The 71,801-nt window shown below is 39.6% G+C and overlaps 4 protein-coding genes across 4 annotated transcripts; 1 reads left to right on the forward strand and 3 right to left on the reverse strand.

Annotated features, from left to right (window-relative positions):
• Positions 1-411: 411 nt before the first annotated feature.
• LOC124193816 lies at positions 412-7,422 on the reverse strand. Its single transcript, XM_046587790.1, has 7 exons — positions 7,189-7,422; positions 7,054-7,130; positions 6,917-6,992; positions 784-6,854; positions 649-725; positions 512-587; positions 412-449 (listed from the first exon to the last, which is right to left on the reverse strand). Exon 4 carries the CDS (start codon positions 6,531-6,533, stop codon positions 999-1,001), a length of 5,535 nt encoding a protein of 1,844 aa, XP_046443746.1. The 5' UTR covers positions 6,534-6,854; positions 6,917-6,992; positions 7,054-7,130; positions 7,189-7,422; the 3' UTR covers positions 412-449; positions 512-587; positions 649-725; positions 784-998.
• Positions 7,423-59,317: 51,895 nt separating this feature from the next.
• LOC124194937 (protein lines-like) lies at positions 59,318-62,422 on the reverse strand. The gene is made up of 5 exons (XM_046589337.1): positions 61,314-62,422; positions 61,068-61,251; positions 60,936-61,006; positions 59,984-60,872; positions 59,318-59,914 (listed from the first exon to the last, which is right to left on the reverse strand). Exons 1-5 carry the CDS (start codon positions 61,866-61,868, stop codon positions 59,592-59,594), a joined length of 2,022 nt encoding a protein of 673 aa, XP_046445293.1. The 5' UTR covers positions 61,869-62,422; the 3' UTR covers positions 59,318-59,591.
• An 830-nt stretch (positions 62,423-63,252) lies between these two features.
• Positions 63,253-67,411, forward strand: LOC124194940 (glutathione-specific gamma-glutamylcyclotransferase 1-like). Its single transcript, XM_046589339.1, has 6 exons — positions 63,253-65,178; positions 65,465-65,500; positions 65,757-65,933; positions 66,007-66,045; positions 66,562-66,629; positions 66,704-67,411. Exons 1-6 carry the CDS (start codon positions 65,017-65,019, stop codon positions 66,948-66,950), a joined length of 729 nt encoding a protein of 242 aa, XP_046445295.1. The 5' UTR covers positions 63,253-65,016; the 3' UTR covers positions 66,951-67,411.
• LOC124194936 (serine protease inhibitor 42Dd-like) lies at positions 67,350-70,887 on the reverse strand. The gene is made up of 8 exons (XM_046589336.1): positions 70,652-70,887; positions 70,116-70,249; positions 69,870-70,055; positions 69,579-69,795; positions 69,295-69,509; positions 68,883-69,074; positions 68,652-68,799; positions 67,350-68,588 (listed from the first exon to the last, which is right to left on the reverse strand). Exons 1-8 carry the CDS (start codon positions 70,659-70,661, stop codon positions 67,579-67,581), a joined length of 2,112 nt encoding a protein of 703 aa, XP_046445292.1. The 5' UTR covers positions 70,662-70,887; the 3' UTR covers positions 67,350-67,578.
• Between the last annotated feature and the right edge of the window lie 914 nt (positions 70,888-71,801).

Below are 71,801 nucleotides of genomic sequence, written 5' to 3' on the forward strand. Positions count from 1 at the left end.
TACTGGAACTACATCTCTCTCCACTGATGAAATTCATTACAATTTCCAGCTGTGCCTTATAAGCATGCATCGATGCAAAACCAAATGTTTTTCTATTTCAGCCAGACAACCCTCTGAGACTCAAATTCGGAAGGTAAAGAAGCTAACCATCGATCTGGAGATCCTTATCTGGCCAAGCGTTTGGTGCCCTAAAAGGACTGATAACTAAAACCTAGATTCAGGTTTACTCTCTAAGATTAACTAGCAGACTGGAAAAAATCTTACAGAATTTGGTAATTACTTTATAAAGAAGATCTAAGACATCAGAACTGGCCTTGATTGAGCGTGTCCTGGCTCTGTTCTCAAACAGCTTCTTGTTCCCTTGATGGAACCCTGAATTAAATTTTCTCGTGGTCTGACTGTAGGCTGATGGATGAATGAATATTGTATTCAAAGACAACGTGTGGTTTCTGGAAAGAAAGATAGGGGGATTAGTGTGTGGGGGAATAATGAATTTGGCAACGAACAATACCTGGGAGTGTACACACACAAAATAAGAAGAGAGTGACTCGTAAGGATTGTAAAGAGTCAGACAGACACAATCAGACCTGAGGGGAATGAAACACAAATTAGGGCCAGATACATATGATAAATACAAGCGAATATTACCCAAATCAGAATGCTGGACAGATTATCACGTGGGGGGGGCCAGAGAATGGCGAATAGTCTTAGAGCCAAGGTGGCGACTGGACACAGAACAATAATTTAGTATTGGGCACAAATTCAACTCATAACAATATATACCTGGACAATGTAGGAAGAGGAGACACTAACAATCAGAAGAGTATATAACCTCGAGGACCATGAAAGAACTTTAAACTAAGAAATGTGTCGTTTCGGGCTCTGACAGCTCCACCACGCTATAGAGCAGGCGAAGAAGTCAGAGGGAAAAAGAAGGGCTAAAGAGAGGGAGGACAATAAAGAAAGCGGAAAAATGGCTCGGGGTTGCCAGATTAGCATTAAACGGATTTCGGCGATCCATCCTCCCCCGAGTCCGTTTTGACGGACGAGATGGATTCCAACAGGCATAATTCTGTAATCCCGCGGCGGAAGATTCCCGTTGGGAGTTGAACGTCAACGGCTCGGACACATCCATCTGCACCTGGGTAGACCTTTGCGACGTGGCCGATGCTCCATTCACCACGTCCAAATCCCTTGTTGACTTCGAGAACGATATCGCCCACCTCCAGGTTCGGTCGTTTCACTTTCCACTTCTTTCGGGATGCCAACGACTGCAGATACACCGTTTTCCACATATCCCAGAAGAGATTCAGAACTCGTTGAAGATAGCGGTAGTGTTCTCGCGGGGAGGCGTCATCAAATGATCCAGCTGGTGGATATGCAGTTGGCGGCCGATTTAGAAAATCGTTCGGCGTTAACGGGCGGAAATCCGCCGGATCGGAACTGGCATAAGTCAACGGTCGGGTATTCAGCAGTCCGGCTACTTCATACAATAATGTTCTGAGCAAATCTTCAGTCGGGTGACGGAAGCTGTTCTTTTCTTGCTCCAAGGCGTTGTATAACGCCTTCTTGGTGGAACGGACCAACGATTCGTGGGCGCCTCCAAAATGAGGTGTCCGAGGCGGTTGGAAGGTCCATTTGATGCTGACCCCTTTCATGAAATCTGGGATCGCCTGGGACGCGTACATTTCTTCGACGGCTTCCCGCAGCTCTCTTTCGGCACCGACAAAATTGGTTCCATTATCAGAATGAATTACCTCGGGCTTTCTGTAGAGAGAAATGAATTTTCGTAGGGCCAACAGAAAATCGCTTGTTGAGAGCGACGGGACGAGCTCCAGGAATACGGCGCGGGTGACCATGCAGGTAAACAACACGCCCCAACGCTTAGTCGTTCGGTTTCGGGCAAGGCCAACCTCAAATGGCCCAAATAAGTCGACGGCAGTACGAGTAAACGGGAGAGAGCCGGAATCGAGCCGTGAATCGGGAAGGTCTCCCATCAATTGTTCGCCTGGCTTGGCCCGATTGCGCCGACAAATGGTACAGTTGCGACGGACTCTTTTCACTGCTTCTCTTCCGCTGGTAATCCAAAAATGCTGACGGATGTAACTGAGCAGAAAGTCCGTTCCAACGTGTTGGAGATGTTCGTGGAAAGCGCGGATGATCATTTCGGTGAACGGATGGCTTCCAGGAAGAAGGGGGGGATGCAGCTGGTCGTAAGGTAACTTTGCGCGTCCAGCTCGTCCTCCGAGTCGCAACACACAATCAGAACCTAAAATAGGGGCCAAAGCCAGCAAACTGGATGTAGAGTGAAGCTGTTTGCCCTTTTTGAATCGGTGTAGTTCCTCTTCGTAAACTTCAGATTGGCACAACCGGACCAGCTCCAGATATTTTTCATCCAATTTGGAGAGCGCTGGAACATCTTCGGGGCCAATGTGGATTTCTTTCCACCGGTCAGCAGATTTCTCCACCACAGCAGTATAGGAGCGACTCGGGCGGATTTCCTCCTTTACCGCCATCCACGGTAGATCGGGTGGCCAATGGTCTTCAGACTGAAGTAAAAAGTCCGGCCCATTCAACCAAACGGGTGGGATGGGCTGTTCGTCCAGGGAGGAGCGGGTGGCCAGATCCGCTGGATTTAATTTTCCCGGAATAAATCGCCATTCTTCAGGCTGGGTGATTGTCTGGATCTCGCCTATCCGGTTACTGACGAATATTTGATAATAGGCCGCCGTGGCCCGAATCCAGTTTCGGACGGTGCTGCTATCTGTCCAAAGCTTCCGTCCCTTGATTTTCGATTTGAGGGTTGAGTGAACGGTCCGTAGGAGGCGAGCGCCCAACAGGGCTGCGTTGAGCTCGAGTTTGGGAATGGAAATCGTCTTCATCGGCGCGAGCTTGTTCGCTGCTCGTACCTGTCGAACCAAAACGTGACCGTCGGAGTATTGGACGCGAAGATAAATCACTGCAGCATAGGCCTCTTCCGAAGCATCACAGAAGGTATGAAGTTCGGCGTCGATGATTTGGGCTTCTTCCGGAAATAAGCATCGTGGCATCCTCAATGTGTTAAGTTGTTCCAAAGCGATGAACCAGCTACGCCACCAAATCTCGTCGTCACCGGTAATTTCGTCGCTCCAGTCGAGTCCCTTGAGACCCAATGCTCTTAGACGAATCTTGGCCTTGACGATCAACGGCGAAGCCGTTCCAAGCGGGTCGAACACACCGGCTACCTTGCTGACCAGACTGACGCGAGTTAGGGCTGCGTCGGATGATTTGGCTACTAGGAATCCTAAAGTGTCAGAATTGGTGTCCCAGACGACGCCAAGAACCTTTTCTGTGCTCTCACTGGTGAGCGGATGAGCGGAAGGTGTAGCTGTTACCGGCCGATCGGTCTTCGACACCTCCAGTAAAAATTCCGGCGAATTTGAGATCCATCCTTGAAGATTGAGATCAGCAGCGGACAAGGAGTTTTTGACTGTGACGGCTTCTTCAACTGCTTCAGTAACGGATGTTGCGGATCCTAAATAGTCATCTACATACATTTTCTCCTCGACGGCACAAACCACCTTGTCTGGTGCTCCGGTGTCCTTCAGGATGCGGCGCACTCCATAAATGGCCACGAAAGGGGAGCAGCTGGCTCCGAAAGGAAGTCGGTCCATCCGACAAACAATTGGTTCGATGTCGTCTTTCTCCTGCCATAGGAAACAGAAGTAATCCCGGTCTTCGATGGAAAGCCGGAAGCGGCTGAACATGGCTTCGATATCGGACGCCCAGGCTACGGCTCCCTCTCGGAAAAGAGTGATGACGGCCGCCAAAGATGGTTGAAGAGCTGGGCCACTGATTATCGAATCGTTGAGACATTTTCCCTTGAACGGGGCAGCGGCGTCGTAGACCACACGTAGCTTCTTTCCTTTGTAAACTCCATGATGGGCTAGGAAGTATTTTGCGGTAGCTGGATCAGGAACACGGGAAGCGTAACCTTTGTCGAAGTATTTCCGGACAGCTGCTCGGTAATCCTCTTCGAATTCTGGCTGACGTTTGAATCGATTCAACATGCTACGGAATCTATTTTCGGCCATCGGACGATTGTTGGTCAAGTCGGGTTCTCCTTCTCGCCATATGATCGGCACTTCGTATCCGACTTCCAATCTCCTGGTTTTCTCTTGGACAATTGCGAGAGCGCGTTTATTCTCGGGCGACAGGCAGCCGACTTGATGCTCCGTTCCATAATCTTCTGTGTCGCAGAATCGGCGCATTTCAGTAGCGAGGTTGGCTAAGGAAGTAAATCCGGAAATCTTGCAGCTACGGGCGGAAGCCGAATTTACTCGTCCATTGACGACTCCTCTCACGACCCATCCGAAGGCGGTCTTGGAGGCGATAGGTTCCTTTTCTTCACCAACTCTTGAATCTCGGACGGCCAGCAGGTGTGCATGATCTAGCCCGATCAAGACGTCGACCTTTCCTCCTGTTTCGCCGAGCGGAAGGTTTTTAAGATGAGACCAATGAGACTTCTCCTTGTTCCAGTCGGTGATGGGTGTAGGGCTGGCTACAGTTTTCATGGTAGATCCTTCTAGAGAGAAGATATTGCCATCCGCCGCTCGAACTCGAAACTGGACCCTGGTCGATGGATAGCGGTTGATTATTCCGCCAGCTCCGTCCACAGCTAAGATCTGACGTGGGCCGCGGAGTTTCAGGGCCGTGGCGAAGGCACTTCGCATTAGAGTTGAATCGCTACCTTCGTCGAAGAAGATGTTGGCTAACACCCAACTTCCGTCGTCAGCCATCACTGGAAGACGCAGCATACCCATGGTGACTTGTCGAGGGGCTCCGATTCTTGCGGTTGTAGGTCGAGCCGTTTCTTCGGTTTCTGTCGGCGGTTTTTCCTTGGCAACATGGTGTAACAGCGGGTGATGGTAATAGCCGCAACCAGAGTGTTTACACGGCTTTCGCTTGTCACATTCGTAAACTGAATGTTTAGTCGAGAAGCAACTGAAACAAAGACGACGGCGCATGCAGAAAGTCAGACGCTCCCCGACGGAAAGTGATTTAAAATCTTCACAATCCGGCAATCTGTGTCCTTTCTCGCATTTAAAACAGAACGGTTTTCCAGCGAAGGGGAAAGAAACTTGTTTTTGTTCACCTGCCATCTTTGCTGAACTCTGATTGGTCCGGGCTTGGCGTCGTTGATTGCTCGGTTTTGACGAAGTTGGATTGACTTGATCGGCTGCGATGCTGAAAGCGTTCTGATACGCGGAAGCACGGGAACATAGCCACATTCCGAAGGTGTTCAAGCTTCGATCTTCGATCCGTCCCCGTCTGTCTTCATTCCAGGCCAACCGGTCGTTTAGATGTAATTTGAGACAAATCTTCTCAATCAAATCCGTCGTCCCCGTCTCTCCAATTCGGCTAAGGTCGAATAAATGTGTGCGGATACGTTCGGCAAATCTCTTGAATGACGCCGGATCTTGCTTCGTCTCCAACTTCTGGATGGCTTGGTGATGTGCTGCTCTCATGACGTCTCGGCGGCCACATGTCTGCTTCAGCCGAACCAGGGCCTCGATGTAGGCTGCTTCACCACCTCCTAGTCCGTATACCAGGTCCAAACAGTCTCCTCGGAGAAATCTCTTTAAAAGGGCTAACTTCTCTCCGGGGGACTTGGGGGTATCGTGCACCAATGCTCGAAACAAATCGATCCAGGAAAACCACTCCAAAGCCTTTCCGTCGAAAGGTTCCAATTCCGCCGATACTGATGAGCGTGTACTACGAGCAGTGATAACAGGAGGTAGACGGCCAGCACTATACAGATCGATCCAGGTGTCAGGAGTTTCTTGAGTGCTATCGAGATTCTTCTGACGTTGTTGATCCAACAATGTCTTCGCTAGCGGAGTGGTGTTGTTGATCTGTTGACTGATGGAAGTGAAATGGTCATCATCTGGTGGTATCGATCCTCCGGGAGGTTCGACGCCGAGTAGCCTAAGGGCAGCTTGTGCTGCGTCCGCTTCCTCCCATGCTTGATCTGCTTGCTGGCGGGTCCTCACAGCTTGCTCTCGGGCTCTCTCAGCTCTCAGTCGAGTGGCTGCAATTTCCTCTTGACGAGCTTGCTCTCGCCGGAGAATTTCAGATGGAGAAACGGGAGGTAGAGGTGGGTCTCGATCCGGAACGACGTTCGGTCCAACAATGGACGCTGCATCTCCATCTCTACTCCTGATATAATTTTGAGCGTTGGCAGACAGCTCACCAACACGCGTGACATAACCCAAGTGATTGGCGTCTTGTCTTTCGGCTTCTTCCTCGTCATCTTCCATGGTAGAGATGTCGGTCTGAAGCTGTGAGGCTCGGAGTATTAAGTCGTTGAGATGGCGTAGTAAACCTTGAATGGCTCCCCGTGAGCCTCTGGAGTTAGTCAGAGTCTCGACCTGTGTGTTTGACACCGTGATCTGACGACGCAGGGTTTTCCTCTTCGCCTTCATATTTGCCAGCTCAACGGCGTAGTCTTCGTCATAATCAGCATCTTCTCCTGGCTTGATCTTTGTGGCCATGGTGAAGACGGTCTTGAGGTTGATGTGGAGCTCTGACGAAGACGAAGAAGGGAGATGTACGACGAAACTCGTCTGAGTATAGCTGCCAGTAAGAGGGCTCGACTGGCTGAAATTTGAAATTGAGACGGCAGTCAGCTGGAGAGGACTCGGCTGGCTGGATTTTGAGTTACTGGAGATCCAGAAGGAGATATCGGAGGTGACTCACACTCCAGTTCGAAGGACCAAATGTTCCCTTGATGGAACCCTGAATTAAATTTTCTCGTGGTCTGACTGTAGGCTGATGGATGAATGAATATTGTATTCAAAGACAACGTGTGGTTTCTGGAAAGAAAGATAGGGGGATTAGTGTGTGGGGGAATAATGAATTTGGCAACGAACAATACCTGGGAGTGTACACACACAAAATAAGAAGAGAGTGACTCGTAAGGATTGTAAAGAGTCAGACAGACACAATCAGACCTGAGGGGAATGAAACACAAATTAGGGCCAGATACATATGATAAATACAAGCGAATATTACCCAAATCAGAATGCTGGACAGATTATCACGTGGGGGGGGCCAGAGAATGGCGAATAGTCTTAGAGCCAAGGTGGCGACTGGACACAGAACAATAATTTAGTATTGGGCACAAATTCAACTCATAACAATATATACCTGGACAATGTAGGAAGAGGAGACACTAACAATCAGAAGAGTATATAACCTCGAGGACCATGAAAGAACTTTAAACTAAGAAATGTGTCGTTTCGGGCTCTGACAGCTCCACCACGCTATAGAGCAGGCGAAGAAGTCAGAGGGAAAAAGAAGGGCTAAAGAGAGGGAGGACAATAAAGAAAGCGGAAAAATGGCTCGGGGTTGCCAGATTAGCATTAAACGGATTTCGGCGATCCACTTCTGACACTGCGAGCATTTTCATTCTTTCTGTGGGAAACATAGCTTCTCTCATTCTACGTAGTCCAACTAAATCGTGCCCTCTCACAACCCTATTCCAGCTTTCCTTCTCATTCAATTCTTTGTTTTTTAGATATTATTGTTTTTAAATATATATATTATTATTTCTCTTGCATGAAGTACCTGGGACAATTTTTTTCTCCATTGCTATCATTCAAGTTCGTTTTTTTGAAGATTGTTTCCAAAGCTCATAATAATGATTAAAAAGAAAAACGAAATTACGAGACAGATGGAATCAAGAAAGGAGTCGAACAAAATAAAACTGCCATTTCAATAACGGAAGAGACAATACAACAACCTGCACTGCATCAGCACTGAATATAAAATAACATATGAAGTAATTCAAAGTGAAACACGAAGCTGTGATGAAAGAAAGCTAGATTTAGATTACTGCCTCTCAAAAGGAGCGAAAAATTTATCACAAAGTGATAGTGTTGTTGCAGGATTCCAGAAGCTGAGACGCCATAGAAGAAAGAAAGGAGAAACACATCTTTAATGAAAAACTGAGGAACACACCACAATTTAAAGCCAAATTGGTGGCCAAAGTATTAACTCAAAGTAGGGTTGACTGTGAAGAAAAATTTGCTTATAGCCTCCCTTGATGTCGACACTTTGATTCTTGATACAATTTTTACTTTTCTAATTTGTTGTTTATGACAAAACCGAAAGTCGTTTTGAAACCTGGCCATGAAATAGAATTGTGCAGAGTAATAAAGAGAATATATAGCTAGAAAAGACCTCACGCGCCTGGAATAAAAATTTCAATTATTTCTTAGTTATGTTTGTCTGTTTGGTCTCGTTAAAAAAGTTGCAGACCCATGTATCTATTGTCATCTTCAATGACAGAAGTTTACAATTCTTTTGTAGATAAAATGCCTATTCTTCAACATATGATGTTTCAGGCGGATTATTGAGCCTCTGGTAGAAAAATTTCAGTTTTGCACTATGCATGGTTTGTGAATGGTTTCTTGGAAGCAGAATTATCAGTATAAAAAGAAGAAAGAACTGACAGAAGAGCAACTGATACTATGGTACTACTAAAGAAATTCAGGAAGGAAAATTTCCACCGGAAAAAAGTACCTGTGGATCCGCATACATATCATGAATAGCAAACTCCAGGTGATGAGAAGTTATAGTGATGCTGATATGGCAAGAGATCAGGAAACCAGTCGATCGACCTTTGGAATATAATTACTTTGTCATAGAGGGCCCGTAGTATGGACAAGTCGGAAACAAAGATGCACTCCCTTTTTAACAACAGAGGAAGAATATGTAACCAGATGTGAGTTATATAAAGAAGCCAGGTGGATCAACCGTCTACTATAAGATAGAAGGCAGGATAAAACTTTTCTGAGATTCTGACGGAAGGCCTGAAGATTAGTGGAGCAAAAATGGCACCCTAGCTGTCAATCGGGCGGATGAGAAACAAGTTTTTTAAGCACACAACTTAATTGAATCGTTAAAGGAAACAATGAAAGCATGAATGTGACGAGTAGAGCTGATACAATGGATTGCGTTGGGGCTAAGAATTTTACAAAAAAACGCTGCAGATTTGAAAGAAAAATTGGTTTGTAATACAGTTAAGGAGAGAAGGAAGGCAAAAAGCTGTGTGAGCCAAAAAACACAGTAACCATACGCCATGCAGAATGAAATAAAGGGGTGGTGGATAGCACCGGATATACTTAATAGAGCCAATAATTTAGCCTCTGTCATCGAAACGGAGCCCCCCACAAAATAAACATTAACAAACAACGAATCAAAGGGTTTATGAGAAAGTAAATCAGTATTCATCCCAAGTAGAACACGATACATTAAATATCTTGTAGATTTAAAATTGTCCTTCTGTCTTTAAGTTTGCTTAGAAAAAAGGTATCATTGGAAATTGTCTCAGGTACTTCGCCAAGACAATGATTAATATAAATTGTGAATCAGATATTAATTAGCCATTACAAAACAAAGTTTTGTTTAAAAATTTACAAAATTTCTCGACCTAATGGATCTTTGAACAGAATTTATAAGTCGATCATTTATTGTAGATAAGTTGATTAAACTCAGTTTTATTAATGAATTGATGACTTATATTACTTAATTTTTAACTAATACAAATTCAAGCAGTAACTGAAACATAGTCATTGTAACATAAAATTGACTCGTACAAAATAGTCCATTTTAAACGGCAGGTACATAAACTGCAGCAACAGTTCGTGAGCTGTCTCATTCTGCAAATCAGTTACATACATCCTCAGATCAGACGCTGGAAGCAGATATATGATGGTCTCTTAAAACCGTAGACAAAAGTCTATCAATTGGATAAGATGATGAAGATTCCATGCTGTTTTAAGCTATTTAAGGAGCGCATTACCTTTTAAGCTAATTTGACTAGAATTATCATTAAAATGCTAGGATAATAAGATGCGAAGAGCCTCTCTGGGTTTTTTGCAATATGGCAACTCTGAAATGTGTTCTTAGATTATTTGTGTTGAGTGATGCGCACAAATGTTCGGTAGAGGGCACCAAAGGCGAAGGAAGAAGGTCTCATTCCGTCTAACACCGGTATGTAGAGAGGTTCTCTTTCATGTCCGTGCATGTTTAATTCCTGACGTATGTAACCAGATATCATACTGGTTCTTTAGTCGCTTATTTTTATGAATCCTATTCCCGTGATGAAATAGTTAACTTGCTCTTTTTTGCCTTTACGAAGAATTTTTTCTATTTAGTAGTTTGAAATATCATGTCAGGGCTATGCCACTAGGAACTAGTTTTCTCTACAGGGTTCCCATTTCCACCCTTTTTTAATTCTTTTGTTCGAACTTCCTGCTATTCGATTGATACCCCCTTAGGCGACAGGGTCTTGGCGACGGTGGTTGGGTGGACTGGGTGGAAGAGGGTTATAATCGCCGTCGCCGTCGCAATGATTCAAATTAGGGTGAAAATGAGTTTTTGTCCTTGAGTTTCCCAACACCACGCCATGGATTTAGATACCGTGCCATACTTCCTCAAATCTAAATATTCATGCCCAATACTTCTTTTTCAAGTATAACCCAATTTACATGAAATTAATCATAAAAAAACAAAAAAAAATCACATCCGGAGAATCCTGAAGAATATTTCGGAACTAGTAGGCTACCGAGTTTGCAACCCCACGCCATGAGCGTTTAACACCACGCCATGACTTCCAACACCGCGCTATACTTTTTTAATTAAAAACACAATTTGCCACGCATTTTCGCCCAATTCTTAAAAAAATATTCAGAATTGAATACAATAAACGCTATCTGCCTGAATCTTCCTTAAAAAAACAATTTGTTCTCTTATAAAATATCTGGAAATAAAATAGAATTACTGATTCATACAACTTATTTTTATCTTCTTACAACGGTCTCACCCACCACAGAATTGTTTTTCGACACCACGTTATGGCTTTGAAACACGAAGCCATGAATTTCAACACCACGCCGTGATCTCCAACACCACGCTGGGACGTGTAACCTCCCGCCATGCCCTTTATTTACTCAACAAATAAGTTTACGATATATTAGGTGGAATCCTTATGTATTTTTCACCTTCTTCCACATTTCAATCGACCACACATGCCATCAAAGGCTTTCCAACCACAAATTAACATTAGTCAACTTCGATCTCGATTCCGGACTCCCCATTGCCATAACCTATATAAACATGCTGATTAAATTTAAAAAAAACTTTCAAATTAAAACAAATAATACATGTGGTCTATTCTGGTGTCACACAATCTCAGTCACACAGTTTGTGTCGAAAACTGATTTTAAAAGTTACCTGATGAACTGCGCTTTTTTCTTCTTTAGCTGGGCAAAAACATGCTTGGCATGAGCTGCATGATCTTCAACACACAATTCGGCCAGATAACCTACGAGCCAAGATTTGAGGGCCTTTGGATTTTCAATAACCATTTTCAATTTTTGGCACTGCAAATTGAAAAACAAAAAGGATTAATAAGGCTGGATTGTTGGTTGTAGACGGCAAATAAATAAACCAGTCACAAACAATACAGAAAGGCTTAAAACTTGGCACCTAGAGATTCTAGGTGTAAACAATACAACAATTGTGGAGCTATAAACTTAGAAAGTAGAAGTGAATAGAAAGTTCAACCAGAAAGGCAAAGATTTGATTCAACGGTTGTTAACGGTGCGAGCAAGGCGAACAAGAGCGAGCGAGCGTGGGAAAAAAGCAAGCGAGCGTGGGAAAGAGCAAGCGAGTGTGGGAAAGAGCAGACTGGTTCAAAATGGCGGCTCTTTAGGTAATCATGCAAAATAATCGATGAGTGCGGAATATTCTTTTGGCTTTTTGGTCTACTGTATTGATTATTAAAGAAAGTTAAAGAAAGCACAGGTTATTCATACGCTGACACTGCAGCAGACATTGTATTTGTTTGCAATTTAGTACAGTTGTTAACATGGGTCAAAAAGAACTGTACTGTCTTTCAACCAAACTTATTGACGACCCCGTTGTTGACCACGACCCCGTTTTTGGGCAACTCGTTGTTGACGCTGATGCTGTTGACGACGACGCTGTTGACGCTGACGGCGTTGACGGCGTTTACGGCGTTGTGGGCCATCTTGTTGAAATGGAAAGGGTGGGCCAGCTTGTTGAATTCGTATTTGTGGGCCACCTTGTTGATGTTGCATATGTGGGCCACCTTGTTGATTTGGTTGAACTCCAGGTTCTCGTTGAACTGAAGTGTACATTAGCATAAGTTGGACTCTCCTTCCTCCCCAGCCAGGACCAATGATCGGAGTTTCCTGCAAAAAGGTAAGTGAATAAGTTTGGTTAGAAAAATACCAATACGGGTAAGTCCAACAAAGAATGGGAAGGGAGATAATTAAAGAAACTTACGTTGGTGAATAGCCAGGTGTTATGTGTAACACAGTTGTTAAATTTGTATTCCACTCCATTGGTGAAGGTATGGTTGATCCTCTTCAGACTCCTTTGGATCTCGCGATGGGAGTTACATTGGTTAACAAATGACAGATTATCAGCCAAAACCCTCATTGCTTGACGAATTCGGCGCTTATGATACCCATTTCCAGTGACCGAATTGGCCCTGGTTTAATCAATCTCACGAATTACCATCTTTGAATCTGAGAGTGTCGAATAATCAGAGCGCGTGCGAGCGAGCAAGGCGAACAAGAGCGAGCAAGCTTGGGAAAAAAGCAAGCGAGCGTGGGAAAGAGCAAGCGAGTGTGGGAAAGAGCAGACTGGTTCAAAATGGCGGCTCTTTAGGTAATCTGTATATCTCCCGTTTTTTTTGTTACAGCAGACGACTTTTATTGTCAGCTGTTTCAACAGAAGTCAACAACTTTCTGGGTGCGTTTTCGTGTCAACTTTTTGTTGAACTGGTTAGGTCGACTGCCGTTTTTCTGTCAACTGCCACTAGGTGGTAGAACTTGAGGTCCGTTAAACCTCCATTTCCGCGTCAAGCTGAATTTGAAGAGACCACCGTTGATCTTCAGTTCAACTTCAACTGATATTTTCCCTGTCCCCTGTAGGGTATTCAATAAAAAAATATGAGGCAGCACTGATTGTTACCACTGTGTTTTCAGTTTCTTTGTTTTTTGATAATTCTTACATTGGCTATAGAAATATTTAAAATGGAAAGTAATCGTGCTTGTAGAGTTGTAGTGCAAAATTAAAAAACAAATGTAATCAAAGAGAATGCTGGAATGGTGGGAATAGGGCTTCCCAAATATTGATTGACTGTGAAGCCACAGAATTTTTGCTAAGTATAAAAAATCACTTGAAACTTTCTACAATTTTTCGTTTTAGTTCTTATTTACATTTGTCTCTTTAGATATATTGAAAGAGAAGTGGTCTCTTGACAAATAGCTAAACAAGTAAAAACAAGTGTGGGACGAAATAGCTATTGGCCTTGAAGAAGAAGGCTTTCTTGTACGAGGAGAAGATAAAAGGGTAACTTGTAATAAACCTAAATGGAAAACCTTCGCAGTGCCACAAGATTCCATAAGATTTTTACCAATGGAAATGCGACGGTGGTTATGTGGACGTTGGTCTACCGCATCTGCTATCAGCATCAAATCTTCTTCCCGCTTATTCAAACCGGGCCCTTCAATAGGATGTTCCTAAAAAAAGAATAATTTTTAAAATTTAATTTATATTTTAATTTGTTTTTTAAAACTTACCAGTAGAAATACCCTAGGATGGTGGGCAACAATGTGGTTAAACTGCCTTTCTTGCCCCACCACCAGTTTGGGAAAGATGATTTTGAGGTTCTTCTGGAGCTCCCGATGGTACATACACTGTACCGTTAAATTTGTTACCCGAGGAAGGGAATGGGGGATATCCCGAACCTGCCTTTCCGCAGGAGTAACACCGGTCACCGATTGGGCAGCCGCCATTCGGTCGGCAGTAACAATTTACGATACCACATCACACTTACAGCCAATAGCATGCCAACAATAGTGTGATTTGGTTAAATTTAGGGCACTAAACTAGACTTTTATTTAAAAAAGACAAAAATTCAAGGAACCACGACCGGGAATATCCTTTGTACATACATACATACAACCTAACTACACACATTGCATACACACTTTTGCCAAAAGGTTCGATGAATAAGCACTACCCCAGACGGAGTCTGGGTGGTCATACCAATACAACAAAAAATAATGAGCAGTACCTCAGACTCCGTCTGGGTTCTCAGACCAATACCTTAAATACAAAACAATGAAATAATAATATAAAAATTACTCACAGTACACAATTAATCCAACGAAATTTAAAAAACCATTACAAAAGTGTGTTGAAAGTCACACAAAATAGCGCTTTACACCTCTTCTTCCGTAATTGGATCGAAAAGGTCTTCGGTACAAATTTTTTCCGAAAAAGCTTCGTGGTTTCAACTCATTGGATCGTCACTTTGGGCGATTGTCTGGTGGAAGTCACCACCCGCACTGTTGGTGCATTGCCTCGAGTTCCACTTTCTTCACAGCGTCATAGGCGCTCCTTGATGGAACTGGTTTGCTGGTGTCAGGTGTTCGGGTCGGCCTCGGTTCTGGACCGCAGTGCCTGACCTAGTTAAAAGAGGCTTTAAACTTGTTTTCGATGGCTTCCTTAGTTGGTCTTTCTTTTTGCCGACTTCTTAGGCGAGAAAAAAAAGAACTTGCAATGTTGGTTAAACATTACATTCCCATAATGACAGCGCTGATGTCAAGTTTGGTTTCGACGGATCGAATCGTTGATGTGGTCTATTCTGGTGTCACACAATCTCAGTCACACAGTTTGTGTCGAAAACTGATTTTAAAAGTTACCTGGTGGGATTCAAGCCAAATAATCGATGAGTGCGGAATATTCTTTTGGCTTTTTGGTTGGAATTCAGTGTCCTTTACTTGGAAAGATAAAAACACAGTTGCAGCTGTAATGGGATCAATCGCCATAAGGCGACTAGCATCAAGAACGATTTCAGCCTCGGGAATGATCGTTAATCTATTCCTGATGAGAGTATAATTATACCTTATGACTTGGCTACAAGATCGTAGGCTTTTGAATCTCGTCGAAAGCCGCCAGGTTGGATATGCTAATATCCACTGCTATAAAAGCGTGACCTTTTCGGAGATTGCGCACGCATTCGTGTACCATCGCATCCCATGTGGTATTGTGTGTGCATATCTTGCTAGTGTTATAATGCAGTGCACCCTTCAATGAATTGACATCTTTATTGTATTCATCTTTAACCCCTGTAACGAACTATTACAATTGGCGACCTTGTCATACGATCCAACATCTCTTCCAGACCATCCGTACATCACTACATTCGTCACTACCTACGTTTCAGCTGCCCCCAGAGCGGGATTAGCATCGAGATTTCGGAGTAAGGCAATATCAGATATACCATCAAATTTTGGCCCCATCGAACCTTACGGAGCATCCGCTCCTCTCGAATCCTTTGCAACGGCGGTTTCTTCGGTGATTTGGTGGTCGTTGGTTACGGTCAACTGCGTCCGCCATTGCCAACAGATCCCCTTCCCGCCCATTCATACCGGGCCCAACCAGAAGATTTTGCTAAGAAGGGCAGAAATTAATTTTTAATATTTGATTTATTTTTTAATTAAAAAAAAAACACTGAACAAAATGAAGACCCACGAATTGTGGGCAACAATATTGTTGAAGCGGTACTCCTGTCCCAGCACAAATCCAGGATGGAAAATCCGCAGGGACAGCTGCAATTCCCTTTGGTAGAGGCATTGCACAATGAAAACTCATACCCGAGGTAACTCGTGCAGGAGGTTCGGGATTCGCCATTCCTTGGTAGTTAATCCAGTCAAAGCCTGTGCAGCCCTCATCTCATCAACTATAATGGTCATCTGGAAAACGTTGACAGTTGCAATTCCCTGTAGTACAGGCATTGCACAATTAAAACACGTACCTGAGGTAACGCGTTTAGGATATTTCGGATTCGTCTTTCCTCGGGAGTGAATCCAGTCACGGCCTGGGCAGCCCTCTTCTCATCAACTGTAATGGCCATCTGGAAAACGTTGAAGATCTGGAGTAAAGTCGACAATACAAACGCATCTGTCATTTTAAACAGCAGCAGGTGCTACCGTTAAGTGCATCATTAGGCCAACAAACTTGCAGAAATGAGCTAGGTAAACAGACTATCAGCGGCGTCGTAACGAAAAAGGAAAGGGGAAACTAATGTGCCCTGTATGAGGGACTTTTTTTTAAATAAAATTGTGGGGGTCCTTTTCCATACCTCTTCTCTTCTTCATCCTTTGGCAAAAATTATGAAGGGGCAACGCATTTCCCGAAGTTCACGGCTGTTTCTTCAGGAATTTTTATCATCAGGATTTCAAACGATTCATGAGGGGTTTTGCTATGTGACGTGGAGGCTTATTTTCTTATGGCTTTTGGAAACTTTTTGATGATTGTCTTTGACTATTCATGCGATTTCACAGGTGATTCTGTCGCTTGCCTACCGATCATGTTTCAGGCTTGGAATTTTCTAAAGAAAATCTTCAACGTCCTTTAGGAATGATGAAAACTGCTTTTGGGACGTCTCTTTTTGACATATTCCTCTTCTTTCTTTCTGAAAAAATCAAATGAACTTTGAGAGCGCCTCAAATTTTTTTTTGGAAGCAAGCAAGAGGAATTTGACCCATCGGCCATTCTGAAGGTTATGTTTGGGCTTTTTGGGGAAATATTGGAGATAATCTCGATAAGCTCCAACGCTCAATCCAACAAATAAAAAAAGGGTGGGAACAGCTTTATAATTTGTTATTTCATTTGGGAGTAAAGCTTTATCGATTATCGGATCAAATGCAAGCAGACCAACCTCTTCTCTTGAAGCTGGCGGAAAGGCAGTTGGGAATAGAAAACCACTTCAAAACTTTTGTGAGAGAATTTCAGGCAAACCTTTTCCAGGAAAGCTTCAAATGGCTGATTACGCATATGGATAACTTGTTAAACTAACTGTATCGTTCTTTCATAGAAGAACAGCAAGAAATGGTTAGGGACAGACAGGAACTCGGTACAGGGTGCCACACAGGTTCATTATGCCACCACAGGGTACAGGGCGATTGATAAGTGTAATTGTTTTTATTCTTAGCACCGTTAGCGAGTTCCTTAATACGTTGTATAAATTTGCCTGAAACGGTTCGAACGAAAATACTTGATAGGGATCCCAAAAAAATAGCTTGTTTGGATAACAAATACCAGCAGAGAAAGGAACGAAAAGGTAGCTTGTTTTTATGCGGTTTTATTGAATATTGAATATTTAACCTAAAACATAAACCTTATTGGTTTCGGCAACTAATTATTGTTTTCCTTTCAAACACCTCCTCTCAAACATATTGGCTAAATATAGATAGGATAAACGCGATCATGATAGAAAAAAAAACTAATAGAAATATTACAAGGGGGACACACTTATTTGTTTCCGGAGTTGATTGAATCCCAGTGTCGGAAGAGGTTTAGTAACAAGTCAGTCAGTTGAGTTTCTATTGGAGTGTAGATGGTCCCGATTTCCTTATCCTGATGTTTTTCGCGAAGTTCGTTGGTGGAACTCGGTTTTTTTCACCAGACGAATTGCACCTTCATTGTCACATAGGAGTGGGGTTGAACCGTTGTTTACGCAAATAATTTCAGATAACAGCGAGCGTAGCCAGACTGCTTCTTTTGTTGACTCTCAAGCAGCAATAAACTCAGCTTCCGTAGTGGACAGGGACATACAACGTTGTAGCATGCTTGACTAGGAGATTGAGCAGCCACAGAGCACGAAAAGAAGACCTGAAACTAAACGACGATTATCAATATTCCCTGCATAGTCTGAATCCAAATAACCGATCAGTTTTTCTTCTTTGTTGCCATCAAAGAGAAGACCAAAATGTGACGTTCCAGTTAGATAAGCCAGGATCATTTTGACTCCATTCCAGTGTCCTTTTCCGGGATTCTCGCAAAATTGAGAAGCTTAGCTTAACAAAAAAGCGATATCTGGGCGAGTCATTGTCATCACGTAGATGAGACTTCCGATGGCTTCGCAATACAGTACTGGAGGCGCATTTTGTTGGTCATTGACTGAATCTGCAGGAGCATTTGGTTCTACTGGTGAACCTTTTGAGAGACAGGATTGCATGTTGAAACTTTCCGGAATTTTTTAGATGAAGTCAGGCTGTGAGAGGTGGAGTTCGCGTTTTCCATGTTCTATGTTGATGTCTAGTCCTAGGAAACGATTGGCTGGAAAAAATCGTACTTCAAAAAACTTTTTAGATGTTCAATTATGTCAGTTAGTGTATTTTCCCTATTACTGCAGACTAAACCATCGTCAACAACAATGAGAACAAAGTCGATTTCCTCCTTTTTATGGTGATAGTAAACACAGTGATCGGACGAGCAGCGAAACAGACCAAACTTGACTAAAAACGCACTGAATCTCTTCTCTTCCCTGAATCTCTTGGTAATTCAATCCACATTTTTTTAGTGAAGCCCTTAGCCACAAGTCTGGCCTTGTAAGGGATTAGAGTATCCTTGGAGCCAGGTTTATCTTGAAAATCCACTTAACTCGTATCGGAACTATTCCCGGACGATGAAGAGCACAGGTCTCATTTGAATTTAAATATGAGTAATCGTCATCTATGGCAGCTTTATAGAGGAGTGAGTCATCAGAGGCCAGTGTTTTGGTGTATGTCTGCGGTTCCTGAGGATCAAATAGTGATACCAATCCTAGTGACTCTTTCCATTCTCTTTATTTTTCTGTTGGGACGGGTTACTCGTAGTGAACGCCTTGGTTCCGGTCTGGATTGTTTTTGAACGACTGCTGGGACGTCCGAAGCAATGTTAGGGACTGGAGCGATCTCACTTGGCCTGGTTCTTCGATGGGGTTGGTACTAGATTCCGTTTCAGTGTTCATCTGCTCTGGTGAAAGCATCGGTGATGAGAATTCGGTTGTAGCTTGGGTAAAGACACATTTGTTGTTGGTGTTTGCCGGTTCAGGAAGTGTTAATTCAGGTTGTGTCTGAAACGGGGAAAACCAAAGTGTTTAAGAACCTGTATTGTCTGTGGCAGTAAAAATTGTGTTAGTTTCATCAATGAACACATCGCGACTTTTTGTATACTAGGAATCCATACTCTAAATGCTTTTGAAGTTTCGCAATAACCTACAAATACACCTTCACGACTTTTTGGATCTAACTTCTTGCGAAGTGATTCTGGGATGTGTTCAAAAATCCATGAGCCAAATATGCGTAGATGAGATACATCTGGTCTTTTTTTGTACCATGATTCATATGGAGATACTTCGGCTGTGCTTTAGAGGACTCTATTATCGTCCTTAAATGTACAAAGTATCTTTCTTCAGATGGCGATAGGTGTTCCATGGGACCGCAGACGTTGGAGTGGACTAAGTTGCCTACCGTGGTTGCTCTTAGTCTACCAATGGGGAAAGGTAGACGAGTCATTTTTCCAAGTTTACAGCCAACACAAAGACTATGGGACGGGGTGATGTTCTTGAGATTCAGCTTGTCTGTAAGACCTAGAGCCGACATTCTTAAGATGGTGTTGTCGGATGTATGAGAGAACCTCTCGTGCCAGGTTAGCACGAGAGAATGGATAAGTGAAGATGGATAAGAGAATGATATGAGAATCCGACAATGGACAGGAATGTTTTGCAGCCATAGCCAAATTGGTCTCCTCCATATCTATTGAGATGTTGAGGCAGTAGATGGTGCTTCTTGTCTATTTTCTAAACAGATGAAGTTTTCCATCCCTGTAGAGGTGTACTTCGTCGTTCGTGAAAGTAGCCTTTACGCCTTGTGAAGTTGCAGCGCCAATTAAAATTGATTGGTTCGTGATTTTAGGATATAGAGTACATTGATTACAGACATTACAGTTGTAGTACCATTGATGGTTGACTTTGCTTCTATGTCTCCTTTTCCTCTCACACGTAAACGTGTGTTGCCAATTCCAGTGAAAAACCATGACTCATGTTCAACGGGAATGAAATTCTTGAGTACTGATTTCAGATGAGTCATATATTGTGTCGCTCCGGAGTAGGCGAACCATAGCTTGTCTTCATCGTGAATTTGAGTGGTTGATGAGAGAAAGGACTGGTAACTGAAGTCAGCAATGTCTTGGTTGTTGTTTGTCTCTGGACGAGGTTGTTGTCTGTCGGTAGCGATGTTTGAGATTTCTCTCTTCTTGGCTTCTTCCTTTTCGGCTTTGATTCGCTCACGACTCGTTGCGATGAAGTGGCTCGTCCCTCCACAAAAATTGGCATTTTCGATTGGGCTGATATGGATGTCCACTTCTTCTGGCTCCAAAACCTTCTCTGCTTCGTTAGCGTTGTCCTCTGAATAACGGCCTTTGAGGTTGACTTGAGAAAGCTGGATCATTGGTTGAACTAAATTTGATATCCAGACAAAGCTTGCTAAAATTCTCTTCTTTAAAAAAAAAGACATTTAGTAAACAGAACTTTATTTTGGTCTGACGGTACATTGTCCCAAACTGACAGAAAGTATCTGAAGCTAGACGGAATAGTGATAAGGATTTTTTAGAAGTTGGGATTCAGATATAGGTTCTTTGAGATCACTCAGTTGTGAAGCCAGTTGTTCAATGGTTTATATGTGTGTCATAACATCATGTTCTAGAGATAAGAAAAGGGAAAGGATTTAAAGAAAAATTTATACACGAAGCAAAGAAATGTCACTGATACCTGGTTGGTATTTGTACTAAAAAATTCCCGCAGTAAAAGATGCTTGTTTTCTGCTGCACTTTGTGCTTGTTGAACTGTCATCTATGCCAAATCGGCAAATCGTTGCCACATGTCATGTGAGGTTTTGCATCCAAACAGTGTACTCTGTTGCTTCCTCTCGATGAGGGAAAAAAAAATAATTCCTGGCATTGAAATCTTTCGACTTACACTCATCAATCACTTTCTGATTGGACACACATCTCTCTTGACTATAACCTGTATAGTCAAGGAAAAAAGACACGAGTAAGAAAAACTTTTACTCGTAAACTTCCAGACATGTGACTTACTTCACCCACGGATCTTCTCGATACCATCAATGACATCAAGTAAGCCACGTGTCTCAAGAAGTAGCCTGCATCCAAATTTCAATTTATGAAAATTATTTCCATCAAATTTCACCAAGTGACTAATGTCTTTTAGTGTTGAGCTGACCATTCTGCAAGTCGCAGGGAAATTTGTCTGATAGGTTTACATACACAAAAGAATATATTATTTTCGGAATTCTGGTCCCGTAACCTAATAGCATGAATAAACCAAAGAGTGTTTTCTTGATGGTCGTTTTGCAGGATTGCACCAGTTTGTACACAGTCATTGAAGTCCAATTACAGGGTCGTCACAAACAGTTATAACCGATCCTAATTGGGGTAGTTGTCGAATTTTTCTTGATGTAATTATACAGGTTTCCAGTCCTTGAAGCAGGCACTATTTCAATGAATTGATTGTCCAATTAGTCTTGAATCGGCTTCCTTAACATTTGAAGGAAGAGGGTTTTTTTGCCAGACTCGGAAGAATCGCCCGAGTAATGGTGAAACCATTTTGAAATTTGATGGGAGCTGTGGGTGCTCTTTCTTCGAGGAAAATTTAGCAACATATCCACCCTGTTGATAGCTGACGTTTTCTTTGGCGTATTCGGCCACCTCCTAAATGTTTTCGGTTTGTGGGTTAATTGCCAGGGATTAAAGACCCCATAAACAAGAAACGTCCACTTCTTTGACAGCTGTGATGTGGAGACAAGAAATTTGGCCTGATGACTGGTGTTCAACCAATTCATACACATTTTTTAATGACAAATTTCATGCGTTCTTTAGGTGTTGAATACTTAGTAGGTTAGTAGGTATACTGAAAGGTTAAATACTCACCGCGACAATACTTGCAGCTGAGTTTCATCGCACTGTTGAAAAGGGGCGTAGTCTGATGCGCCAATCTAGATGTTTGAAATGGAGTTGACGATCCTTGGCCGGCTTCGAGCAATTGAATTTTGGTACGTAGAGTAGGTTTAAGGACGAGCCATAAGTTTGAGAACGATCCGTAGATTTATTTTTTTAAAAGGAACTTAAAGGAATATAACTATAGAACGGGTTATAGCAAACGCTATAGAACTACAACGAAGCGGAATTCTATAAAAAAATCAGGAGGCGACAACTCTTCGTGGGTGGAAATGGGAAAGGAAGTGACTATAACAAGGAAAAATAAATAAATTCTGTCCCAAACTTATGGATCGTCCGAAAACCTACTCTTCCCGTTACTGTAAAAATCTAAAAATTTATCTTACCCCAATGTCTAAAAAAAAATCGTCGCGTTATGACGAAAATTTGATTTTTGGGGACTTCAAGAAAAACGCCTTTTTCCATAAGGTTCTCTTGCACGTTCCCAAACTATTGTAAGTACTGTGTTTATGGTGATTTTAGAAAATTCCAACGTGTGACGTCACCCGTCACATATATTGCTGATCGCTAAAGTACTTTTTCACTTCATCGATTGGAATCCATGCCCGCTTGTTATATTTGTTCAGAAAACAACTTTTGTTGTTGGGTGAAACTAAGTTAGTTGTAGGTACAGAAATAACTATGCAAAAAAAGAAAATTGTTCATAATTGTGGGAGAATTCAAACGGAACAAAAAAAAGACGAAAACCACTTATTCAGACCTAGTCACCTTCAAACGACGGACAGAAGTAATTTGATAAACTCATAGTTTTATAATTGACCTCCACTTAAATAATCTTGAACGTGGGGACGGAAACTAAAGCAATTATCACGTTATATTTATTCTTTCAGCGTTGATATCTTGCGTTCAACCCGCTAAGGATTGCAAATACGATAAGCATAAAATGCATGATTGTTGAATTCTTGGAAAATTCTACCATTTCCTTATTTTAGTTCTTAGTGTAGTAGTGTAGTAGTGTAGTGTAGTAGTAGTACTTCAGTGAAAGGTTCCATACATTCGGACCTATTCTTGCAGAACTTCTTTTTTTCTGCTTTACTTAGAGACTGAAATTTTAAGGGAACAAAAGCTTCTAACAAATCTACCTGTTTCGTCTTGTACACAAGAACCCATCTCAAGGCATCGAAAAACGAATTTCACCTAGTTTGGTGGTGCAGTACGAAAAGAGAGACATTTTTTTCTTAATATAGTCTGATGCCAAAAACTCTGACCTTGTTAATTCCCTATGCTTTGCAATTTACCATCCATCAGAACATTTGTTTTGTTTTGCGAAGATTGGATTGGTACGTCAGCTGCTGCCATAACATTCAAAGGCCGGGTGACACGGAAATTTTCCACGATAAGAATATATAATCCGTTCACACCGTTCAATTTCTGGTTCAGAATCAAATTTAATATCTTCCGTTTCCAGAGTCTGCGTTTCATCATGTTCTTCAAAGATTTCGTCCAAGTCAATATAAATTAATTTTTATTTTTCAGTATTACCGGTTCATCGGGTTCTTCGTCTTCATCTTGTGAACTGTCTGGATTCTAAGGAAGTTCATTTGGGCTGGATACAATAAAAGTTTTGAGAAAGTTAGATCCGTCGTCAGTGATCATAACTTTAAATTTGCCGATAATCTTGTGGACTTCCTTCTGGATTTTTTAAATTGCGTTTGCATTGCGGTTGAAGTGTGGCTGTCTTCGGATCATAAAAATGCATTGCGTCTCTTAAAATCGTCAGTTTGCAAGTACCCAATCATCACGATAAAGCTTTTAAAATGAGCTGTTAACAAACATGTCTGTGACGAAACAAAGTGAATTAAGTCGACACACGATAATACGGCCACTGTAATCTTTTATTTTCTTGAAGAAGTACATAGAAGAGAAAAAGACTGCGAGAATTAGGGGTTATTTTGGCTCCACCGCCCCCTCATCTTCCACACCTTGGCTCCCCCACGGTTGAGAAATGATTTTATTGCGGCCAGCAATCTAGTCCAAAAAAATGTCAGCAGTTGTGCAAATATTATTTGCTTTTTAAAGGGCCTGAATAGTACTTTTTTGCAACTAGAATAACACTACAATTTCTGGTTACCACCGTTGGTTTTTTAAATGATTAAAAATAATAAAAACTATAAAATTACGGATTTTATCACCATTCGATTTTCCGATAAAACAGTTTATTTTTCTCTAATGTCTAGTCGTCTTTTCCCAAAAAGAGAAGATCCCCAAAACCCTTAAAACTTTTCTTTTTGAGTGGTGGACTCGTTAAATTGCTGTCAAAAATTATCATGATGTTGTCATCCAAGTCTGCCTGAGTGTCGATAGGTTTTTGATTTGCAGGAATTTTTGAATTAATCAAATGATAATAAAATATTCTCTCATCAAGAATATATTTCCCTTCAAAGGTGCCAATCACTTGCCCTGCAGCAATTCAATAATTCAACAAATGAATCTTTTTGATAGCCTTAAAAAGCAAAAGTTTTCAATGTATAACATCGTAAAAAGTCGGAGAAGAAGACAGACAAGGAGAAAGCTTAGCCTGCCATTTCCAAAAAAATCTCGTAACCTGGTTTAAAGTCGTCGTTGTAAGAATTATAAAACAAACCAAATTCTGTTTTAAGATGAAAATAAAAGAAAGAAAGAAAAAGCTGGAGCGGCCTTTAAAACAATTCGTAGCCTCCCATCCTTGTAAGTCTTATGAACCTTATTTTCATTTTTAAATATCATATTCAATCTTACATATAGATAGCGCTCCCACCCGAGTTACGTTTGATTCAAATCGATTCGAATTGATTTGAATCGATTCAAATTGAATTGTGTTTTTTGAGATTTTTCGAATATTAAGTTCAACTCGAATTGGAAAAATCAAAATTCATATTCATTTAAATTGTGAAAAATCCAAATTCATATTCATTTGAATTGTGATATTTTTGGGTAAATATTCATGGAAATTTACCTGAATATTCATTTCCCGATTCATTAATATTTTTTGTGAATATTCACGAATATTTGGGTCAATTCGTGTCAAATTTGACAAAATTTTTGCAAAGTTGGAATATTTTTAGTTTCAATTTCCACCGCTAGATGTGCCACGATTTTTTCAATAAACGAATGGGATGGGTATTGTTTGGGTTCTTTCAAATGGACAAATATTCTATTATTATTGAATTATCACTAAATCCAGTCGATTTTAGTGATATTCTAGTGGAATTAATTAAAACAGTTAAAATTATGGATGTTTAAGTGAAATATATATTGCCTTATAAAAACAAATTTTTTTTTGAATTTTTCTTTATTTCATTCGAATCGATTCGAATGGAGTTTCTGACAATTTGAATCAATTCATATTCAACTCGAATTGCGTTTTCAAAAAAGCAATTCAGCTCGTTTGAGAGGGGTTTTATGTAATTTCCTGTAATGACAGGAACAATTTCTTTTAACCCCGCATTAATAAGTATTTGATGCATATTCTCACAACTTTTTTTTATTTCCAACCATTACTTCTATGGGAAACGGCTAAAATATGTTTTACCGTCTTGGTTTTAGCTTTCACCTTGTTATTCAAGGTAAAAAAGATGTTTCTCTAACATCGTTTCATCGAAATGTAATTGCACCATTTTAAAGGAAATTTCTTCCTCTTCCATTTTGCTGTTCGCAAAATGTATATTTTCCCCTTCGTTCGTTCACATTAAACGAAAACATTGAGGTACCTTGAGCGAGGTTGGGTGGGACAGCAAGAACGGGGTTGGTTAGGACAACTATTGGGAAGGTTCGATTAACTATCGATTAACTATCAATTAACTATCGGTTACTATACAGACAAGAGCTAACAAGCAGACAGGAACAATAGTCTGATTGAAAGTGTACTTAATTACAATTGTTCACCTGATTTTACAGGCAACAAGTGAATATTTAACACATTGATTATTTATAAGTAATGAATCGATTATTAGAAGCCAGCTATCGATTGAAAATTTCTCGTTTTTGAGAAACAATTTTGTTTTATAAGATTTCTTAACATAAAATGTGTTTTTCGTGCGTATAATATGTACATGGTTGCAAAGAAAATGGAATTTCGCACTAAATGGGTATACCAGTTTTGTTATTTTTCCGTAATTTTATGCACAAAAACTAACATTAAGAAAAGTGTCCCAAGCAACCCAGTGTAAGAATTGATTTTTATAAACGAAGGCACTTCATTCTTAACATTCCCGATTATGCATTTTTCAAGATAAATTAAATTTAAAAAAATATTTAGAAAGATTAAATAAATGCTTTTAAGTTCATTTAAAACATTTTCTTAATTCTATATATTTAAAAAAATATAGGAAGTTACACTCGGTGTAAATTTTTTGGTCCCATCCAACCCCGCTCTCTCCTACATCAATTGATTTGAGGATATGTTTATCCTTATATTGTTGAAACAGCAAATAACTTGGATGGAGTTGCAGGAAATCTTTGTAATTTAAAAAAGTGGTTCTATAGTTATTGCCTATAGTGTCGGTTTATTCATCAGCTTTTTTCTTGCTTCTCTAAAACTTAAAGTGAATACTTAATGTTGGTGAAACAGAACACACTGGCAGTCCAAATCATCATCTGCTGACTTTGCCATGGTTTTTCTCCTTTATTTCACATAATTTTAGGGTACATTTGGAGTAAAGTCAATTGGATGTAATGAAAAGTTGATGATTATGAATAATGAGTGGTTTATGATTACCCTGGCCGATTGAAGTCTCAAACGTTTCCTTGCAGTATTTGCAACAAAATTAAGGTGGATGGTACTTTGCTTTGCGTCATCTCTATCATGTTTGGTACCTAAACCTTTTTTGCAGCGAGTGTACTATAATTCACCGGTTGTGTGCTGAGATGGCCAGAAAATTCCCCCCGTCTCGGAGAGCTGGAGTTGTAATGAGGTACACCACATGTGATGTTTGATTTTCCATGTGATTAAGGTGTAGTGGCAGTGTTATGTGATTGGGGTGTAGTGGCAGTGAGATGACTTGCATCTTTTGAATTTTTTTAGAGCCTTTTCCTTTTCATGAGGAATTTTTTTTAAGCCCCTCATCTTTTTACATTAGATTTCTTTGTTTGTTAATGTGTCTTTTGTTCTTCTTTTTCAGATCCACTATCTGGGATCCACAATCCACTATTGGTATTTATTGCCTACACTTCTTTAATCGGCTGTGTAGTGGCCAAAGCCGGGAATGATGCTTACATCATTTTAAATACGCCAAGATGAAATTTGATACCTTAGTGGCAATGATTCGTCCGTGTCAGATCTATCAAGGCTGCTGATCAAAGCCAGTTGATATTGATGCATTTTGTTATTCTATCATTTGAAAAATCCGGTATGATGAAAATGCAGCAGCTACAGTATGTGTCGTTTTTTCATCTCACCACGATGCTGACACGAGATCGTCAGGATCACATAAAGTTTAGAAAATGAGAGTTACTGATTGTTTGGGCAGGTTTAATTGTTTCACGTTTTTTTTATTGTTCACACAAAGCATGTTCAGGAACAGAAAATAAATTATGAAAATTTCACTAGTGATTTGTGGTGATGCCAACGGGAGTAAAAAAAAACTGAAAATCCGCTAACATTTTGAAGTGTTAAAATGGCCACAGGGAAAACTTGTACTCACACCTCCCACTTTCAGCCATTATCGATTCTTCTGCGTCTCATTCTTCTTTCTGGTAACCAGTGGTCGTATCGAGCGTCTTCAGCGTGAAAAAAATTTCGCTGCCGGTCTAATCACTGGCACTAAACTGTGCGACTCCATAACACGTAATTTGTAGTTTCTTCACTGGCTTCCCATCAGGCTCAGAATCTATTTTAAAGTCGCTCTGCTTTGCTACCAGTGTCTGAACAGTTGCGTCCTCCTTTACCTTCTAATCTCCAACTCTATAGACCAAATAGCTCTGTATCTCTTCGCTCTTCTTTGACACAAAAGCTAGTGGTACCGTCTTCTCGTATTAAAACCTATGGTTTTTTCTTGTATTTCGCTTATCTTTGGAATAATCTCCCTTCCACCATTTTCTCTTCCCAATCAGTTTCTATATTTAAAAATTGCCTAAAAACCCACTTGTTTGTTTCACCTTTCGAATGAAAATACCGTAAATATGCATATCTCGAGAGCTGCGCCTTTGATAACATTGTTGAAAAGTCGCGGTATCAAATTCAATTTATTATTATTTTTATTATTATGTGCTGCCTTTTTTCTCAAACATGTGGTGAATATAGAACTGTCGATGAAAGAAAGTATGCAAGTTTCATATGAAGTATGGAAGGGCGATGAGAATCCTCAACGATTCTTATGTTCCTTTGTCTCGAAGAGGAAACCGTGGTGGTCTGACTACGAAGAGGGATTGCTCGGCAAAGAAATTCCTGAACTGTGTTCTGGCTTATTCAAGGTCCCTGTTAAAAAAATCAGACTGTCATCCAGCGACACATCATTGAATCCTACCTAGACCTTCTTGCCATCACCGAAACCCGGCTGACCCCTGAAAACGGCGAGGAGATCCTCGGACCTGTCTGCTCTGCTTCAGCTCAGTCAACATTCCTATACCAGGGAAAATATATGGTGGTCTGGCTGTCATCCATCGAGATACCATCCGTGCACGTTCGATTCTGCCGGAAGCTCATCCAGCCAATTTTTTAAAAGCTGGCTCTCTCCCTCCAGTTCAACTCAACCGGCTTCAACGTTGTTGTGATTTACCTCCTAGCTTAACTGACGTCTTCTTGAGTGAATTTTTTGACTTGTTGGAGGTTCTTCCTATCCTTTCTGATCGTTTGCTGATTGTGGGTGATTTCAACAATTTTCCACGTTGAAAGCTTGTCTAGTTCCATTGGTAAGATATTTTCTCTCCGTTGTCGAGTCATTCGGCTTTCTTCAGCACGTCAACCAGACAACCCACATTGGTGGTGAGAGTCAGATAATCTCTTGTCTGACTGTCTCGTTACTGACCTTCTGACTGATCACATTTTAGTGCATTGGTTTGTCAGAACTCACCGTCCACTCCATCCCAGAAAGACGATTTCTTTCCGGTGGATGAAAGCAATCTATCAAGAGGACTTCGCTGCCTACCTGACCAAACTTGCCTTCTTTTCAGATCCTGCTGATGACGTCAACTCATTTTTGACCCAGTACACCTCCGGTTTGAGGGCTTTGTTGGATCGTAATGCACTACTTTCCAGAATAACGTTCACCACCCGTCCTGACAATCCATGGTCCAACCCAGCAATTGCAGCCAATAGAAGAAGCATCTGGCGTCTGGAAAGATAGGAGAACCGTACGGAAATAATGATTAACAAGCTTATCCTGTGTGGTGCAGTGCAAGAGCTGTGTGACGCGATTGACGCTACAAAGGTGACTTCCCTCAACACTCAAATTGCAAAAAAACACCGACAGGATGTCGCTGTAAAAGGTTGTGGACAATTTCCTTCTGAAGAAACCAACCCTTAAGCTGCCATCGCACGACTCTGTTCTTGGGCTTGCGGAAAGATTTTCGTAGTTCTTCACCAAAAAGATCTCCGAAATCCGGCAGCAGCTGGACAGTCAAGCAGATCATTGGGTACCAAGACAGGAGGCCCGTTATACGGTGAGCTTCATGGCTTTCAAGGAAGTCACTACTGGAGAGATTGCGTGCTTGCTGAGATCGTGTCCGGCGAAGGCGTCGGCTTGCGACCCGATCCCTACCGTTCTGGTGAGAAAACTGGCTTACGTCCTCGCTGCACCCATTACCTGGCTGGTGAACCTTTCCTTTTCAACTGACGTGTTTCCTGACGAGATGGAGCTCGTTCTAACCCTGCTGAAGATGCCTAGCCTTTATCCTGTACTGCTGAGAAAGAGTTGAAGACAACTAAATATCTATCTCGAGTCAAACCAGCTTATTGCCCCTACTCAGTCTACCTATAGACGATTTCATACTACTAAGACAGCTCTATTAAAAGTGATGAACGATTTGATGTTATGTGTTGATAGAAGGGAGGCTGTTTTACTCGCTCCTTTTGAGCTAGGAGCTGCGGTAAAATGAGAGAAATTCGAATAGGTACGAATATTAGGGTTTGCGACTGTCAGTTTATTTGTTAAAAAAAAAACATAAACAAAATGACTAGAAGTCTAGAAATCTTGAAAATCACATTTTAATTCAGATTTGATTTTTGTAAGATTATTATTACAATTATCGTCTGCTTTGTCATGACAAGGTTGAACGATTTGTATTATTGGGAAATTAAAAAAAAATTAAAACGGTTTAATTAATTGCGAGCCCGAAGGGCGAAGCTAATAATCGCATACGCAGAAAAAAAAGCCATGTCACTTTGTCTGTATGTATGTATGTATGTAACGCTCCATAGCTCGGGCTTTCAAATGAAATTCTGAATCACATTTTAATTCAGATTTGATTTTTGTAAGATTATTATTACAATTATCGTCTGCTTTGTCATGACAAGGTTGAACGATTTGTATTATTGGGAAATTAAAAAAAAATTAAAACGGTTTAATTAATAAATAATGGTTGTCGAAAAATTGTTTCATTCAATATGTAATTGGCTTCGTGAAATTAGCTTTAAATTATAAGTGTTCATATGGAATAACTTTGAAAAAATGCAGTTATGCGGAACATTTTAAAAGTTAAAATTTTAGATTTTTAGGAACTTTAAGATGCTAATTTTTCTTAAATATTGTTAAAAGAGTTAAAATTTATGCTTAAAGAAATTCTAGACATGAATCTGCGGCTATGTGCTGTGAAAAAAAAACAATTAACCTTGTTTTCAGGTGAAAAAATTAGTGGATTGAATGTTCGCAGATTTGAAGAAAAGCTCAAATATTTGAACATTAAAAAAAAAAGTAGAATTCCCCTTTGTTTTCTCTCGTGCCAACGAAAAAACAAAGGGATGGGAGCGGAAAAAAGTGGAATTCTACTTTTTCGTTTTTTAACTTCAAATGAAATTAAGAAATATCAATAAGAAAAAATTGAAAATCAGACCTGAAATAAAGCTAACGCAGGGCAATTTTTTGAAAAAAGTCGCGTTTCCCTAGCCCTAGCCGTTCAACTGGAAAAAAGGCCAAAGTGACCTAATTTGCATAAGGTCCTCTCGGCTTTCCAAAGACTTTTACATCCGGCCAAAAGTACTTCAGGAAATTTTAAAAAAAAATCTATAAAAAATCAGGTGTTTCCACTACCTCTAGCTATCTCCACACCAAATTTCAAAGAATTTGGTTAAAAACTGTACTAATTAGAGAACTGAAAAAACAGCGTTTTTTCATAAGGTCCTCTCGGGCTTCCAAAGACTTCGGGTAGCTACTGTATGTCTGTTTTTACATTTTTAATAAGTTTCTAATCCAAAAATGGGTTTTGTGATTGACGAACGCTGCCACATAGTGAGTGGTATTACTGAAAACTTTAAAACCCTAATACTCTGACAATCTTCAAAGAGTTACGAGTTGTCCTTGTTGTTTTATATTGACAACTTTTGAAATTGAGAGTTTTCTTTAAATTGGGCGTTTCTTTCAAATTCGAATCGCAATGATAAACATGATTTAAACCCAATATAGGATTTCATTTACATAATTACACTCCAATGAAATTAGGGGGCAATTTTTATTTATTATTAGGGGCATTAAAAAACCCAACTAAAAAACTGACAATAAAATGTAGAAGAGAATAACCAGTCAACACAAACAAGCTGCACTCGAAAATATGTTCTCGTTACTTCAGATATTTTTTGAATATGCATTCCAGAAAGTTCATAACGTTATCTTTTACGTCACTACTATCGAATTTTCTACAAGAAAACTTTAAGATCTTCATCTTTCAGAGGTCCGAATCATCATCAAAATTACTTCTCGGAACCAACGAGAAAACTATATAACCAATCGGTTAATCAAGGAAGAGAGTATGAACAAAGCATCTGGTGACATCACCACCTCATATGTAACCCTCTTTGCCAAATATTCTGGTTCTAATTCCAAAACTAACACAATTAGGATTTCAAAGCAAGTGAGATTCAATATTATGATGAAGAAAATCATATTTGAAGAGACATGCTGGAAGTAAATCCTTTGATTTAAAAATTGCTCAATCACTAAAATGTAACAGAGGTAAAACGCAAGCTTGCGACAAAAGTTCGCTAACCGTACCCCATTCCATGGAAAGTCGAACCATATCAGAAATATTCTGGTGATACTATTTGGTAGAAAGGGGCTACTATGTCTAAAGTACGGTAAAAGTAAGTTACTGTGTTACTTACAATTTTTTCCCCAAATATTACTTCCCCGCCTTTGGAGACAAGACTGATATCAAAGGGGTTCTTGAGATAAAGGGAAAGTATCAGATATAGCAACCACCACAAGAATGGGCTCATCTGCCAATGTTTTGTGTTTAATGCGAGAGAGATAGCACCTTATTACGCTGCATCACATGAGAATTTTAAAAATATCGAATTTCAATAAAATAAACATCGGATTATTTTAAAGAGATATTGATTCCGTGGAAATGGTAGGCGCACCGACGTATGGTAGTTTAAAAAATCAACAAAAATTTTATTAATCTAACAAAATGGTACGTCTGGACGTACCTTAAGCTATCTTAAACGCTTACCTGAAAAAGTTAACAAGCTTGATGACATTACACTATAACTCATCGATAAAAAGAACACTAATTTGGGATAAGGTGGCTCACCTTAGTTCTGTGGGAAGTGGTGGGTTTATTCCTTCCTGTATGCTAAGGGAAGAATGAAAAGTAAAGCCATTGGTCAAAACTACTGCACTACCACAAGAGGCCGATATCATAGTAGATGCTGGCACTTTCCAACATTCGACAAATTCCACAGGAGCTTGAAGTAAACGAGACTCTCCAGTTCCGCAAGATTCCGATAAAAAAAACATGGTTGACCACCAGTTGGTAGAAGAATTTTTTTTGCACAATGCAATTTAAAATCAATTTGCGACGCATTCTCTCAAGGTCGAGTGCGTTAATAATAACCTTGTATAGGTGATGAAGAAAAGCGGCACCACAAAGGAAGAATACACCGTGCTGTTTTCAATGAAGTCGCTATTTTCTTAATTGATGTTGCAAAATTAGGAAACAAATTTGTAATTTCACTCTCATATCTTCAAATCCGACAACTGGAAAATTGGAAATTGCCACATTTTGGCTTCCTTAAAAAAATCCAACTATAACGTCCGGCCTATACTGGAATCATCGCGATTCCCAGTCGGAGGTATCCTATTAATATATTCCCATTCGAATGTTCACTCTCATTTCATGTTTTGACAGCACAACACCAGGGCTCCAGAATTATTTACTCCTTTGACAATGGGCGCATGTTATCGTTATAGGAAGATAGCTGTCTGAATTTTTTTTTCCCTGGCACCCAACTAAAAGATGGTAAGATGCCACAAAAAGAATCTTAGAATCGACTAGAAAGACATCCTACTACAATACTGAAAACCATGGAATTCATGATCGTCAATCTTGCAACAATCCTATACCATTACAATAGCTACGACTGAATTTTTCACATAAAATTTTCCCTGCATTCCACATTACGATTATTTTATTACCTTAAATAAACATAAATAAAGATCACAGAGTATAAAAAACATCGAACAACTTCGCCATCCATCTAGTAATCTATAAAATCGTACAGTACCAACGCATATTACAATCTCCTTCTCTCACGCCATCACGCGATCCTTCTCTCTCTCTGCAACACAAATATATAGCAACCCGAAAAGCCCAAGTTGTGAATTCCACCAACAAATCAGTCACACTTAGTGACACAAACAGGAAATTCACCATTATGTCGAAAACGCTACGAAAGTTCAATTCCTTCCTTCCGGAAAGAGAAAACCCGAAACGTTAAGAAAAATATTTCAAAAAAAATCTTTACTGCTGCAATACTCTCAGTAATCTATGTAAAAAGAGAACATTAAATTAATAAAAAAGGAGTAAAAGTTTTGGTTTAATGGGTCCCATAAAAAAGATGTTCTCTACTTCAGACTTGCCATCAGCAAATTATCTAAAAGGAAATAAATTTAGATTTATTTTTTAGATGCTTGTTCGGTTAGATTCAACAGATACTCGATTTTGACAACGATTAAGATGAACCATCCACTCAGTAAGACATATTCCAATCCATAAGTAGTCTCTTAAGTATTGAAAAGGTTCTTCTTACAAACTTATCAAATGAAATGATTTTGTATATCATGAAGATCAACTCCCTGTCATTCAATTGATAGTACAACAAGCACAAGCACAAACACTGACAGCAGTGAGACACGAGAAATCTCAACACCAAACTCAAATGGTACATATACACGTATATTTTATTTAACTTGATTTCTTCATAATTTCAACTTTTCTAGGCGCTCCTAGGCACTCCTCCTGGGTTTTGGAGAAGTGTCAACTTCACTTTACTTGAAATAAATAAGAAAAAATGCAAATACTGCAAAGTTATTCAAGATAAGGTACACTGAATTTTATCTTTGTGGTTCCTTTTTACTTGTTTTCAGGTCAATGTGTTTTCTTGTACAAACAGTTTGATCCTGAACAAGCCAATCAGGCCTTTATATTGAGTTTGTGATTACAAAGTAATCATGCTTTCGCTATTGACGCAGAAGCTAGCCATCACCACTGACACTGCGAGCTCCAACGATGTGTTTATTGATTAATTAGTAGTGTCAAACTCAACAAGTCATTAAAAGGCTTCATTTCACTATTTTCCCATTTGTTTTGACATGTAAATTGGCAATTGGAAATATTCCATGCATCTGTTATCCGGATTACAGATGCATGGAGCAGCTATATACTCGGCAATGCCATTGTCGTCTGAAATCCCCACAAAAGATCATTCATTATATGTTAACCATACCGAGGGTAACCAGATTGAAAAAACCATTACAATTTGACCAAAGTTTCATTGTTGATATAATCTCTGGGTCTTCAAACAGCATCGTTTATAAAAAAGATAAATTGAGAAAATTTGAGGCGAAAGGGCTCGAATCAAGCAATTGTTATCCTTATTGCATTTTACTGTATTGGGCACAGATGTCACGCAAATGGCTGCATTTTTTGGGCATAAAGAGAGACATTTTGATGATTCCCGCCATAGCGCGTCCAGCGAAAGGGCGTTCAGTGTATGTATAAAAACTTTTTTTGTTTATAAAGAATCAGTTTAGTTCTGAACCGCAGAAGCATTATCATGTCTACGCTCATCATACAGTATATTACAGAAAAAGCTGACAGATTTTTCAGCGTTGTCAGGTGACAAAAGTGTGCTGATAAACAAAAAAGTCATTCCGATCAATGCCTGCCCGATCCCTGCAAATTAGTGATATCATTCATTAAATACCTACACTTTTCCAGCTGATCAGCTGGAAATGTTAATTAGCATTACTTCTCACTGAATATAGGTTAAGCAATTTTCGAAATATTCAAAATAACTTTCATATTTATAGATGACATATATACTTATACTATTAATGGGTTTTATTTCATTTAATTTTGAATATTCCAAATAGAAAAAAAAAATTCATTATGTTTGAGCAATTGCTTCGCTTCAGATTCACAGTATAAGATTAGCGTCATGGACAACTCCGCACAAGGGGCTGCTTAACTAGTAGTATACAACAAAGATTTCTTACCAGCGTGTATGATTTTCGTACGACAGAGCCAACATAGTAAATAAATATATAAAAGTCAAGCAACTATCGTGCGTCAGGGACACCACCCCTTGCACTGCGGAACTGAAACGAAACAGCCGCTCTGATTCTACCTTTACTTACCTCATTTTTACCATAATGTTATCTATATGGTCTCCTCTTCCCACAACGTTGCAAAAAGCAACCCATTAATCCATGTGTGAGTCCCCGACAAATGTCAACATCAACAAACTCAACTGCTTTTCTTAAGTGCAGCTGTTCATCCTCTTACTTCTCCCTTCTGCACCCTAGGAAGATGTTTGAAGGAGAAAAACTAGTCAATCGCATTACTGTTTTCTAAATAAAAAGCAGATTTCATCCATTGTCTGCAGTCCCTCCAAGATACCAATTAGCTTGAGGAACCAATGATTGCTGCGGAATGCTTCCGCCTAACCTACCTTATAACGAAAATGGATCTGAACAGTCAAATACAACCACTAGCGCTCTGCTAGCCGCAGACAGTAAAAAGAAAAACGTACAACTACATTGAAGGTGTAGAATTACTAAGTTGTCGAGTTTTACAAAGCCCTTAAGACGGTAACTTCAATGGCCAAACAACACATGTCGCATGAGTAAAGTCAAATTTTTACCGGTCATTCTCAAGAATAGTTTCCCTATTAAAAAAAAAAATCAAATTATTAACAGTGATACTACAATTGAAATTTCTACAAATACTTACCCTTTTAAGATTTGGATTATGAATATTGCAACATTTACGTAATAGTTACGTAATTAATGACGACACACAAAGTATAGGAGAACAGCAGAGTATGGGATTTGACAAGACCAATTCAAATCAAGTCGAATCATATCAAATCCGAAATATCTAAAGATTTCATTTGGATTTGAAAATGTTTTAACTGAAAGAGCTTTTATTTGTATTTGTATTTATTTTTTTCAAAAATCAAAATCAAACCAAATCAAAATCCAGATAGAATCAATCTGGCAACGTGCTCTCTGTCAGAGCTTTTTTAATCACTAGTGAGTACGGGATGTTTTTCATTGCCTTATTGTTTATTATGGTTTGTTATTTGTCTATGCGTAGGGTTGGGACCGCAACAGGTCTTGCGATTTGGTAAAATACGGCTAGCGTACCAACCATGACGCGCCGCAACGTCCTTGATCTCGTGCCTTCCTTTGAAAATGTGACAAACCCTCGTCACCCTCACCCTCTTCACCCACCCAACTCTGAATTTTGGGTGGTTGACGAGTGTCGGATGGGTGGGTGTCGAGAAATTCACCCAGGACCGTGAGAGGGGCAAAGATTTGAGATCCTGAATGACATCAAAATTGAAACCGGCGGAGGGAAAGCAGTTGAGAGAGAAATATTTGTCGAGCTTCTAGTCAGATTCTTTAAAGCTGGTGTTCCTGCAACTGGACAGATACATGCGAGGAGGATAAACGATTTTAAGAATGCAGAGGTGACAAGAGCGGAAACCACCGCGAAAAATGTATTGGCAGAGCAATACAAAATTCTGTACATTGCATGGCCACTCATATTTTAAATTTTTTAATTTGCCTTAAAAGATTCACCTTTATCCGAGGTCACCGAGATGGCCTTGCATTTCTCGGGGAACTCATTCTTCAATTTAACCTCGAGGAGACGGGAGAAAATTTTAAAAACTACGGTCCCAAAGTATGTATCTTTATTATACGAGCCACACCACTTCTGCAAGAAATAGACGGGTTCTCTCTTTGGGGGATTTTTTTTTAGAAGAATGGTGCGGGATGCTGACGATGACCGGAAGCTGAGGAATATTGGTAGAGCCGGCTGCCTTAATCAGAAGTCTTACTCTCGTGAGAATAGTACCTCTCAAGAAGTGGGAAGGATCATGGACGCTACAATGGGCGTTTCCAGATCTACAAAGGTTCAACAGAGTTCAACAAGGGCGGCGGATTCAATAACCGGGCCAGGGGAGGAAGGTATATAAATTTTTCTAGCCTTGTTACTAAGAATTTTGCCAGCGGGAATCGATGTTTAGTTAAGGTGGAGTTAAAGGTTTTGCGAATTTTTACCCACATTAACTCAGGATCGATGGGTCATGGACGCGGTTTCATTGGGAGTGTTCATTCCATTTTTCCCTTATCCTTTCTCATTTTCTATTTAGGGAGGCCGGTGGTGGCTTTTAGTTTGGATAACATGTATTGACAAGTATGTCAACCTGTGAAGAGGAGACCTGGATCAGCGATTTGTAAGCAGGTTTATTGTAAAAACAAAAGTTTTGGCGGTTATAGGCCGATTATTAATTTAAAACGTCTGAATCTGGCTGATGTGGAGCCAAAGCATTTCAAGATGAAAATATAAGGTGTCTTAAAGGAACTTATGAATTAAGAAGATCATTTTTGAAAAATTGACTTGACGCGTACTTAACAATCCAATTTCCATCCAAACGACCAGGAATTTCTTCAGTTCAAGTGGCGGAGAAGAGCCTTCAAAATTGGCTTTTGCTTTGGTTTTGCGTCTACCCCATGGGTCCACGTCCAAGTTATTGAAGTCGGCGGTTTCCTTTTCGGGTAAATAGGGGATGAGGATGACAATATATCTAGACGATATCCTAATTTTGAACCAATCTGAGGAAGGAATAGAGCAATATTTCGTAAAAACAGTGGGGATTTTGGAAACCTGTGGATCCTTAGTCAATTTGGAGAAGTAGCATAACATATAAAACATAGAGCCAATTAAATTTCAGCCAAAAAACTCTTGGAATCCTAGGAAACACGGCGACCACCTATTGAGTGAAATCTACCCCTTCCTCTTAAAACCATAACGAGAGAATAAAATTATGGTCTGAGAGCGGGATATTCTTTCTAAGATTTAAGGTTTCGCTTGAATTTATTATTACTGACTTCATTCATCTACATGTACCTTCAACTGATATTTAGTTAAGGTTTATCTAACTAAATGATAAATAATTATTTAACACTGCTCAATGATTCATATTTTTTTATCTGAAATTAATATATCTATATATTTTCATATAGAGTGGTTAGAGGTTGCCATCTTGAATGAGTATTTTACAACCTTTGGAGCAGCTACAACCCCAAAGCATTGGCATGTTTGTTTTTTTCCGAAAGGAAGTGGGATAAAAAGGGTAAGAATAATAAGACAAAGGAGAGTGAAAAAAGGGACCGACCCCTTTCTTCCCCAATCTATTCTTCCCTTCCTTGACTGATCAACGGAAAGCCCAGATGCAGAATTTCTGAAAAATGAAATTCAAGCAAACAATGTTGCTACATTGTTCGATTTGTTTATTAATGAACGAATGTTCTCTGTGGAACTGCCTTACTTAGTTATTTTATTTACCTTGGTAATTGAAAGGGAATAGAGAGAAAGATACACACAGTATGAAGAACAGGAGAACAATGGTAGATCACACTTATGTTATTTTAAACGTAGTGACAACGCAAGAGAAAATGATTTACGTCACAGAAGAAGGAAAAGCAGTAAACAACATCTATAGTAGGAATATTTGTCTAACACTTTCCCTCAATTAAATTGATTTAAATTGACTGAGTCAACACAAATATAGTTAGAGTAAGTTATCATATTCTAGATTAAAGGTGGCGTTTGCCGAGGTGTAGATGTCGACTTCCCCTCAAGCTGTAGGCTGCAAGAGTGACGGGTTTCTCCAGAAAGCCAATTCTCGAGCGGGCCAGTTTGAACGCTGGACTAGCAAGTGGCTTCATAAGGATATCGGCGAGCTGGTCGCAGGAGGAAACTGGAATAATTTGCAGATTTCCGACTTGGGCTTGTCCGCGGATAAAGTGATGCTTCACTTCAATGTGCTTGGTGCGATCGTGGAATTTCGGATTGTACACCATTCGAATAGTGCTCTGGTTGTCTCAATGAAGTGGAGTTGGGCCGGATGGACCGAAGTTGAGGTGACTTAGTATATCCCGAAGCCAGACATTGTCGCTGCTTGCATTGCCAGCAGCATAGTATTCCGATTCCGCTGTCGATTAGGCAACCGGTTTTTGAAGACGAGATTTCCAAGTTACAGGTTCCTGTTTCAAGAGATACATTACGCCAGTTGTGGAGCGACGAGTGTTGGGACAGCCGGCAAAGTTGGAGTCGGGGTATCCTGTCAGAAAATTGGAGGAATCGCTGCCAGAGAAGCACAGGCCGTAGTTGATCGTGCCAAGAAGGTACGCGAGAATGCGTTTTGATGCCTTCCAGTGAGCTGAACCCGGATTTCGACAATAACGAGAAACAGCGATAACAGCAAATGCAATATCGGGACGTGTCAGCGCCATGATATACAACAATTCACCCACTAGTGAATGGTAGGAATTGCTGTTTGAAATTTTTGAATTCGACCCGTTGGGCAACTTGCTACGGTAAGACGAGGGCAGGGATCGGCGGGGACGTCCGGCAGGTTGCAGTCGTTCATCCGAAATTTCGTAATAAGTTTTTCGATAAAGATGGATTGGGTAAGATAGAGCTTCTTTCGTGGGTGATCTCTGGTGATTTCAAGACCGATGAAGCAGTCAGCCGGTCCCGATGTCATTTCAAAAAAGTGGTTTAGGTGGAACACGATTTCAAGAGCTTTAGCTTTTGATTAGCTGGCAATGAGGCAGTCGTCAACCCAGAGTTTGACGAGGATCGTCGCAGACACAGTAGTAAATACATGGATCAGTGGTTGATCGAGTGAGGCCAAACAGGACAAGAAAACGGTCAATTTTTTCGTTCCATTTTCTGTGAGCTTGTTTTAGGCCATACAGGGATTTTAGAAAACGACAGACGAATTTTTCTTTTCCGGGTTGAATGAAGCCTTCCGGCTGCTGGACATAGAGTTCCTCATCGAAGTCCCCGTAGATGAATGCTGTTTTAACGTCAAGTTGCACGAGTTTGAGATCCAAAGTGGCGGCAATGGATAGCAGAATGCGAAGAGAGTCGTGTTTAACGACCGGCGCGTAGATCTCTATCTCGTTGTAGTCTATTCCAGCCACCTGCTGAGAGAAGCCCTTGGCGACAAATCGAGCTTTGTAAGTTGGTGGTCTAGTCTTTTATCCAGGTTTGAGTTTTAACATCCACCTACTCTTGATTAGGGAATGATTTGGTGGAAGTGGCAAGAGAACTCAACTGACATTCTTGGTCAGTGAATGGAATTCTCGTTTAGTTGCGTCAATCCACTCGGATTCATTTTCGGACGTCATGACGTCTTGGTATTGATCGGGGTCCACTTCCACTGCGGCAATAGCTGCGGACATGGAGAGAAATTCCAGCTGTTGGCGTGAGCGACCATCCTGACAGAACAGAGCTTGATGAGCTTCGTCGCTGTCCCGCTGGACTCGTAGACGAGCCGATCGGCGAGGCTCGATGAAAAACACAGGCTCTGGAGGAACGGGGGACTGCAGCCATGGAAGATTTCTAGATGGCTCTGAATTGGTGGCAAAGTCAACCAGTTCCATGGCAACTCGATCCTTGTTGAGAAGCGGTGGCAGAACCTCTGTGACTGGATCGAATAGCCTAGTATTATCTGGGTTTGTAGGAGAGCCAGCTGGAGTAGCATCGGTCGAAGGAAACACATCGACACCTTTTTGGACGTCGGGCCGAGGAAGACGAGGCTCATAGTGGTGGCCAACGGGAGAGACTTCTCGGCTGACGTTGCAATTCAAGCAAACAATGTTGCTACATTGTTCGATTTGTTTATTAATGAAAGAATGTTCTCTTTGGAACTGCCTTACTTAGTTATTTTATTTACCTTGGACATTGAAAGGGAAGAGAGAGAGATAGAGACACAGTATGAAGAACAGGAGAACAATGGTAGATCACATTTATGTGAGTTTCAACGTTAGTGACAACGCAAGGGAAAAAAGATTTATGTCACAGAAGAAGGGAAAGGAGTAAACAGCATCTATAGTAGGATTTTTGTCTAACATACATGTAGTATAATTTAATTTTATACATATTCGTTAATTGTTAAAGAAATTGAATTGCATCCTTCATTCATTAGCCGCTGCCAATGAAGTGTATCTCAAACTGTAACTCAACTAACGTTTATGTAACTAGATGGTTACAACTACAGGTTTTCAATTCGCTAAATTTTCAGAATCTGGTTCTAGTGATGAAGTAGTTTAGTCAATGTTGACTTAAAACAACGCAATATATGCGTCACTTTATGCAAACTATACTCAGACGTTTGTTTCCCGTCTAATGCCGTTTCCAGAGAAAAACCTCTTATACTTTTTCTCACTTCTGTGTGATAAATTTTTCCTTGTTTTCTCTATACAAGACGTGTACTTATAATAAATTTTTGTATCTGGTTATACACCTCCAACACCCAATCATCTTAGTTGTTTTTGTTTTTTTAAGAGGGGTAAATTATCCAAAACTTGTGTTGAGCATACCTTGTGAGCAAATTGCGGGTGCTTGAGCTTGAGCCTGTAGGCAATCTGTTGGCGAGCTTCTTCCACCCTGAAAACCCGTGTAAACCGGACCAGAAATATGTAAAAAAAGAATTGAAATTAAATGAAAAAAATTCAAAAAAGGAACAAATAACAGCTATCAACCATGATGAGTCACCCGATGGAACCTTTGAACACTAAATGTCGGTGGGCACACGCCGTAGGCATGTTGTCCTTGACGATGGCGAGCAAACCGGTGGCTGAAACCACCGTCTCGTAGTTCAGCGACATGCGTTTGTATGTATCTGGCGCCCAAACAGCTGTGCTATAAAGGTTTTTACTCGCAAATATTCAATTTCACGTCACAGCGTTGAAAGGATATACCCGCCGAAGCCAACGGAAATTCAATCATATTAAACAACCGACAACAACGCATCCTTATTACTCACCGATCTTACCCTCTCAACACGAGAATTGAGTACCAAAAAAAATTAACCCTTTTCCACTCCACTAAAAAAAACCATTGACCAACTTTTCGGCGCCCATAACAACCGAGCGAAGCAACCTGGGTATTTGCCTCACACGTATTAGGAAAAAAGAAATAGATAAAAAATGACCACAAAAAATTGAATAAATAAAAAAAAACGAAAACGTTGAACCACACCAAAAAATTAGAAAATCTATCACAGTCATTTAGTCAGTCACCAAGTCAGCCAGCCAGCGATCCAGTAAATCAGTCAGTCAGTCTTTTGTCACCTTTCGCATTTCAGCAATTGCAGGTAATTGCTGAAAATTTCTTTTGGCAATTTTATGTCAGTGTTAGACATTCTGGCGCAGAGAAAAGCAACGCGCTTCCCGTTCTTCCTCGTCCATTACATACGGGAAACCTTTTGAAATTTTTTCGGACGGTCGTCGATACTCGGCTTGTGCATGTCTTGCATCCCCTTATCCGTGTTCACCAGGGAGTCGACATTCCGTTCGCAACGGCAGGAATAAGGCCAAATCATCATCGGAAACGGCGTGCTTCTCTTGTCGTTGTAGCTGCCGACCTGCCCCTAAAAAGGCAAAAAGTGTTACGTAAGGAGATATTGGACGTCTTAACGTGGATAAAGCGTTACCTTTTCCCCGACGGCCGGAAGGAAGGTGTTGCGATGGTGAAACCAGTGCTCCTTTTTCGAAAATTGGCTCCCGGGTTGCCGATTTTGAGACCGAGACTGACTGATACAACACCAACTAGAACTGTCCCGCCGATAGTCGAGAGTGAGTTTGTGATTGCCTCCTCGTCTGCACGAAACTCTTTTCTCTCGTCTTTTCTCCAGTACCATTGTTGCATACTTGAAATTCTTTAGTTTAAAATTGAAATAGAGGAAGCTTTGCATTCTTGTCCAATAGGAGTTCTCTAACTGCAGGCTCGCCATTGACGTAATTGCCTAGCCTACACGGGAAACGCAAGGTTGTGAATTTATTCAATTTCCACAATATGAATTGGCTCAAAACCATTTATGACTTTTGCCTCTGTTTGACGACGCAACTGTTGCGCAAGAACTACCCTGGTAGCACACTCCCATCACGTGCCCATCCCATGGCCATCGCGATCTCCTAAATAGATCCGTCCCGTCCCTGACGGAAATCGGGCATCGTGTGTATGATATATTTACGACGGCAGTAAGCCGTCTTTATTGGTATATCCCATGGATGTACGTAAATTATCCACAGGGACATCCATTATTAATTCGAAATCAGACGTTTATCGTCTCTCCTTGGGAAAGACGGATTTTACTTTCTATAAGACGTAAACAAAAATATATCTGATAGACTGATGAAGACGACAAGGACTTTGCAAAGTTTTCCTCAACAATCAGGCAGCGTTTCCAATATTAATTTTTTGTTATCGCAATCGCTTTCGGATAACTAGACTCTACAACTGTAAACGCATTATTTAAATTTATTATTGGAAATTCACACCGATTTATTAATAATTTTTTAAATATGTTGGGCCTCTTTTGTCTGTCTGTATTGTCAATATACAGAATGAGTTAGACATGGTCAGATTTGTGGACGATTGTTTTTACCTACCTTAGGCCAACATGCAAGTACATTCACACTGGTTATACTTGTTATACTATACTAACTTTCTGGTATTTACGTGTTAGAGTTTCATTGGATGACACTGACAACTACTTTGCCAAAAGCTCTGATACCACCATGACAAGTAAGAATTTGGTTATTGTTGTTTGGCACCTGCTCTTAAGGATAGATATTTATTTCTGCTGATTTTGCATAAAATATTGAACCTATGGCAATTGTTTTAGGGACGAAAGAAGTCCAGCTTTAAACATTTCATTATTCAAGTAAATTTCCTAATTTAAATCAAGTTTAACTGTTATTTAAACTAATGAGCAAATTACAATGCACCAGCTAATTTTTATCCGTCAACTATGCCTGAAACTCTTTCAAACATTTCTCTTTCTTTACCTTATTGTGAAACAGAAAATCGGGCGTAAACAATACTACGGATGGTAGCCAATAATGCGTCGGAGCAGGTGGAGTAGTAAGTTCAATCCGGAAACGAGAGAACAATTGGTAGCTGTAGCGGTGGCAGCGCTTCATTCCCCAATTGTCACAGAGTGGTCGGTGCTACACATTCAAAAGGATGGAGTAAAAAAAGCAGCCATCACTGTCCTCTTCAAAATTATTAACGATTTCCGACTACTCTTCAGAGTATGTTAATTGTTGTGATTCATTAAATTTTATTCACAGCTGATCGTTTGTTTTTTATTTATTGTTTCCTAAACAGGAAAAATAGTATTCTAGATAATATGTTCCGCCAGGGAGGATTTAATCACCTGAAAGACAGGGTAACCTTCATGCTGGAAGATCTTGGTACTGTTGAGTTTCGAGATTGCCACCCGTGCATGAACGTATGCTTGGACGCTAAATATACTTCTAATGTATCTTTCATAAGTGAATGAAACTGTGTACTATAGAGATTACTGTAAAATATAAAGTAAATGTCGATATTCCAAAAAAAAGCATTTTTTACAATTACAAATAATTACACATTATGATTAAAATTTTGTCGTATTGTTTCCAACAATTCGATTGACTCGCGCGAAACGTGCAAAATAATAAGAAATCATGTGAAGTAATGAAATCTTATTTGGATGTTGGGCCATTGAATCCATTTTCTCACACAGAAAAAAAGACTTTTCAGTGTTTTCGTCATTATAGGTTACTCGTCTGCGCACATATTTATACATACATACATGCATCGATATAACAATGTTTATCTTGTAATATTTACAAAAACAGGAAACATGGAAGAGTTTTTATCGTCCGAAAATTTGACATATGACAACTGACATGAATTTAATTGATTTTAAATATCAAACTGCAACGTGTGGAAGACTTGCCTCCTATGGCGATTTCTTCTGCCATCGAACATGTCGGCGAATGTTGTTGTATCTTCTTTGCATAATCTTGCGTGTTTCGCTTTTTCTTTGGGTCATCGTAGAATCATATGTAAGATTGCTTCAATTTTCTCCTTACGACCGTTCTATCCGGCGACTATAGCAAAGGGTATTTCTAAGATAAGGTAAAAAATTAAACTGGCGTTCAATCAAAGTTTAAGTGAACTGGTGCTCACCATCAAGAAAATATGAAGTTATGTGTAACCTCATTATATTAACATGATACTCAGGTCCAGTTCGCATATTGGGGTGGATGATGGATTTCATTGAGCGTTGAATCTCGCGATGCCTATTACATTCGTCCACAAAACGCGTGATGGAAGGCCAGTAGGCGAGAAAAAATAGAATTCGATCTGCGTGGTAATGATTTCCCGCAACGACCATTGCTCTGCGGTTCGGGAAGAACCATTATTTTAGCAACTTACGTATATGAATAAAAATATTCCAATTAGATGAAACATGAAAAATATATATAATAACATAATAATATAAAACCTGATTGGAAAAATTAGTTAATAGAAGTTAAATCTACAGGAAGTATAAAGTGAAACTGGATATAATTTGACCAGAACTGGTGTTTGCTATCGCGTGTCTCGCGTGCTCTGAAGGCCAATCGCATGAGCCAAGGGAAGAGCTTAAAAGTTGCTATTTAGTAAAATATATGTTAACAGTATAATATGTAGAATAATGACAATGAACAAGAATATGTTAGTGCTGACTTTACAGCCTACCTTGCCGAAAACAGTTTGAGTCATGAAACTTGTGCACTGAATAACCCTTAGCAGGATGGCTTCAGTGAACACTCGAACAGAACGATTTTGGAGTCTTCCCTCGACAGTCTTATCTATTTAGATCTCCCTCCTGATATATATGGCCTTAAGCTACGAGTTGCATTGTTTACGCGTTCAAAATCCCATTAATGGATTCACAACAAACAAAACTTCGTCCGCAGCATGGCTTTCTCACCATCGCAAACCTGATGTCTCTCACTTCCATGCATTCGGAATTTCTGCGAATGTCCACAATCCAAAAGCTCTCCGACATAAACTCGATGTGAAGAATACATTGCTTCTCTTCGTTTGCTATTTCTGAGACCCAAAAGGCTTGGCGCTTCTTTTACCGTGCTACTTGGTGAATCACCATTAGTCGTGACGCTATTTTTTGTGATCGCTTCAGTGTTCCCCATCGCCTTTATTAGTTGATCCTTATTCTACAACCTCATTTTTTTTCTTAGGTCACTAATCACACCTTTCTATGGTTTCGAACAAGTTGCTCGGCAATCTAGTCGCCTCCAGATCCCCCAAACAATTTTATTTTTCCTGTCATTCCGGTGTTTTCTCCTGAAAACGTCGTCTCCGATATGGATGCCGTTAACCCCGGCAACTCTTTCACCTATCACGATACCGTTTCAGGGATAGTCTGGAAGCTTAGCAACCAAAAAATGCCTTTCGGGAAGTGAACAGAAAATGCAGTAATCTGTTTATTACAAACTGAAGTATTGAAAGGTTTAAGAGATAACTTTATGATTTTTTGGTTTTAGTTATTTGCAGTTCTTGGTTGTTTAGTTCATGCACATTAAGAATAATGAACAGTTAGGGCAGCAAAGGCAGTACTGAGCAAAGGTAATTAAGGAAAAACGATAAAATTAATCATCGTCCGAATCCGAATCAATGTCATCGTCACTTGAACTCTAGTGGACTTCTTCGTCTTCTTCGATTTCGTAACCCATGATGTCTTCTAAACGAGCCGGAGACATTTCGCCTTCAAACCAGTTTAAAGAACATTTTCCATCGATCAAAATCCATCCTGAATTTTAGGGAAAATTGAGAACTAAAAAATTATGACAATAACAAATTAAGAGCCCCATAGCAACTTAAACCTTTTACTCTTGGGTTTTCATTGGAATATTAATAATACTTAGTTCATGTTCATGCAGTCGCTTTATTCTAAAAACTGCAAATATAATTAGTTCGTTTTATTTATTGTAAAAGAACAATATGACAGTAGTAGTAATGGTAGTACATCTTGGTAGATAATTCCAATTGTCATGCAATGTCACTTTGCTGGAAAGCGTGTTGACCAATAAATAAAAGTTGTCAAAGCCAACCAAAGCCTAAACTTGAGTGAAAGCATCACAATGGATGTTATCCGTCCGGTAGTAGTCTCGATTTATCCATGGAAAAAAATGAGTTTAGTTTCTATACCTTACGTTACACTGTAGCTAAACGCAATGGCGATATTAGTATGCTGGTGATGTAAGAACCAACACTCAAGCAATAATTAATGACTGGAAAAGGTTAGACATTGCATCACAAAACTTCACTGTTGAAGAAAAAGTCATGCGAATAATCATGAACTGTACAACATATCATTTCAAATTTGAACTAACCTTCTGAATCAATATGAACAAGCAACCATGGAAAACAAAAAACATCTTTTAATGGGTACATCATTCATGTCTTCAACTCTGTCATTAAATGGAAATAGAAACTTCAAGTCTTTCGTGTCAGCCTGGATACCAACGATACTATCAAGAATATCGCACTTCTAGTGTCGAGACTTGGGTAGAAGGGGGTTGAAGAAAATATGTTGAAGCTGGCTGATCTGAGTACAGAGTCCTCTGATACTGGAGCATTCTATGCAGAAAAGAATAAAGGAAAATTCACATTATCTGAATTAAAAGGAGATTTTAGATCCAACAATCGCCCAAAAACTGTATGTGCCTACTGTAAAGACCTCAATAAAAGCCAACCATCGCGAAGAAAACTGCTAGTTAAAACAGAATAATTTCCAATGCAAACGTGACGCTGGAAGTGGAGAAGCTCTTCTTAATCAATCATCAAGATCCGAGCCATTTTTCAAAGAAGACTCGTATGCCTTCAGGTCAACGGACATTCTCTTTGATTCCGAGAGTTGGTATGCTAACTCAGGAGCAAGTGATCACATGTCCGACAACAGATCTTTTTTGACAATTTACAGCTAATTCCACGAGGCAAGCGTATCATAAAAGGAGTCGGGAAGAAAAACGAGGCACTTCACGCTACCGGAATTGGAAACGTCTCCATAAGAAGCAAAGTGTATGGCGAATGGCATGATGAAACTTTATGCCGTTTTATTTGTACCCAATCTCGGCGTCAACTTGTTTTCAAAAGAAGCAACTACAGAACAGTCATCAAAGATCTAGAGTCACAGCATCATTTGAGAAACAAAGAATTAAACTCATCAACAACCGAAAGATCGTCCGCACTGGCTCAAAATTTAGAAGAGACTCTACAAAATGCATTTTTCAAACCAGAATTCGAATGCTGCATCTGCAGCGAGCACAAAACTCCATCCAGACTTGGAACAAACATCCTGGTCACATTAGTTTTTCAACGTTAAAGAAAAAGAATAAAGGTGACTTTTTCAATGGTCTTATCATCAGTAACTCATCAGACCAGCCACCATTTTGTGGGGGCTCTGTTTTCGGTAAACACTATGTGAACCATGTCCGTTATTCCGTCACTAAATGGGAATTTAAATTACATTACTTTCCGAAACGACTTCACCGGTTATGGATTCACCCGGTGTTACTGAAGAAGAAATCTGAAATTACCGCGCACCTCGCCGCGTCGTAATTCTCCGTTCTGATAATGGAGAGGAATATATGAGCAAGAAGCTAATCCAAAGGATTTCTGAAAAGGCATTTTTCATCAGACTAGCACGGCAAAAACGCCGGAGCAAAAAAGAGTCGCTGAGGAATATAATACAACGATCCTCGAGTCAGCAAAGAGTATGCTTCACTCATCCACTCTCACAAAAAAGTTTGGGGTGGAGGCATCAGCAGCCGCCGTCTATCTTCACAACAGAGTGCCATGCATGTGTAAGGCGCTTTTTGGGGGACTCGAAAAGGCGCGCTTACTTCGAAGAACGGTTCAAACATTTAGGCCGAACTAGTTTATTTGCTACATAGCACAGAATACAAACTGAGAGAGAGAGAGAGAGAGAGAGAGTTTAACTTACAGCTGTTGAGGACGAGTGAGATGACTAGTCTGACTCTTGGAGGGTGCGACGGGAGTTTATATATGGATTCCCGCGCGGCCATATTGGAATGGTGTAATTCCAATATGGCGGGACAAAACGATCATGATTCATATGGGGTTATTCAAGCGGGGTGTGAGAAACGATTGTGGCTATTAATAGACGAAGAGAATGAAGGGGGCGGACTTACAGAAGATACATACAGTAAGCGATATGTACTCCTTTGGTCAGTGCTCAACTGCGCATTACACACCTCCTTTCTTTAAAAAAGACACGTCCTCGTGTCTATACCAAATTTCTTGCACATTTTCCATAATATTTGGAACTTACGACAAGATCAACGAGAAAGCAAAAATCATTACTATTAGCGAGTATAAATGCATAAATAAGTTTTTCTCGCGATGCTTTGCGTGGAGATCGTCTTCATGTAGCGGGTGTCCGTGGTTCTCCGCCGATAGGAAAGTACTGATGTATACGGATACGTACTCTTCCTTACCAGAAAGAGTAACGCCGACTAGTCTGAAGTCTGGTATTACGGCGTCTAGTCTTAAGCGGTAGTACAAGAGGGAGACTGAGGGGGAGAATGAGAGGGAGAATAAGAGGGAGAATAAGAGGGAGAATAAGAGGGAGAATAAGAGGTAGAATAGAAGGGAGAACACACTGGGATCCTGCATGGCAGTTACATTCATGACGTCACATTTATTTAGCAATCACTGGGCTGCCATCCGAAGTGGGCATTAAAGTACTGATGTACATAATTTTATCACTTTTTTTTTCGATTCCGTTAACGGTCCCATGAGTCTGTAACAAAGTTGGTTAGACATCGTCTGGGGGAGGGGATCGGTTAAAAGTGGTTTTGGATTGCTCTTCTGCTTTTCTTTGATGCTGATCCTGTATCCGCGAACGATTTTGTTTGATTTATTTACCACTATTTCCAATAAAATCTAAGTTGAATCCGTGCCGTTGTCTTTCTTTTTTTTCTTTCTTTACGGGTTCCTGTACCAGTTGTCTGTCAGCTTGTGTGGCGATTAAACTTTTGTCAAGCTCATTGATTTAATCGTTGTCATTGAAGACGTCGTTAGCTGAAAGATGTACTTGGTCGCTGTCTCAGGGGCTGTCATCGATTGCATTGTCCTTAATCGACGTTTCTGTTTCCTTATTCTTCTTCTTTGTAATTTCTCATATTTTGCGCGCGCATTAACAGTACTTTCAATTTTCCTGTTCATCTGCGAAGTTTATGTTTGATAACGCGTTATTCGCTGGCGGCTGCTCAGGTTGCGTTTTCAGTTTGTCGATTGGAATCTGGAGTTCTGTAGGTTCCGTTCGTTATTCGTTTTGTGTTCCAGATTTTATTTTTCAGTCCATGACAATATCACAAACTTGCAGGCATAAAGCCCATCTAGCAAATTTTGCAAATTTTCTTTTATTTCTTCATAAATTTCTTAACGGCTTGTAGTTGCTCAATGCTTGATTTTTCTTCCGTTTCTCTACGGGGAATTAGCTATGCCGCTTGCACAATTGCGTAAGCTTTTCTTTTAAAATTCTCGACATTTATCTGAAATGTCACGAAGTTATAAGCAATGGCGAAAAATTTTCACTTCACGCCAATTTGTGTGCGTTTGTTGCTTATTTAAACTGATACTACACCGTAATTCTTGTCGCATCATTATGAATATGAATCTCTCGCGAAAAGATTCGGATAGTGTAAGATTGGTGGGCTGATCAGGCACTTCGTTAAATAACTGGAAGATTTTTAGATTTATTTTTTTTTCTTCTTCTTCTTCCTTTTTTTTTTCGGGCCCTTTAACTACGGATTACTTTTCCGTGTCTTCTTCTTTGTGGTGAGCATTTCAGCAAAATTTAATGTTTTTCTGGCTAGTCTGAGAAGACAGATTTATTGGCTAATGGTTTTTCTTATCTTGCATTTTTTTTTCTTCTTTTCACTTGGTTTCTTCATGTTTTAAAATACATATAATTTTTCTTGTACTTCCATTACTTTGCGATTTTTTTTTTTTTTTTTTTTTAAATTTCTTCTTTTATGCAGCTATTCTATTAGGCTACTACGATTATATATACTACAAGCTGTTGATGTGTTTTTTTTTTTAGTTTTCGGCTTTCTGTTGATTGACTGACATACTCTCCAACTTCTGAAGTAGTAGTTTCAAGTTGTTGACTTCTTCCGACATTTCCTTACTTTCCTTTGCTGCTAACATGATGGCAGTGGACAAGTCATTATTTTCCGTTATTTTTTTCATTTCAACAACTTTTTCACATTCTTCGGCCGATTCTACAGTTTCTGGATATGTTTTGTCGTTCAAATTGGGTCTATTCCAGACCAGATCTGCTATTTGCGGTTTTAGTCCGTTAAGCAATACGTCTTTCAATGTTTCATTACGCAGTGCTACTACGTCTGCGTGACGACTTGTTGCTGCGTTTACGCCGTATGCAATTCTGTAGGTGTCGTCGATTCTGATTTTAAAATCTCTGACTCGTTCTGTTTCTTTTTGCTTGAGGGTCTTCAGTTGTTCCTTTTTCCTTGCTTTTGTTGTGTTATCTGTTAGACCGTCTAGTAGTGCCTGTTTCCATACTGCATAAGTGGCTTTTTCGGCTGCTGTTAGAGAGTCGTTAAAGTTAGCGGCTGACTTGCTCATTCGTTCTTGGAAGAAACGTAGCTTTTGCACGTCTGTCCATGCTGCGTGTGTTGCTATGCGTTCGGCTATTTTAAACCATTCTTCGATTGCCATTTTTCCTTCGATTTCTCCGGTGAAAGCTGGTATTTCTTTCTTTACGTTCTGTGCATTTATGAATACAAGTCCGTTTTCTAGAATTTCAGCTTGCCTATCTACTGCTCCTTGCCAAGCAGTTACGGCTGCGTTTGTTAGTGCCATTTCTTCGTCGTCGTCGTCGTCGAAAATGTTTCCAAGTGTGGGGGCTTGTGCTCCAATTCTTGCTACTTGCTGATGAGGTTGGGCTAGATGCTGCGTGGGTGGTAGGTGTACTCGTCTGGGAGGTTGCGGTGGTACTTCTTCTTTTGGGTCGACTCGTCTTATATTTTCTTTTTGCTGGTCTTCTTTCAGGGGTTGGTTGGTGTTCGGTTTCTGTTCTTCCGCGTCGCGTGTGTCTCTGTGTATGTTACACTGCCTACACTGTTCTTTGTCAGTTGTTATCGAAAGTGTTATAGGGGCGTGACACTTTGCGCACTCTGTCGTTCGTTGCTTCACCTGAGTTGGAAGGGCTGTTGCTCCTTCTTCAATTTCATCGATTGAATCGAACAAGGTTACTACCGGTGATTTTGCTGGGGCAACTTTAGGTGGATTGGGCTTGTCTGGGCCCTGGGAGTTTGCTTGGTCAGATTGTTCAACTACTTGCTTCTTTCTTTTAAATATGGTAACTGTTGGGTCTATCAATTCTGCGTATTTGGCTTTTAAACTTTTTATGCCGTTCTCTAGAGTTTCTATTTCTTCCGGGTCTCTTTCTTTTGGTCGGGTGGTTCTGTTTAACAGGTATTGGATTCTGATTTCTGCTGTTGATATTTCTGTTTTAATCTTATTTTTTAGTTTATCTAATTCTTCGGGGGTAAAAATTTGTTTAGTCGGGGAAACTACAGAGTCGCCTTCTTCTGTCTTAGGCTTACGAAAAAAGTTTGGTATTTTGTGCATCACACATTTAATCTGTTCGGGTTGGCACGTTCACCAAATGTAAGGCGCTTTTTGGGGGACTCGAAAAGGCGCGCTTACTTCGAAGAACGGTTCAAACATTTAGGCCGAACTAGTTTATTTGCTACATAGCACAGAATACAAACTGAGAGAGAGAGAGAGAGAGAGAGAGTTTAACTTACAGCTGTTGAGGACGAGTGAGATGACTAGTCTGACTCTTGGAGGGTGCGACGGGAGTTTATATATGGATTCCCGCGCGGCCATATTGGAATGGTGTAATTCCAATATGGCGGGACAAAACGATCATGATTCATATGGGGTTATTCAAGCGGGGTGTGAGAAACGATTGTGGCTATTAATAGACGAAGAGAATGAAGGGGGCGGACTTACAGAAGATACATACAGTAAGCGATATGTACTCCTTTGGTCAGTGCTCAACTGCGCATTACACATGGCCATGCTACCAATGACTCTATTCGAAGGCTGGCACGGAACTAAACCGGACGTATCTCATCTCCACATTTTCGGTTGCGATCCATACTTTCATATTCCTAATGATGAACGAAACTCCATCCAAAGATATTAAAATGCCATTTATTTTTATATTCAGAAACGCAAAAAGGCTTTCTACTGTTCGATCCTTCAGCCGGAAAAATGAAAATATCGAGAGACGTCATCGTTAATAAAAATTTAAGTGGAGTCCAAATCATACCATCACCATGTAATGATCTTTTTAATATTGATACTTTGAATGACAGTAGAGAAGGTGGCAGATGCATCCAACGATCGTGCCACCGCGTCTAATTCAATCAAAAGTACCGGCAGAACAGAATCGACCGATGGAGAAGATACCATTATTGAACCTTTTCATGGATTTCACCAACCGGAAGTAAGTGAGGACGCTTCTCAACAATCAGTTCGTATTCGGAAGAAACCACCAGATTGTCTCATCGAATACCCAACTTCCTAAGCATCATAAATGAAAAACTATCAAGCATTGTTGAACCACATTCGTATGAAGAACAATCTCATAACCAGATGCAAAAGAATGGATTTATGCTAAGGAAGAAGAAATAGCATCTTTAAGAGAAAATGAAACCTGGTGTCTGGAGAAACTTCCAACCGGCCACAAGACAGTGAAGAATAAATGGATCTTCAAAGTGAAGATTAACTCATCCGGAAATCCTATCTGCCGAAAAACTCGCTTAGTAGCCAAAGGCTTTTCACAGAACGAAGGTGATGATTACTACGAGATATTTTCCCCCGTCATGTGCCGTGAATTAGTGAGAGCAGTCATGTCCACAGTAGCAACGCACGATCTAGAAATCTTACAGCTTGATGTATAAATCTCATTTTTAAAGGGCTAACTGTCTGAAGAAATATTTATGGCTTAACCGACAGGTTTTATTTCGAGTACTCATTCAACTCATGTTTGTGGTTTGCCGAAAAGCTTACGGGTTAAAACAAGCATCTAGGCTGTGGAACATTAAATTCGATGGTTAACTTGTCAATCTTGAGTTCATTTGAAGCTCAGTTGACTCTTGTGTCTATCACCGCCATGATAAAGACGGCATTACCATTCTAGCAGTGTGGGTTGATGACGGCCTTCTCTGTGGACGGAACAAGGAGCGGCAAAAAGAACTTATCGACCAATTGTCAGACCATATATAAGTCTCCACCCAAGAAGCTGATCTTTTTATCGGCATCAAAATCTATAGAGATCTTCCAAACTTCCAATCGATCGATTGATCGTCCAAACGATTTTTCTTTCTTAACAACAGTACGCCATTCGCATCCCTCAACGGTTCAAAATGGAAGAAGGCAATTCACCAGCAGATCCTTTCTCTAAACTAACCACCGCAGGAATTGATGGCTGACATTGTCCACCACCTTCTGACGAATCCATCTATCGTGGGGCAGTCGGAAGTCTAATGTTTTTAATGGTTTGCACACGTCCAGACATTTCTTATGCTGCCAAACAAGTGGCGCATTTTTTCATAATCCAAAGCAGGTCCACCGGACGGCGGTAACAAGAATCCTTGCCTATTTAAAAAGGATGTCAACGTTTGGAGTATACTACGGAGACTGCAATCATTCTCAGGTGCTATCCGTATTTGCAGGTTCAGATTACGCCGGAGACAGTGATACCTGCAAGTTAACTTCTGGATTCTTACTCGTCCTCCTTAATGGATGGCCGTTCGCTTGAAGTAGCAGGTTCCAATCATGTGTTTGCCTTTCAACCACAGAAGCGGGGTACGTGTCCATCTGTGAAGCGACTAAGGATGTTGTTCGGGGACGTCGACTACTCAACAGTATTGGCTGTGAGAAGAAACAACCAAATCAAGACGCGATAAAGCTTACATTGAATCAAGATCTTACATATCCCTTCCGCCATATGTTTCCATAGTAAAGAATGTGGCACTTAGAAAATTGTCAAAAATTCAAATTTGTAAATTGTTACTTGAAACTTGCACAAAAGTTGATAACATAGTGCCCTACAATTGGGCAAAGTTTCAATTTTCTTAATGAAACGCTAATTTTTGACGATTTTTTAAAGAAAAAAGACCGATTAATTTTCGTGGTGCAGGGGCGAATTCCTTGTCCAGGGGAAGAATGGAGAAAAGAGAAAAGGGAAGAACAAAGGGGTCCGGAAGTTTTCCTTCTTATATTCTTCCCTCGGAACAGAATACGCTCCATGCGACGCGAGAAGAAACATAAAAATATTATTAAAAAATCGCCAAAAATCAGCGTTTCATTTAAAAAATTTGAAGCTTTGCCCAATTGTAGATGACTAATTGACTATGGCATCTACCTTTTGTGCAAGTTTCAAATAACAATTTACAATTTTGAATTTTTGGCAATTTTTTAAGTGCCACACCCTATAGTATGGAAACATATGGCGGAAGCGCCAATGTTTCCAAACTTAAAATCTATTAATTTGCAAGTAATGTGCTATTCACCATATTTAAAAAAAAAAACCTGGGTTAAAGCTTGTTATTCCCTCTACCAGAAGGTTTTTTTAATTTTTCTTTGTGATAACTCAAACGTGAGTTATCGCGAAAAAAGGGGACACTTTGGCCCGTAAACCGCCGTTTAAAAAACGCGGAAACACTCGTCGTGTTTAAAAACTTAGTGCGGGTAGGGGAGACTGGAGTAAAACGGGACGGTTTTCGTTTGCCCCCTATATCTCCCCAACTAATTCTTTAATTTCGTTAAAAAAATTTTTTTATGTATTCTTTATTGTAATGTACCCCCCATATTTTTTTTATAATTTTATAATAAACCATTTCCCCATAAAAGACCTTTAAAGTTTACTCAGATTTATGGGAGGAGCCTATTTTTTGGGGTAAGTGAGGACACTGGGGTGGGTGGTAAGGGACGTCCTCCGTTTTCGCCTTAAAATTCATTAATAAAATTGAAAAAAATTGAAAAAGTGTTCCACTGCATAGACTCTTTGAGTTTATAAACGTTTCAATTAAATTATTGTGTTAATGAACCTTTTTTCTTATATTTACAAAAACCCTTATGGAGCTGTAGGACATCCTGCGTTGCTAGGTCAGGAAATCGAGCCTCTTAAAAATGCTGTACGCTGATTGGTCCGTAACTGTCCCATTTTAGGCAAAAACGGCTGTCCCAAACAACCCGATTATGACTCTTTTTTTTAAAAGTTCATACCGTCTAAACAAATTGGTCTAAAATTCTAATTTTTGTTTTAAACGATCAAGAAATGAATCAGCTTCATTTCAATATTAAATTTACATGCCATTACCGTTTATTTGTTTCTATAAACATAAAATGGCGGAGACAAAAATTTATAAATAAAAACCGTTTTTTTAGTTTTGTCAATAACTCATGCAGTTATTGACAAAAATCAACAAAATTTCATGCCGAAGTAGATTATACAGATTTACATAACATACTAAAAATTTTTAAAGTTTTATTAACATCTACTATTTTTCCCCCCACTGTCCCTTTTGACCCGGTGTCCCATTTTACTCCAGTCTCCCCTACTGTATTTTTACTGCTTAAAATCCTTGCGCAATTCATAAGAAAAAAAAATATTTTTTTTTTTGGGGGGGGGGGTCTGAACCAAGCCTTGGGATTTTTAATAATATTGGACTAGTAAAAGGTTAGGCATTCGGCAAACTCCGCCCTGAAAACTTCAGCGGTGCCACGTTTTCATCAATATATGAAACTTGGCTCGAATTTCATGGAATGGTTTATATAGATCATAATTATATTTAGATGATAGATTATTTAATTAACTAATTACTACATTATTAATTACTTTGTTTCGTTAAGAAATATTCTAGTATTGAAGAAAATACATTAAGAATTTGAATTTCGTGGCTTTGATGCGGCGTTGCCATTGTTGATAATGACATTCAGCAGGGTGAAAACCGTTACACACCTGTGTCTGGTCGGTATTCGGAACCCGAATTCTTCGTCTGGTCTAGAGGGTTAAAACAGAACTTTTCACGCTCTTTTTAATGGTACTAAGCTTAACCCTGTGAAAAATGTTATCCTATTGGGAAATTCCCGCCAACTTCGTGAGCCGGTACCGCCCAGGGGAACGCTTTCCACCACGGCAGACTTTCATTTCCCCGATAAAATATTCGAAATTAAATATTTTTCCGGGTCTGCTAGTTAACTGTTTATTTAATGGTTAACCGCTATTAATCGGTTGGTTAGTAGTTAATCGGTTAAACGCCCATTAACCGTGGTTAATCATTTACGATTTTGGAATTCCACGGGTTAATAACCACGAAATAGAACCTCTGTGGCTCTGCCCTAAAACCTTCAGGGATAAAAACACAAGTGATTTTGGTAATCATTTAATCAAGGATAATGACAACCTTTGGAGAGTTTTGTATTTTCATTCCATTCCTACTACAAGACAACTCCATGGTAATCTAATCATAATAATCAAGAAACATGACGTTAAACATACTGTGATGTGTATCACTTCTTGATAAACTGAAAGCGCCTTTGAGCACCTGAAAAACGAGTGGAAAAGACGCTATATAAATTGAATAACCATATCTATAATGCAGTGGAAAAGTTATGTTAAATGTGACTGAATAAGTCCGACAATACAAGCAAGAGCAATTAATGGTTGACAATGATGTACTTGGTTCAAAAATTGAAGGCAATAAAGAGGACTCTATATTCGCGTTCGAAATCCACACCTTGACTTTCATATTTTATATTAGAAAAACGGGTAGTGTTTCTTTATTTTATGATACCATTCATTATGCTATTAGGCCAAATGGCTAATAATTCCCAAACTCTCAGGTCTTATTAGATAAAAAAAATTTCTTTCACGATGGTACGTGCCAAATGATAGCAATGCACCTTCAATATCAAAGTAGCCATGGAACATTTTCATGGACACCCTTCCCGGCAAAACACATACTTCACAAATTTGAAAGTTACCGGGTGATTCATTGATTCCCCCTCACCCAACCACCAGGTGGCTCCCGTGGGTCCACTTGGAGGAAAGGTGAGAAAGGGTGCTTCAATTTTTCCACATGGGAGGGATAGCCGGGATAGCGTTCCTTTAGGCTTCTTAAATAGAGTAGGCTATGGTGAATTGGTGATCCACACAAGGAGCGTTTTACTTATTACAAGATTCTCAACAGGCAGTTAAAAACTGAGGAAAGATTATTATAGATTTGTTTATTAGATGAATATTTAAGATTATATTAAGATTTTTTTTTTTCAACCCAATGATTTTGGCTGACAAACATTGAATCCCAATTAGGCCTATGTGGTTCCTAAACATGAAATGATGCTGATACTTGATAGTTCGATGTAGCCTGATTTAGCCCGACCGTTGCAGAAGCTTCGGTAAAAGATGAAAAGATAAAATAAAAACCTTAGTTAAATGTGCGTGAGAAGCTTGCCGTTTAGCTTGATCGTCACGGAATGCTACAGTAGTCTTATTACCACTTATTTTGTGTTTTGTTTCCTATATTTTTCTCAATATTTATTTGTCTACTATTTTATTTTTACCTTTGATAATTGTAATTGAAATTGTATGTTCCTAATAGGGACACTAAGAGTGAAGAATCCTTTGATAAAAGAGAACAATTAATTATTGTTTAAAGTATCATTCAATGTATTTTTTTAAATAAAAAGTTCTCGTAAAAGCCATACAAGTATTGAAAATAAAAAAATTCTGTTAATAGACATTTAAAAAACCATTTTCTATTTACAATAAGCAAAATTAAGGGGAAATACAAGACACATCAAGGATGAATACCAAATGTCGCATATAAGTGTATGGAAGCCCCAGCCAACTCATTGCCAGACAGTCCACGAAACAAGGGTTAAAAACCCACAAATCTGAGCAATCTAATAAATTCCGAATGGCGATGTGTTTTCATATAGCACTGGCTGGTATTACAAAAAATCCGTACTTAATTCTCGGTAAAGATAAAAATGAGCTGTCAAAATTAGTATTAGTTCTCTTTCCCTTCATAAAGCTCTTCGCATTTTTCAAGTAATTTCACAATTGGTCCAATGTTGTAAGGAAACAGATTCTTGGCAACTAATCGACGGATGGCTATCCGTAAGCGAATGAAGCAAGTCATAACATCTTCTAATTGGCGATGCGTAAGAACTGAAAGAAAGTCTTCCCAGTTCCGTCGAATGAATTTAAGAAGGCGTAAGAGGTATAGCAGGAAGCACGTCTCGTTCGAGACCAACAAATCCAATAAGACGTCCGTATCGTAAGATACAGTTTCCAAAAATTTCAACCACGTTTGGACTGGATTTAAAGTTCCTACAAAACAAAACAAAAAATACATTTGATGATCGCAATAAAATAGCATGGGTAAAACTGAAGATTTACCTTTCAAATCCAACAATCCTGTTTGAAGGGAGTTTGAAGTTGCATTTAGTCCACGGCAATTGCTATACAATCCATTATTGATGTCGAGACTGCACAACATTGTTTCGATAAGGGAATCGTCTTGATCATGAAACATTTTCACCATCCATTCACTTAATGTCGTCTCAGGGTGAAAGGGGAGCCAGGCTTTGATTCTGACATCCACTATACGAAATACTTGTTTGATGCTACGTAAAATTACGGTCATATCTGCGTGCAAGTCTTCAGAGTCCTCGGAACGGAGGGGGTCAGAATGCCCTGATTCGGAATTCGATTCAGATTCAAGGCTTGAACTCTCCGATCGAGTCTCTTTTACTGTAACGGCAACGGCTTTTAAGACCAAAAGTACGAGTTTCTGCATCAAGGATCGGTTGGATGTACAATTCTGGGCGGTTTGAAATGGAGCTCGATCAAGTAATCTCTCGACCCGTACATGTCGGATAACTAAATGAGCCAAATTGCAAGGTTCGTCAGGTAGAAAATCCTGAAGAGCGAGGGTTGACCCATAGCAGAGCACTTCGTTAAAGAGATTGATCATTTCACGCCAAATGATGGGGTCAAGCGAAGGCGTCATGATCGGCAGCAACGCTTCCATTCGCGAGTAAAACGGTTTTGAGTCCAACACGGAAACATTCGCTTTAACAGAAATAGTTGACTGCCACAACGAGAGAAAGGATACCAAAGGAAAAATATCTTCTGAGTGTAAACTGGTAGCCGATTGTGCAAGGGTCAAAGCTGCGTGGAAATAGGTCACGATTACATTCCAGTGCTTGCCCAGAGCTCGAATAACACTTCCCTTCAAATCCTTCGATTCAGAGTCCGGGCATTCTAGATCAGCCTGATCAACTCCCTAGACATGGCAGATATAATTATGATTAGTGAGTGAATGACATCTCAAAGAGAATAATACTACCAGTGAATCTTCAGAAGCTTCTTCAGTATCCAATAAGCCATGACAGACAAATTTAACATTCGTTGATCGTTCTAAAATTAAAAGAAATCTTTGGTGTAAAAAAGAAAACTGAACATTTGACATTTAAGTCACCTTGCAGATCATAAGAAGAATCTTCACTTTCATCTTCAGTGGCTCCTTCAGTAGGATGAGGTTCAATGTCTGGCGCTTCAATGCAACTTTTCAAAACATCCAGTAAATTGGACACAGTATGAGGTAGAGGGCCATGTGCTCCTGAAGTATTGAGTGTGCTCAATGAAGTTGCTAAAGGACTAACCTGTAACAAAGTAAAAGGATTAATGAACTCATTGGCATACTTCATTTATGTACACCACTTACTATGTTATCAAGTAGACGATCTAACAGCACCTTACATGCCCCTTCATCAGCTGCTTTTAACCATGCTGATAAAGCTCTAGCAGCTGCAAAACTAACAAACTGGTTTGAAGACCGGAGGAAACATTGAAGTAGGCATGTGGGATCTGATACACTATTGAGGTGGAATAGGAGAACTCTCAATCTTTTAAGAGTTAGGCAAAATCTACCACTTCTTATGATAACACTGTTTTGTCTAGCAATTTCTTCACATAAGAGCTGGATTAAAGAACAAAAAAGAAGTATTTCACTTTGGTTCTCTGTGTCAGAGCACTTGTTTCCTGAGTAAATGAAGATGTTTTGGTAATCGTCAAAATTCCAAGGGCAAACACACCGGGTAACTAAACACTCATTTAAGTTCTCAACACTTGTATGAAATCTTTTCCACTCATCTTGTTCATTTAGTTGATCATGAGAAACTTCTTCATAATTCATTTCACCAAGCACAGGTGGTCCAGGTCCAGGATTAGCATTGTGTTCAGTCCGGTACTTTCTCCTTTTACAATCTGGTTCACTCATTTTACTCACTTTGGTCACCGAAAAATCATAAGGCTAAGATTGTAAAAAGATGAAACAAGCTTGAACATGAACTAAGACCTTGGCAATACTACAACAACAACACTCAATTACTGAATTTAACTTAGTACAAAGGTACACAGAAAAATGAACACAAATAGAACCAAAAAGCTTGACTTTCTTTGCTTCTATAGCAGGAAGTTTTAATGCCAATTAATCTTCTAACTATTAAAAAGAATAGCCACAAATAGGTGTCAAATTTTGATGCTTGGGGAAGGATACACTCACAAAGCCTTTTCATTAAAGGCGTAACACTTCCGGACAACTAAAACAGGCGAGGGAATGTAGGAGGAGTCAAATAATAAGCTATATGGCTATATGGTAACGCGTCATCGTGAGAAACAGCGCCGTTTTCTAGATGCGGGAGTTTGAAGTACTTCTTATCTATGAGCAAACTTCACCGAATGGCCGAATGGCCCAACGTATCTGTGCTGTGGATGAACAATAGTACTTGGGGGCGTTGGGGCGCGGTAGCTGGGGCCTGGCCGCTATGAAGTTCTGTGTGTTTCAAGGCCGGACAACATTCCTATATATAAACCCCATAGCTCAAAATGTGGCCCATTCCGAAATCTGAAAGGATGATTGTAAGAGACATCTAGCGAATCCATTTCAATACACAGCAGCGTTTCAGTAGAATAAGAAATTGAATTTGGGTTTGGGTTTTTTTTTCTTGTTTCGAAACAACACAATTTGATTTCTTACATTTGTGTTGGTACATACAATTTGCGTTTATCTACTCTCTGCATTCTTAATCTGAAATCAATATTAGTTTAGTAGGATTACCTGATCCTTTTCGTAAACCATTTCATAAACATTGTACTTAACATATCTTCATAATCTTTCATTCTTCATTCATTCTTCATTCTTCTTCATAAATATTTTACTTTAAACAGATGACCAATTAAACATGCTATTCACCGTGAAGATAGTATAACTACAGCCTTTGAAACAGCGTAATTTTTTTATAGTCTGTCATGTGAGGCGACTGAGGCGTGATTTTAAGGGGAGACTTATCTTTGTAAACCGTATCGTACCACTTGCCCATGGTAGCTAGATGAGTAGATGACGCCGGGCTAGAACAAGTGAACAACCCATTCCAGTCACCACTCGTCAGAGCTCCTTGCGAGCAAAGAGATTCAAAAGGTCGACCTTTATTTAGAGACTAGATTTCCGTAAATACTAAATAATGATTTCCCTGGCAACTGTTATTCTATCAATTCATCTCATAGTAAAAAGGCACGTTCAATGTGTCGAGGTTTTCGCCGAACTACTTAATATATCATTCATCCTTCGAATCCACATGCAAGGCTGTTACACGAATATTGTACCGCCTCTGGAATATTTTATTTCTGACCTAAAAAATTATATCAAAAATTATAAGGACCGATAACTTTTTTCATGAACAGCTCACAATCTCACATATATGCAATTAACAATTAACCTTAAAATTCGAGTATACACCATGAATAGCAGTGATAAGAGCTTTATTTTCGACTGAAGCCGACTGAAGCATGAAATCTTAATTAAAAACATGTCGATTTAAAATTGAAATCAATAACAATCAGTTATTTTCTTTCTTGCCTTTCAGTCTCATCAAAATCTTCAAAATAACAAATCTTTAGGAAGACTGCAATTGATTCAAATAATCGGAAGCATTACGAATATTAAAATTAGCCCAATAAAAGTCCTTTTCCATGGATTTCGTGCGCATTCTGAAACACAAATTTTGCGTTACGGGAGTAATTTTCACGTCAATTCATTTACGCATTTTCTGCTGCACTATCCTTAATTCAAACTTATTTCAGTTTTGTGTTATAGAACTTTTAAACAGGCCGGTTTCTATTTAACAAAAAAAAAAAAAGAGAGAGAGAAAAAGTCGAAACCGGCTTATATTACTGTATAAAACCTAATACGGTAATAGCTTGGTCTGGAAACCGGAATGAGCTGACGTATCAGTTGTATTCCGGGTATATGGATAGGGTACGATTTCCACGCTCTGAATCTTTTAAAGAGTAATGTAACCCGTTGAAATCACACTTTTTGCTGCCACTTTTAACTGGAAAACGAAATGTGAGTATAGAAGGTAGAATTGTCAACAATATGGTGGATATCAGACGGAGAGAGAAATATGATATAAAAACAGACGGTAGCATGTATATTGTATACCATAGTCACGTTAATACCGTATCATACATAGTCTGACAAATGTTATTTATTTGAAATAAATATCTAAGCCGGGTTTTTTTTGCAAAAATGTTCACGGCCACTATTAGGGCGTTTCAATGATTAGGAAACAAAGCACACAAAAAAAAAAATTAACAAAAAGTAAAAGGAAAGGAAGATGACCACAGAAAAGTAGTATTTTTTTAAATTAAAAACGCCCCATGGTAAGGAGGGACTGTACAACTCGGCTTGCTTTTACGAAATCTTGCCAAGGTTGAAGGGAAAACCAAAGTATTTTTCCAATTATTTGTAGGTCATGCTGAATCGTTGTCTGAGGTCACTTTACGGATGACGGGTCTAATAAAGAAGAGAAAACGTTAAAAGAATAGTAGACCTTTCCCCTTTAGGTTTTACTTTCTTCTGGATCACATCCAAGCGTCTGCTGGGCAAAACCAATGATCAAACCCGACTAGCGAAGTCTACACTACAACACTTTGGTAGATTTGGCTTGACTATTGGTATACTTTCATCATCCAGCGGTGGTGAACGAAGTGTATCACTGTACAGTACAGAAACCAGTTCTATCCTGTCTAGTAATTGGGGCAAGTTACATTGTTGTGTCTGTGCCTCTCTGTGAGCTGAGCTCCGCTTGGACTACAATTCCAGGAGATCCCCATGACCCTCCCTTTTCTTTAAGCACTGCCTACCAGCAAAAAAAAAACTCTCTATATCTTCTCAAAACCTTTCCGCGTACGTCAATCCGTCAGTCATCGCCGTACGATGTGGAAGTTTTCGTAGCCTCGTCTTCATTTCCCCCCCGTCTTCTTTTCCCAAGTTCATTTGTGATTGCCACGTTTTGTTTTCTCTTGCTGTTCGAATCGTCCCTTCTCTCCTCACACCGTAGCTAGAATACAAGAAAGATATTGAAATGAATCCCAACGATTGCAGCAGCAACTTGTGGGTTTTTGGCTACGGTTCTCTCTGCTGGTTGCAAGGTTTCGATTATGGAAGTCACCAGTTAGGGTTTATTCGCGGATTTTCCCGAAAATTTTGGCAAGGTAACAACTCTCATCGCGGCACAGCTGACAAGGTAAGCCAAGTATCAAATCTAGCTCGTTTACTAAACTTTAAAACATTGGCTTGTGCATTTTTGGGCAATATTGCATCATCTTTTTAATTGCGCGCCGCAAGGGTTGCTGTACTAACCACCAGATAGCGTGTTGGGTGTTGTTTTCGTTTTTTGTATGGATGCGCAAAAATCGATGCACTTTAATCGATTTGACCCACATTTTGTCAGATACGCAAATGCTCGTTAAAAGCAGTTTTCATCATTTTATTTAATTCGTTTTTCATTTTTCTTTCTTTTTTTTTTGCAGCCCGGCCGCGTAGCAACTTTGGTCAAAGAAGATGAGGTGAGTTACCGTTGTCAATGACCGTATCTATATTTATCTTTATTGTGACGAGTGTTTAGAAACTAAAAATAAACCAGGCTGATTGTAAATAGGTCAAATAAAGGGTAAAGCGAAAAAAGCTATTGATTTGTAATATTCTTGTGTCAATTTTAAAGATTGTCTGTATTGGAGAAATTGCCATATAAACTTGGCGAAAAATGTGTTGCTGTAAATTTGTTGTTAAATGAAATGTTTTCAATATTATTATTTTTTACAGGCAAGCACTTGGGGATTAGCTTTCGAACTCCTGGGCGAGACGGCACTCAAGTATCTGAATGACCGAGAATGTACTAAAGGTGGTTATGAAACTCTGATCACCACGTTCTTTCCCCGAAACGGTGTTATGACGCCATTTCCGGTTTTGGTATTTCGAGCCACGGAACACAATCCGCAAGTAATAATATTATCATTTTCTTAAGGGTTTTTCCGCTGAGGAATTCCTAATAATTTGACTATTTTTGATGCAGTGGTTGGGTCCGGCCCCACTTCCTGATGTGGCTGCTCAGGTATGAATCACAATTTTTTGTATTTTTTCTATGATATAAAAGTGTAACTGAATATGTCAATCTTATCACAGTGTCGAAATATTTTTTTCCATACAAAGATCAAAATAAAAAAGCTTCTAGTCTTGAAAAGTGAAGGCAATTGCATATCACTTTTCAAAAACCTAATTCTATATAGTCTACATGTTTCAAAACTGTGACTTCTAAATTACGTTGGGTTTTCCGCGTATAGAATTGCGCAAGGTGTACATAGACATACTTGGGTTAACATTGACTCCGTAAACCAGTTTCTTGGTCTTTGGCGAAATAACAGCATTGACATGGAACTAGCCAGGAACAGTGAAAACTAGCTGAGACTGGTTGAAATTATACCTTATTAGTTTCTAAGGCTAATTACTTTCAATATTTTCTTTGGTTCGATTAATTCTTTCTATAGCGCGTATCTCGTAACTCAAAATGCTATCACTTGGTATCACTCTTTGATTGTATATTAAATTAATAATTGTTTATCAATTGCAGGTCACGGAGTGCAAGGGAGAAGCTGGACATAATAGTGAATATGTACTACGACTAGCAGAATTCTTTCGGTAATTAATCTATTATATCAAAATAATGTTTCGTTTTGGAATATAAATTAATTAAAAAAACTCGCTGCCTATAGTGATAATCTTCCAGAAGTCATTGACGACCACTTATTTACACTTGAGCACCTAGTTCTTGAGCGAATGAAGGAGAAGAATATCAGTTCTGTCGAAGATGAGCCAGTCACTCAGGCTAAACCAGAAGTATTATCATTAGCTGACGTCGCTCAGCCTGCAAACAACCCCAATCAGGAAGTTCGCCGCGATTCCTTCCAATATCTCTCTCGGGTTCCTCCTTCCAAGAAACTACTCTGTCTCAAAGTGTGACACTGATCTCTCTTTATTTTCCTCTGAAATACGACCGTGAAAAGCATTTTGTTATTAGCGAAAAATGTTTGGAAAGTTCGACTATGTGCACATGGATCGCACTTATACTCGCAAAAATTTCTTCATCAAAGTTATCATTTTGTGATTATCCAATAAAAAAAATTGCCATTCAAATTTCTCCAGACCCACACTATATCTAGATTCGCCGCACCGAAAAGCCGTGCATTTACTCCATTTAGCATCCGTCCATTGCATGCACTTTACTTTATTTATTTTGTTTTATTTGAACATTTATTTCCAGGACTTGTATGACGTATTACGTGGAGTTGAATTGAATTGAATTTCTCATTGTTGCATGGATTGTGTAGTGAAACTGACTAAAGCCTTTGGTATGCAAAATTTTGGGGGGTTTTCAAAATGATTTATTTGGTTTTGCTATAATATAGTTTCATTAAAAATTACAATTGATGACGTTGAAATTCCAAAGCCCCAAATCGTCTATCCCCAAATCGCTTTTGAAAACAACAGTACACAGTGCACAGTCCAAATCCATCATGAATGATTTGACTAGTCTTATAATCTAAGCCCACATTCATTGGAAACCTTATGTAAAAATTTTGTAAAAAAATCAAACGGGCGTGTAGTTTCGAGACGAGGAGCGGTAGTCTGGGAAAAATATTCCTTGTAATTCCGATCCTGAACCAGAGGAATGTGGCTGGAAGTAGGAATGAGTTTGACTTGGATACCATGGAGGGGATATGAAGACTGGTCGATTATTCAGAAATGTCATGTCGTTATTGTGTGATGGAGGGTATCCAGGTGCTCCGCCAATATTTTGCTCTTTCTGATTCCAACCATTGTTCGCTTGGTTGATTGGAAACACCGGCGATGGATTCGGAGCTGTTGGTAGCGCAAAAAAGATATTCGGTGGAATTGTAGAGCTGAACGGTTGGCCACTAGTCGACGATGGTTTTTCTGGGATCGCTGTCGATTGGGGGCGAACGATAGCTGGTCTGTGATTTAATACCGGAGGATTTAATGGAATTATCACTTCTGGCGCAGTTGGCTTGTTGAACCACAGCGGGTCTTTCAATCGAGTATCCACGTCCTCATTTTCTAATGTGGACGACGTTACCGTTGTCGATGACACTTCGGGTAAAGAAGTTGAATTTCCAATTTCTCTCTTCCAATGGTGTCCGTCTAAATTGTCTTCTGGAAATACAACGGGGGTAGTATGCAAGTGCTTTACGGGTGGGGAGTGCGAAAAATATCGATTTGCAAATTGTTTGACAGAATTGTAGTAATACGACGGTTTCTGCGGGTAAATCACTTGGTCGCTCTCTTGGATAAATTGAGGAAATGGACGAGTAGGTTGAAACTCGGTTCTCTGTATCAACGCCGCGCTGACTTTCGCTGGGCTGTGACGTTCAGCTTTCACCGCCGTTTTTTCTGCCGAATCTTGATGCTGATTGACATTCGTGTATTTACCTTGAAGTGGGTTGTAGACACGCCCGATTATCAACGGAATGTTGTAATTTTCTCGATCAATTAAGTAAATTAAGAAGGGGCGGTCGGCTCTAAATTCGATAGGGCCAAAGTGGTTTCCAAAACCTCCGCTGAGTGGAGTTATTTCTAATCCTAATAAAATTTGAACACAATTTTTTATTACGAAACATAAAAGATTGCTTAAGTGACATTTACCTGAAGCTGCGCTGACTTCACTTCCGCCCTCATTCACCTCAATGGTGCATTGATGATAAACGCTAGACACTTTCAACATTGCTGAACGGGAGCTTGAACTCATACCGGAAAGATCTGCTTCATTTGTGAACAAATTGCGGATGCCCATCTGTAATAATGGAATTGAATTATACCAGCATACGCAGAATAGCTCAAACTGTAACTAATTTGGTAAATACAATTGAAATAGACCTTTTGCAAGGTAGGCGACATTTCGATGTCAAATTGTATGTTGAATTTAGGTAAAGTTATGTTGACATCACGTTGGATCATTTTTCTCAGCAGAATCGTAGGGGTGTAGCCAGAACTGAGCATACGATTTTCAACCTCACTAAGTTCTACATTGCGATCAGGTAAAACACACAGCAATCCATAGCGATTACCCTAAGAATAAAATCCATAATTGGGGAATAAATCTTTAGACGATGCCCAACGCCAAAATATACTTATATCGATACACTCTTACACACTCATTTAATTGAAATAAAAAACCGTTTCCAAATTATCGAACTCTCTCTATATACAGGTCTGTTAAGATTCAGTGCACTTTACCTTTGACTTTCAATCCAAAAATAAAAAAAAAACTTGAATAGTAAAAAAATACCTGATATGGTAATAAGATAGCTTTGGCTCCAAGATCGTCAAGAACTCCCGCTTGAAAGGTGCCAGAACCGTGCATCATCCGGGCCACGACAGATTGACCATTAGACATAAAAAATCGTTCCAAATAGGTATCTGTTTGGTTAAAGGCATGAACCCAAAGTCCCTTAAAGTAAAGTGCATTAGCCAGCAGTAATCGTGTCTGCTTGGTTATGGATCCTGAAATTGAAGCAAAGCTCGTGCTATTTGAATTCGTTTGAAAGCAAAATCATTTTCTCCGATTGCTACCTCTGGGAAAGAGCTCTGTGATGTGACCTTTGGTAATATTCGCAATTCTATGGTTGATCACCTGGCGCACTTCTTCTACGCGTGTAAAATCAGCATCACGAACTCGGGTTTGGAAAATTTCCTGAACGGATCGAGCGTATTCAGCTTTTACGGCCAATCCGCGCGGGACCCACACGAAGTTTGCCAGATCCATCACAACTTCTTTGCTGTTTTGTGCCTGTGTTGGGTGAAGGTTGTCACTAAGAAATAGTCCATTTGATACTTTTCGTCATTTCAATTTCAATTAAATACCGTCATTGATGCGATTATGTGGGCCAATCCACCCTTTCGTGTTAAAGCATTTGTCGACAATCGCAGAGCTTGTTGAATTTGGTTCAACGTTGTGCCCTTAGCTCCAATCGAGGTTAGCGATAGGGCCGCAAAAAGGCTCAAGGGGGAAATTACTAAATTTGTGGTTTTATCGGTGTGTTCGACACTCTAAAAGTTAAAATTATTATTACTTTCTCATTTTTGACGTGGAAAACAAAAATGGCATACGTGAAAAATTTCCTTTGTGAATAAGTGCAAGGATTCTGCTACATTACTCATCGCCCATTCAGACTGGCAATTTGCCAGCCCTAAGGAACAAAGCAATAGAAAAGTGCAACAATAAAGCAGCGATGTGGTCCCATCTAAATTAGCAAAAAAAAAAAAAAATGATAAATATTATTTTTAAATTTTGACATTGAGATTGTTATATTTTCATATGAAACTTCGTAAAATTGTCATACTTTCCGCTCGAAAACATAATTATATGGTAGTTGCATAATATTTGAGGATGGAATGAGAGACGAGTTTACTTAATTGATGAGAATTTTGAGTCAGAAATGAGTTGCTTAAAACTATTGATTCTAGAAAGAACTATATGACTAAAGGCAGTACATTTTTCTTCTTGCTATGTATAGGTTGTTTTATTAAAATAAAAAATTCTATTTTACATGACAAACTTATAATTAATAAATGTAGTTTTAGAATCGACCAGTGACGACTGCTCATTGAATCAAAATTAAAAAAAATAACTTAAATGTACTTACTGGGATTCATGTTAAGGCGTAACGCAGTCAAAAAGAGTGTCAAGTTTTCTTTTCGGCTATTGAGATATGAATGATTGTATTGAAAGAATTTTCGAAATTTTGCTATGCAACGCCACAAGTCCCTGCAATCACAGCACTGTTTCGAACTTAACAAACACTCAAACAGCGGCCAACTGATTCGGTTGCATTCGGTCCTTTACTTGTATATGGCCTTCAAAAGGTAGCCTCGCCCATCCATTTCATTGTGGAATTCCACACAAACAACACACACGCCGCAATGAGGAGTTCGGTGGTCGACCAAGAGCCAAAGCAATTAAACCCCGTGGGGCATAAAATGGTAATTTTATATTTCTCAGCCTTTCCTTGATTTGTTCTAGTACTTCAAAAAATTGTTATGAATTTTCTAACTATGGTAATTGCATTAAGTTTGTATTCATAAAATCAAGAATGTAACAAAAGAAACAACCGTTATTTTATGAATTTTAATTGCATATTATATAGGATATGTCGGTTGTACTACTTCCGGGAAATAAAATGTCCGAATCATCGTAACAAGAATAAAGATTACCAAATTTAAACAGCGGGGAATAAAATGTTGAAACAAATTTGTGTGTTGCGACATCACATAAACAGAAAAAAACATGACAATGTTATAGTTTCGACTCGGATGTCTGAATAAGTGTGCGAAATCTTAACTTGGCTTACGGATGTTCTTCCGTTGCGTCATGCACAGTTACAGGATTTCCCTGTTTTTTTTTTTTTTGTTTAAAAAATCTAAGTAGGGTCATACAGTATATTGAAAAACAAAAAAATCAAGGAAGTTGCAGTACTTCCGTCATTGAAATGACTATTGCTGGTCTACGAACGTCTTTACTCTTTAGAAAGGATTTCATGGTCAACTGATTTCCTTTGTTTACATGAAATTACTTTGATTTTCCAGATCGATCGGGAAGCAGAAACGGAAACCGTATGTAAAAGAATATGAGGTGTAAAAAAAAATGAATGCTCACTCAAAATAAAAAAATAAAAAACTAAAAAAAAAACAAAAAAAAAACAAAAAACAAAAACAATAACAAAAAACTATAGCTCACCTCACCTGTAGCTGTAGGCAATGACCAATTTTCGCTTAAAGGATAAATAAAAAGATCGC

This window comes from Daphnia pulex, chromosome 5 (genome assembly GCF_021134715.1).
Source record: "Daphnia pulex isolate KAP4 chromosome 5, ASM2113471v1".
NCBI classification, from domain to species: Eukaryota; Metazoa; Arthropoda; class Branchiopoda; order Diplostraca; family Daphniidae; genus Daphnia; species Daphnia pulex.

Bases quoted from the DNA above. Each gene is read 5' to 3' on its own strand.
- LOC124193816 (XM_046587790.1), bottom strand. From the start codon at position 6,533: ATGGCCACAAAGATCAAGCCAGGAGAAGATGCTGATTATGACGAAGAC.
- LOC124194937 (XM_046589337.1), bottom strand. From the start codon at position 61,868: ATGAGTGAACCAGATTGTAAAAGGAGAAAGTACCGGACTGAACACAAT. The intron at 61,007-61,067 runs GTGACTTAAATG...TTTTAATTTTAG, and splicing joins TTCTTCTTATGATCTGCAAG to AACGATCAACGAATGTTAAA. The intron at 59,915-59,983 runs GTAAATCTTCAG...TTTGTTTTGTAG, and splicing joins AGGATTGTTGGATTTGAAAG to GAACTTTAAATCCAGTCCAA.
- LOC124194940 (XM_046589339.1), top strand. From the start codon at position 65,017: ATGAATCCCAACGATTGCAGCAGCAACTTGTGGGTTTTTGGCTACGGT. The intron at 65,179-65,464 runs GTAAGCCAAGTA...TTTTTTTTGCAG, and splicing joins ATCGCGGCACAGCTGACAAG to CCCGGCCGCGTAGCAACTTT. The intron at 65,501-65,756 runs GTGAGTTACCGT...TATTTTTTACAG, and splicing joins CTTTGGTCAAAGAAGATGAG to GCAAGCACTTGGGGATTAGC.
- LOC124194936 (XM_046589336.1), bottom strand. The intron at 69,075-69,294 runs GTATTTTTTTAC...TTTTATTCTTAG, and splicing joins CTATCTTATTACCATATCAG to GGTAATCGCTATGGATTGCT. The intron at 68,589-68,651 runs GTAAATGTCACT...AAATTTTATTAG, and splicing joins TGAAGTCAGCGCAGCTTCAG to GATTAGAAATAACTCCACTC.